Here is a 72,089-nt window from a genome sequence, read left to right as displayed (position 1 = left end):
CGAGTCTAACTATTTCCATCATAACTCTCAAAATACTTGGAGTTTTTCATCTCCGTTTCTTCTGTTTTAAACTACACTTCGACTCCTTCGAAACGGAATTAATTTTAATGAATTATGAGTTGAATTGAGTGAGTTATGGTCAATTGATTGGAGGTTGGTATGTAAACTGCTAGACCAAAGCGCGAGTCTAACTATTTCCACCATAACTCTCAAAATACTTGGAGTTTTTCATCTCCGTTTCTTCCATTTTAAACTACACTTCAACTCCTTCGAAACGGAACAAATTTCAATGAATTCCGAGTTGAATTGAGTGAGTTATGGTCATTCAGTCGGAGGTAGGTCTGTAAACTGCTAGACCAAAGCGTGAGTCTAATTATTTCCATCAGAACTCTCAAAATACTTGGAGTTTTTCATCTCCGTTTCTTCCGTTTTGAACTAAACTTCGACTCCTTCGAAATGGAACAAATTTTACTGAATTCCGAGTTGAATTGAGTGAGTTATGGTTATTCAGTCGGAGGTAGGTATGTAAACTTCTTAGACCAAAGCGCGAGTCTAACTATTTCCATCATAACTCTCAAAATACTTTGAGTTTTTCATCTCCGTTTCTTTTGTTTTAAACTACACTTCGACTCCTTTGAAATGGAACAAATTTAATTGAATTCCGAGTTGAATTGAGTGAGTTATGGTGATTCAGTCGGAGGTAGGTATGTAAACTGCTAGACCAAAGCTCGAGCCTAACTATTTCCATCATAACTCTCAAAATACTTGGAGTTTTTCATCTCCGTTTCTTCTGTTTTAAACTACACTTCGACTCCTTCGAAACGGAATTAATTTTAATGAATTATGAGTTGAATTGAGTGAGTTATGGTCGATCGATCGGAGGTAGGTTTGTAAACTGCTAGACCAAAGCGCGAGTCTAACTATTTCCATCATAACTCTCAAAATAATTGGAGTTTTTCATCTTCGTTTCTTTCGTTTTAAACTACACTTCGACTCCTTCGAAATGGAACAAATTTCACTGAATTCCGAGTTTAATTGACTGAATTATGGTCATTCAGTCGGAGGTAGGTCTGTAAACTGCTAGACCAAAGCGTGAGTCTAATTATTTCCATCATAACTCTCAAAATAATTGGAGTTTTTCATCTCCGTTTCTTCCATTTTAAACTACACTTCAACTCCTTCGAAACGGAACAAATTTCAATGAATTCCGAGTTGAATTGAGTGAGTTATGGTCATTCAGTCGGAGGTAGGTCTGTAAACTGCTAGACCAAAGCGTGAGTCTAATTATTTCCATCATAACTCTCAAAATAATTGGAGTTTTTCATCTCCGTTTCTTCCGTTTTGAACTAAACTTCGACTCCTTCGAAATGGAACAAATTTCACTGAATTCCGAGTTGAATTGAGTGAGTTATGGTTATTCAGTCGGAGGTAGGTAAGTAAACTGCTTAGACCAAAGCGCGAGTCTAACTATTTCCATCATAACTCTCAAAATACTTGGAGTTTTTCATCTCCGTTTCTTCCATTTTAAACTACACTTCAACTCCTTCGAAACGGAACAAATTTCAATGAATTCCGAGTTGAATTGAGTGAGTTATGGTCATTCAGTCGGAGGTAGGTCTGTAAACTGCTAGACCAAAGCGTGAGTCTAATTATTTCCATCAGAACTCTCAAAATACTTGGAGTTTTTCATCTCCGTTTCTTCCGTTTTGAACTAAACTTCGACTCCTTCGAAATGGAACAAATTTCACTGAATTCCGAGTTGAATTGAGTGTGTTATGGTTATTCAGTCGGAGGTAGGTATGTAAACTGCTTAGACCAAAGCGCGAGTCTAACTATTTCCATCATAACTCTCAAAATACTTGGAGTTTTTCATCTCCGTTTCTTTTGTTTTAAACTACACTTCGACTCCTTTGAAATGGAACAAATTTCAATGAATTCCGAGTTGAATTGAGTGAGTTATGGTGATTCAGTCGGAGGTAGGTATGTAAACTGCTAGACCAAAGCTCGAGTCTAACTATTTCCATCATAACTCTCAAAATACTTGGAGTTTTTCATCTCCGTTTCTTCTGTTTTAAACTACACTTCGACTCCTTCGAAACGGAATTAATTTTAATGAATTATGAGTTGAATTGAGTGAGTTATGGTCAATTGATTGGAGGTTGGTATGTAAACTGCTAGACTAAAGCGCGAGTCTAACTATTTCCATCATAACTCTCAAAATACTTGGAGTTTTTCATCTCCGTTTCTTCCATTTTAAACTACACTTCAACTCCTTCGAAACGGAACAAATTTCAATGAATTCCGAGTTGAATTGAGTGAGTTATGGTCATTCAGTCGGAGGTAGGTCTGTAAACTGCTAGACCAAAGCGTGAGTCTAATTATTTCCATCAGAACTCTCAAAATACTTGGAGTTTTTCATCTCCGTTTCTTCCGTTTTGAACTAAACTTCGACTCCTTCGAAATGGAACAAATTTCACTGAATTCCGAGTTGAATTGAGTGAGTTATGGTTATTCAGTCGGAGGTAGGTATGTAAACTGCTTAGACCAAAGCGCGAGTCTATCTATTTCCATCATAACTCTCAAAATACTTGGAGTTTTTCATCTCCGTTTCTTTTGTTTTAAACTACACTTCGACTCCTTTGAAATGGAACAAATTTCAATGAATTCCGAGTTGAATTGAGTGAGTTATGGTGATTCAGTCGGAGGTAGGTATGTAAACTGCTAGACCAAAGCTCGAGCCTAACTATTTCCATCATAACTCTCAAAATACTTGGAGTTTTTCATCTCCGATTCTTCTGTTTTAAACTACACTTCGACTCCTTCGAAACGGAATTAATTTTAATGAATTATGAGTTGAATTGAGTGAGTTATGGTCGATCGATCGAAGGTAGGTTTGTAAACTGCTAGACCAAAGCGCGAGTCTAACTATTTCCATCATAACTCTCAAAATAATTGGAGTTTTTCATCTTCGTTTCTTTCGTTTTAAACTACACTTCGACTCCTTCGAAATGGAACAAATTTCACTGAATTCCGAGTTGAATTGAGTGAGTTATGGTTATTTAGTCGGAGGTAGGTATGTAAACTGCTTAGACCAAAGCGCGAGTCTAACTATTTCCATCATAACTCTCAAAATAATTGGAGTTTTTCATCTTCGTTTCTTCCGTTTTAAACTACACTTCAACTCCTTCGAAGTGGAACAAATTTCAATGAATACCGAGTTAAATTGAGTTAGTTATGATGATTCAGTCGGAGGTAGGTATGTAAACTGCTAGACCAAAGCGCGAGTCTAACTATTTCCATCATAACTCTCAAAATACTTGGAGTTTTTCATCTTCGTTTCTTCTGTCTTAAACTACACTTCGACTCCTTCGAAACGGAATTAATTTTAATGAATTATGAGTTGAATTGAGTGAGTTATGGTCGATCAATCGGAGGTAGGTTTGTAAACTGCTAGACCAAAGCGCGAGTCTAACTATTTCCATCATAACTCTCAAAATAATTGGAGTTTTTCATCTTCGTTTCTTTGTTTTAAACTACACTTCGACTCCTTCAAAATGGAACAAATTTCACTGAATTCCGAGTTGAATTGAGTGAGTTATGGTTATTCAGTCGGAGGTAGGTATGTAAACTTCTTAGACCAAAGCGCGAGTCTAACTATTTCCATCATAACTCTCAAAATACTTTGAGTTTTTCATCTCCGTTTCTTTTGTTTTAAACTACACTTCGACTCCTTTGAAATGGAACAAATTTAATTGAATTCCGAGTTGAATTGAGTGAGTTATGGTGATTCAGTCGGAGGTAGGTATGTAAACTGCTAGACCAAAGCTCGAGCCTAACTATTTCCATCATAACTCTCAAAATACTTGGAGTTTTTCATCTCCGTTTCTTCTGTTTTAAACTACACTTCGACTCCTTCGAAACGGAATTAATTTTAATGAATTATGAGTTGAATTGAGTGAGCTATGGTCGATCGATCGGAGGTAGGTTTGTAAACTGCTAGACCAAAGCGCGAGTCTAACTATTTCCATCATAACTCTCAAAATAATTGGAGTTTTTCATCTTCGTTTCTTTCGTTTTAAACTACACTTCGACTCCTTCGAAATGGAACAAATTTCACTGAATTCCGAGTTTAATTGACTGAGTTATGGTCATTCAGTCGGAGGTAGGTCTGTAAACTGCTAGACCAAAGCGTGAGTCTAATTATTTCCATCATAACTCTCAAAATAATTGGAGTTTTTCATCTCCGTTTCTTCCATTTTAAACTACACTTCAACTCCTTCGAAACGGAACAAATTTCAATGAATTCCGAGTTGAATTGAGTGAGTTATGGTCATTCAGTCGGAGGTAGGTCTGTAAACTGCTAGACCAAAGCGTGAGTCTAATTATTTCCATCATAACTCTCAAAATAATTGGAGTTTTTCATCTCCGTTTCTTCCGTTTTGAACTAAACTTCGACTCCTTCGAAATGGAACAAATTTCACTGAATTCCGAGTTGAATTGAGTGAGTTATGGTTATTCAGTCGGAGGTAGGTAAGTAAACTGCTTAGACCAAAGCGCGAGTCTAACTATTTCCATCATAACTCTCAAAATACTTGGAGTTTTTCATCTCCGTTTCTTCCATTTTAAACTACACTTCGACTCCTTCGAAACGGAATTAATTTTAATGAATTATGAGTTGAATTGAGTGAGTTATGGCCGATCGATCGGAGGTAGGTATGTAAACTGCTAGACCAAAGCGTGAGTCTAATTATTTCCATCAGAACTCTCAAAATACTTGGAGTTTTTCATCTCCGTTTCTTCCGTTTTGAACTAAACTTCGACTCCTTCGAAATGGAACAAATTTCACTGAATTCCGAGTTTAATTGAGTGTGTTATGGTTATTCAGTCGGAGGTAGGTATGTAAACTGCTTAGACCAAAGCGCGAGTCTAACTATTTCCATCATAACTCTCAAAATACTTGGAGTTTTTCATCTCCGTTTCTTTTGTTTTAAACTACACTTCGACTCCTTTGAAATGGAACAAATTTCAATGAATTCCGAGTTGAATTGAGTGAGTTATGGTGATTCAGTCGGAGGTAGGTATGTAAACTGCTAGACCAAAGCTCGAGTCTAACTATTTCCATCATAACTCTCAAAATACTTGGAGTTTTTCATCTCCGTTTCTTCTGTTTTAAACTACACTTCGACTCCTTCGAAACGGAATTAATTTTAATGAATTATGAGTTGAATTGAGTGAGTTATGGTCAATTGATTGGAGGTTGGTATGTAAACTGCTAGACCAAAGCGCGAGTCTAACTATTTCCATCATAACTCTCAAAATACTTGGAGTTTTTCATCTCCGTTTCTTCCATTTTAAACTACACTTCAACTCCTTCGAAACGGAACAAATTTCAATGAATTCCGAGTTGAATTGAGTGAGTTATGGTCATTCAGTCGGAGGTAGGTCTGTAAACTGCTAGACCAAAGCGTGAGTCTAATTATTTCCATCAGAACTCTCAAAATACTTGGAGTTTTTCATCTCCGTTTCTTCCGTTTTGAACTAAACTTCGACTCCTTCGAAATGGAACAAATTTCACTGAATTCCGAGTTGAATTGAGTGAGTTATGGTTATTCAGTCGGAGGTAGGTATGTAAACTGCTTAGACCAAAGCGCGAGTCTATCTATTTCCATCATAACTCTCAAAATACTTGGAGTTTTTCATCTCCGTTTCTTTTGTTTTAAACTACACTTCGACTCCTTTGAAATGGAACAAATTTCAATGAATTCCGAGTTGAATTGAGTGAGTTATGGTGATTCAGTCGGAGGTAGGTATGTAAACTGCTAGACCAAAGCTCGAGCCTAACTATTTCCATCATAACTCTCAAAATACTTGGAGTTTTTCATCTCCGATTCTTCTGTTTTAAACTACACTTCGACTCCTTCGAAACGGAATTAATTTTAATGAATTATGAGTTGAATTGAGTGAGTTATGGTCGATCGATCGAAGGTAGGTTTGTAAACTGCTAGACCAAAGCGCGAGTCTAACTATTTCCATCATAACTCTCAAAATAATTGGAGTTTTTCATCTTCGTTTCTTTCGTTTTAAACTACACTTCGACTCCTTCGAAATGGAACAAATTTCACTGAATTCCGAGTTGAATTGAGTGAGTTATGGTTATTCAGTCGGAGGTAGGTATGTAAACTGCTTAGACCAAAGCGCGAGTCTAACTATTTCCATCATAACTCTCAAAATAATTGGAGTTTTTCATCTTCGTTTCTTCCGTTTTAAACTACACTTCAACTCCTTCGAAGTGGAACAAATTTCAATGAATACCGAGTTAAATTGAGTTAGTTATGATGATTCAGTCGGAGGTAGGTATGTAAACTGCTAGACCAAAGTGCGAGTCTAACTATTTCCATCATAACTCTCAAAATACTTGGAGTTTTTCATCTTCGTTTCTTCTGTCTTAAACTACACTTCGACTCCTTCGAAACGGAATTAATTTTAATGAATTATGAGTTGAATTGAGTGAGTTATGGTCGATCAATCGGAGGTAGGTTTGTAAACTGCTAGACCAAAGCGCGAGTCTAACTATTTCCATCATAACTCTCAAAATAATTGGAGTTTTTCATCTTCGTTTCTTTGTTTTAAACTACACTTCGACTCCTTCAAAATGGAACAAATTTCACTGAATTCCGAGTTGAATTGAGTGAGTTATGGTTATTCAATCGGAGGTAGGTATGTAAACTGCTTAGACCAAAGCGCGAGTCTAACTATTTCCATCATAACTCTCAAAATAATTGGAGTTTTTCATCTCCGTTTCTTCCGTTTTAAACTACACTTCAACTCCTTCGAAGTGGAACAAATTTCAATGAATTCCGAGTTGAATTTAGTGAGTTATGATGATTCAGTCGGAGGTAGGTATGTAAACTGCTAGACCAAAGCGCGAGTCTAACTATTTCCATCATAACTCTCAAAATACTTGGAGATTTTCATCTTCGTTTCTTCTGTTTTAAACTATACTTCGACTCCTTCGAAACGGAATTAATTTTAATGAATTATGAGTTGAATTGAGTGAGTTATGGTCGATCGATCGGAGGTAGGTATGTAAACTGCTAGACCAAAGCGCGAGTTTAATTATTTCCATCAGAACTCTCAAAATACTTGGAGTTTTTCATCTCCGTTTCTTCCATTTTAAACTACACTTCAACTCCTTCGAAACGGAACAAATTTCAATGAATTCCGAGTTGAATTGAGTGAGTTATGGTCATTCAGTCGGAGGTAGTTCTGTAAACTGCTAGACCAAAGCGTGAGTCTAATTATTTCCATCAGAACTCTCAAAATACTTGGAGTTTTTTATCTCCGTTTCTTCCGTTTTGAACTAAACTTCGACTCCTTCGAAATGGAACAAATTTCACTGAATTCCGAGTTGAATTGAGTGAGTTATGGTTATTCAGTCGGAGGTAGGTATGTAAACTGCTTATACCAAAGCACGAGTCTAACTATTTCCATCATAACTCTCAAAATACTTGGAGTTTTTCATCTCCGTTTCTTTTGTTTTAAACTACACTTCGACTCCTTTGAAATGGAACAAATTTCAATGAATTCCGAGTTGAATTGAGTGAGTTATGGTGATTCAGTCGGAGGTAGGTATGTAAACTGCTAGACCAAAGCGCGAGTCTAACTATTTCCATCATAACTCTCAAAATACTTGGAGTTTTTCATCTCCGTTTCTTCTGTTTTAAACTACACTTTGACTCCTTCGAAACGGAATTAATTTTAATGAATTATGAGTTGAATTGAGTGAGTTATGGTCAATTGATTGGAGGTAGGTATGTAAACTGCTAGACCAAAGCGCGAGTCTAACTATTTCCATCATAACTCTCAAAATACTTGGAGTTTTTCATCTCCGTTTCTTCCATTTTAAACTACACTTCAACTCCTTCGAAACGGAACAAATTTCAATGAATTCCGAGTTGAATTGAGTGAGTTATGGTCATTCAGTCGGAGGTAGGTCTGTAAACTGCTAGACCAAAGCGCGAGTCTAATTATTTCCATCAGAACTCTCAAAATACTTGGAGTTTTTCATCTCTGTTTCTTCCGTTTTGAACTAAACTTCGACTCCTTCGAAATGGAACAAATTTCACTGAATTCCGAGTTGAATTGAGTGAGTTATGGTTATTCAATCGGAGGTAGGTATGTAAACTGCTTAGACCAAAGCGCGAGTCTAACTATTTCCATCATAACTCTCAAAATACTTGGAGTTTTTCATCTCCGTTTCTTCCATTTTAAACTACACTTCAACTCCTTCGAAACGGAACAAATTTCAATGAATTCCGAGTTGAATTGAGTGAGTTATGGTCATTCAGTCGGAGGTAGGTCTGTAAACTGCTAGACCAAAGCGCGAGTCTAATTATTTCCATCAGAACTCTCAAAATACTTGGAGTTTTTCATCTCTGTTTCTTCCGTTTTGAACTAAACTTCGACTCCTTCGAAATGGAAAAAATTTCACTGAATTCCGAGTTGAATTGAGTGAGTTATGGTTATTCAATCGGAGGTAGGTATGTAAACTGCTTAGACCAAAGCGCGAGTCTAACTATTTCCATCATAACTCTAAAAATACTTGGAGTTTTTCATCTCCGTTTCTTCCAATTTAAACTACACTTCAACTCCTTCGAAACGGAACAAATTTCAATGAATTCCGAGTTGAATTGAGTGAGTTATGGTCATTCAGTCGGAGGTAGGTCTGTAAACTGCTAGACCAAAGCGTGAGTCTAATTATTTCCATCAGAACTCTCAAAATACTTGGAGTTTTTCATCTCCGTTTCTTCCGTTTTGAACTAAACTTCGACTCCTTCGAAATGGAACAAATTTCACTGAATTCCGAGTTGAATTGAGTGAGTTATGGTTATTCAGTCGGAGGTAGGTAAGTAAACTGCTTAGACCAAAGCGCGAGTCTAACTATTTCCATCATAACTCTCAAAATACTTGGAGTTTTTCATCTCCGTTTGTTCCATTTTAAACTACACTTCAACTCCTTCGAAACGGAACAAATTTCAATGAATTCCGAGTTGAATTGAGTGAGTTATGGTCATTCAGTCGGAGGTAGGTCTGTAAACTGCTAGACCAAAGCGTGAGTCTAATTATTTCCATCAGAACTCTCAAAATACTTGGAGTTTTTCATCTCCGTTTCTTCCGTTTTGAACTAACCTTCGACTCCTTCGAAATAGAACAAATTTCACTGAATTCCGAGTTGAATTGAGTGAGTTATGGTTATTCAGTCGGAGGTAGGTATGTAAACTGCTTAGACCAAAGCGCGAGTCTAACTATTTCCATCATAACTCTCAAAATACTTGGAGATTTTCATCTCCGTTTCTTTTGTTTTAAACTACACTTCGACTCCTTTGAAATGGAACAAATTTCAATGAATTCCGAGTTGAATTGAGTGAGTTATGGTGATTTAGTCGGAGGTAGGTATGTAAACTGCTAGACCAAAGCTCGATCCTAACTATTTCCATCATAACTCTCAAAATACTTGGAGTTTTTCATCTCCGTTTCTTCTGTTTTAAACTACACTTCGACTCCTTCGAAACGGAATTAATTTTAACGAATTATGAGTTGAATTGAGTGAGTTATGGTCGATCGATCGGAGGTAGGTTTGTAAACTGCTAGACCAAAGCGCGAGTCAGACTATTTCCATTATAACTCTCAAAATAATTGGAGTTTTTCATCTTCGTTTCTTTCGTTTTAAACTACACTTCGACTCCTTCGAAATGGAACAAATTTCACTGAATTCCGAGTTGAATTGAGTGAGTTATGGTTATTCAGTCGGAGGTAGGTATGTAAACTGCTTAGACCAAAGCGCGAGTCTAACTATTTCCATCATAACTCTCAAAATAATTGGAGTTTTTCATCTTCGTTTCTTCCGTTTTTAACTACACTTCAACTCCTTCGAAGTGGAACAAATTTCAATGAATTCCGAGTTGAATTGAGTGAGTTATGATGATTCAGTCGGAGGTAGGTATGTAAACTGCTAGACCAAAGCACGAGTCTAACTATTTCCATCATAACTCTCAAAATACTTGGAGTTTTTCATCTTCGTTTCTTTTGTTTTAAACTACACTTCGACTCCTTCGAAACGGAATTAATTTTAATGAATTATGAGTTGAATTGAGTGAGTTATGGTCATTCAGTCGGAGGTAGGTCTGTAAACTGCTAGACCAAAGCGTGAGTCTAATTATTTCCATCAGAACTCTCAAAATAGTTGGAGTTTTTCATCTCCGTTTCTTCCGTTTTGAACTAAACTTCGACTCTTTCGAAATGGAATAAAATTTCACTGAATTCCGAGTTGAATTGAGTGAGTTATGGTTATTCAGTCGGAGGTAGGTATGTAAACTGCTTAGACCAAAGCACGAGTCTAACTATTTCAATCATAACTCTCAAAATTCTTGGAGTTTTTCATCTCCGTTTCTTTTGTTTTAAACTACACTTCGACTCCTTTGAAATGGAACAAATTTCACTGAATTCCGAGTTGAATTGAGTGAGTTATGGTGATTCAGTCGGAGGTAGGTATGTAAACTGCTAGACCAAAGCGCGAGTCTAACTATTTCCATCATAACTCTCAAAATACTTGGAGTTTTTCATCTCCGTTTCTTCTGTTTCAAACTACACTTTGACTCCTTCGAAACGGAATTAATTTTAATGAATTATGAGTTGAATTGAGTGAGTTATGGTCAATTGATTGGAGGTAGGTATGTAAACTGCTAGACCAAAGCGCGAGTCTAACTATTTCCATCATAACTCTCAAAATACTTGGAGTTTTTCATCTCCGTTTCTTCCATTTTAAACTACACTTCAACTCCTTCGAAACGGAACAAATTTCAATGAATTCCGAGTTGAATTGAGTGAGTTATGGTCATTCAGTCGGAGGTAGGTCTGTAAAATGCTAGACCAAAGCGCGAGTCTAATTATTTCCATCAGAACTCTCAAAATACTTGGAGTTTTTCATCTCTGTTTCTTCCGTTTTGAACTAAACTTCGACTCCTTCGAAATGGAACCAATTTCACTGAATTCCGAGTTGAATTGAGTGAATTATGGTTATTCAGTCGGAGGTAGGTATGTAAACTGCTAGACCAAAGCTCGAGTCTAACTATTTCCATCATAACTCTCAAAATACTTGGAGTTTTTCATCTCCGTTTCTTTCGTTTTAAACTACACTTTGACTCCTTCAAAATGGAACAAATTTCAATGAATTCCGAGTTGAATTGAGTGAGTTATGGTGATTCAGTCGGAGGTAGGTATGTAAACTGCTAGACCAAAGCTCGAGTCTAACTATTTCCATCATAACTCTCAAAATACTTGGAGTTTTTCATCTCCGTTTCTTTCGTTTTAAACTACACTTTGACTCCTTCAAAATGGAACAAATTTCAATAAATTCCGAGTTGAATTGAGTGAGTTATGGTTATTCAGTCGGAGGTAGGTCTGTAAACTTCTAGGCCAAAGCGCGAGTCTAACTATTTCAATCATAACTCCCAAAATACTTGGAGTTTTTCATCTCCGTTTCTTCCGTTTTAAATTAAACTTCGACTCCTTCGAAATGGAACTAATTTCAACGAATTACGAGTTGAATTGAGTGCCTTATGGTCAATCGATCGGAGGTAGGTATGTAAACTGCTAAAGCAAAGCGCGAGTCAAACTATTTCAATCATAACTCCCAAAATACTTGGAGTTTTTCATCTCCGTTTCTTCCGTTTTAAATTAAACTTCGACTCCTTCGAAATGGAACTAATTACAACGAATTACGAGTTGAATTGAGTGCCTTATGGTCAATCGATCGGAGGTAGGTATGTAAACTGCTAAAGCAAAGCGCGAGTCTAAATTTTTCCATCATAACTCGCAAAATAATTGGAGTTTTGCATCTCCATTTCTTTTGTTTTAAACTACACTTCGACTCCTTCGAAATGGAACAAATTTCAATGAATTCCGAGTTGAATTGAGTGAGTTATGGTGATTCAGTCGGAGGTAGGTATGTAAACTGCTAGACCAAAGTGCGAGTCTAACTATTTTCATCATAACTCAAAAAATACTTGGAGTTTTTCTTCTCCGTTTCTTCTGTTTTAAACTACACTTCGACTCCTTCGAAACGGAATTAATTTTAAGGAATTATGAGTTGAATTGAGTGAGTTATGGTCAATCGATCGGAGGTAGGTTTGTAAACAGCTACGCCAAAGCGCGGGTCTAACTATTTCCATCATAACTCTCAAAATACTTGGAGTTTTTTATCTCTGTTGTTTCCGTTTTAAACTACACTTTGACTCCTTCGAAATGGAACAAATTTCAATGAATTCCGAGTAGAATTGAGTGAGTTATGGTCATTCAGTCAGAGGTAGGTCTGTAAACTGCTAAACCAAAGCGCGAGTCTAATTATTTCCATCAGAACTCTCAAAATACTTGGAGTTTTTCATCTCCGTTTCTTCCGTTTTGACCTAAACTTCGACTCCTTCAAAACGGAACAAATTTCAATGAATTCCGAGTTGAATTGAGTGAGTTATGGTTATTCAGTCGGAGGTAGGTCTGTAAACTTCTAGGCCAAAGCGCGAGTCTAAATATTTCCATCATAACTTCCAAAATACTTGGAGTTTTTCATCTCCGTTTCTTCCGTTTTAAACTAAACTTCGACTCCTTCGAAATGGAACTAATTTCAACGAATTACGAGTTGAATTGAGTGAGTTATAGTCAATCGATCAGAGGTAGGTATGTAAACTGCTAAACCAAAGCGCGAGTCTAACTATTTCCATCATAACTCTCAAAATAATTGGAGTTTTTCATCTCCGTTTCTTCCGTTTTGAACTAAACTTCGACTCCTTCGAAATGGAACAAATTTCACTGAATTCCGAGTTGAATTGAGTGAGTTATGGTTATTCAGTCGGAGGTAGGTAAGTAAACTGCTTAGACCAAAGCACGAGTCTAACTATTTCCATCATAACTCTCAAAATACTTGGAGTTTTTCATCTCCGTTTCTTCCATTTTAAACTACACTTCGACTCCTTCGAAATGGAACAAATTTCACTGAATTCCGAGTTTAATTGACTGAGTTATGGTCATTCAGTCGGAGGTAGGTCTGTAAACTGCTAGACCAAAGCGTGAGTCTAATTATTTCCATCATAACTCTCAAAATAATTGGAGTTTTTCATCTCCGTTTCTTCCATTTTAAACTACACTTCAACTCCTTCGAAACGGAACAAATTTCAATGAATTCCGAGTTGAATTGAGTGAGTTATGGTCATTCAGTCGGAGGTAGGTCTGTAAACTGCTAGACCAAAGCGTGAGTCTAATTATTTCCATCATAACTCTCAAAATAATTGGAGTTTTTCATCTCCGTTTCTTCCGTTTTGAACTAAACTTCGACTCCTTCGAAATGGAACAAATTTCACTGAATTCCGAGTTGAATTGAGTGAGTTATGGTTATTCAGTCGGAGGTAGGTAAGTAAACTGCTTAGACCAAAGCGCGAGTCTAACTATTTCCATCATAACTCTCAAAATACTTGGAGTTTTTCATCTCCGTTTCTTCCATTTTAAACTACACTTCGACTCCTTCGAAACGGAATTAATTTTAATGAATTATGAGTTGAATTGAGTGAGTTATGGCCGATCGATCGGAGGTAGGTATGTAAACTGCTAGACCAAAGCGTGAGTCTAATTATTTCCATCAGAACTCTCAAAATACTTGGAGTTTTTCATCTCCGTTTCTTCCGTTTTGAACTAAACTTCGACTCCTTCGAAATGGAACAAATTTCACTGAATTCCGAGTTTAATTGAGTGTGTTATGGTTATTCAGTCGGAGGTAGGTATGTAAACTGCTTAGACCAAAGCGCGAGTCTAACTATTTCCATCATAACTCTCAAAATACTTGGAGTTTTTCATCTCCGTTTCTTTTGTTTTAAACTACACTTCGACTCCTTTGAAATGGAACAAATTTCAATGAATTCCGAGTTGAATTGAGTGAGTTATGGTGATTCAGTCGGAGGTAGGTATGTAAACTGCTAGACCAAAGCTCGAGTCTAACTATTTCCATCATAACTCTCAAAATACTTGGAGTTTTTCATCTCCGTTTCTTCTGTTTTAAACTACACTTCGACTCCTTCGAAACGGAATTAATTTTAATGAATTATGAGTTGAATTGAGTGAGTTATGGTCAATTGATTGGAGGTTGGTATGTAAACTGCTAGACCAAAGCGCGAGTCTAACTATTTCCATCATAACTCTCAAAATACTTGGAGTTTTTCATCTCCGTTTCTTCCATTTTAAACTACACTTCAACTCCTTCGAAACGGAACAAATTTCAATGAATTCCGAGTTGAATTGAGTGAGTTATGGTCATTCAGTCGGAGGTAGGTCTGTAAACTGCTAGACCAAAGCGTGAGTCTAATTATTTCCATCAGAACTCTCAAAATACTTGGAGTTTTTCATCTCCGTTTCTTCCGTTTTGAACTAAACTTCGACTCCTTCGAAATGGAACAAATTTCACTGAATTCCGAGTTGAATTGAGTGAGTTATGGTTATTCAGTCGGAGGTAGGTATGTAAACTGCTTAGACCAAAGCGCGAGTCTATCTATTTCCATCATAACTCTCAAAATACTTGGAGTTTTTCATCTCCGTTTCTTTTGTTTTAAACTACACTTCGACTCCTTTGAAATGGAACAAATTTCAATGAATTCCGAGTTGAATTGAGTGAGTTATGGTGATTCAGTCGGAGGTAGGTATGTAAACTGCTAGACCAAAGCTCGAGCCTAACTATTTCCATCATAACTCTCAAAATACTTGGAGTTTTTCATCTCCGATTCTTCTGTTTTAAACTACACTTCGACTCCTTCGAAACGGAATTAATTTTAATGAATTATGAGTTGAATTGAGTGAGTTATGGTCGATCGATCGAAGGTAGGTTTGTAAACTGCTAGACCAAAGCGCGAGTCTAACTATTTCCATCATAACTCTCAAAATAATTGGAGTTTTTCATCTTCGTTTCTTTCGTTTTAAACTACACTTCGACTCCTTCGAAATGGAACAAATTTCACTGAATTCCGAGTTGAATTGAGTGAGTTATGGTTATTCAGTCGGAGGTAGGTATGTAAACTGCTTAGACCAAAGCGCGAGTCTAACTATTTCCATCATAACTCTCAAAATAATTGGAGTTTTTCATCTTCGTTTCTTCCGTTTTAAACTACACTTCAACTCCTTCGAAGTGGAACAAATTTCAATGAATACCGAGTTAAATTGAGTTAGTTATGATGATTCAGTCGGAGGTAGGTATGTAAACTGCTAGACCAAAGTGCGAGTCTAACTATTTCCATCATAACTCTCAAAATACTTGGAGTTTTTCATCTTCGTTTCTTCTGTCTTAAACTACACTTCGACTCCTTCGAAACGGAATTAATTTTAATGAATTATGAGTTGAATTGAGTGAGTTATGGTCGATCAATCGGAGGTAGGTTTGTAAACTGCTAGACCAAAGCGCGAGTCTAACTATTTCCATCATAACTCTCAAAATAATTGGAGTTTTTCATCTTCGTTTCTTTGTTTTAAACTACACTTCGACTCCTTCAAAATGGAACAAATTTCACTGAATTCCGAGTTGAATTGAGTGAGTTATGGTTATTCAATCGGAGGTAGGTATGTAAACTGCTTAGACCAAAGCGCGAGTCTAACTATTTCCATCATAACTCTCAAAATAATTGGAGTTTTTCATCTCCGTTTCTTCCGTTTTAAACTACACTTCAACTCCTTCGAAGTGGAACAAATTTCAATGAATTCCGAGTTGAATTTAGTGAGTTATGATGATTCAGTCGGAGGTAGGTATGTAAACTGCTAGACCAAAGCGCGAGTCTAACTATTTCCATCATAACTCTCAAAATACTTGGAGATTTTCATCTTCGTTTCTTCTGTTTTAAACTATACTTCGACTCCTTCGAAACGGAATTAATTTTAATGAATTATGAGTTGAATTGAGTGAGTTATGGTCGATCGATCGGAGGTAGGTATGTAAACTGCTAGACCAAAGCGCGAGTTTAATTATTTCCATCAGAACTCTCAAAATACTTGGAGTTTTTCATCTCCGTTTCTTCCATTTTAAACTACACTTCAACTCCTTCGAAACGGAACAAATTTCAATGAATTCCGAGTTGAATTGAGTGAGTTATGGTCATTCAGTCGGAGGTAGTTCTGTAAACTGCTAGACCAAAGCGTGAGTCTAATTATTTCCATCAGAACTCTCAAAATACTTGGAGTTTTTTATCTCCGTTTCTTCCGTTTTGAACTAAACTTCGACTCCTTCGAAATGGAACAAATTTCACTGAATTCCGAGTTGAATTGAGTGAGTTATGGTTATTCAGTCGGAGGTAGGTATGTAAACTGCTTATACCAAAGCACGAGTCTAACTATTTCCATCATAACTCTCAAAATACTTGGAGTTTTTCATCTCCGTTTCTTTTGTTTTAAACTACACTTCGACTCCTTTGAAATGGAACAAATTTCAATGAATTCCGAGTTGAATTGAGTGAGTTATGGTGATTCAGTCGGAGGTAGGTATGTAAACTGCTAGACCAAAGCGCGAGTCTAACTATTTCCATCATAACTCTCAAAATACTTGGAGTTTTTCATCTCCGTTTCTTCTGTTTTAAACTACACTTTGACTCCTTCGAAACGGAATTAATTTTAATGAATTATGAGTTGAATTGAGTGAGTTATGGTCAATTGATTGGAGGTAGGTATGTAAACTGCTAGACCAAAGCGCGAGTCTAACTATTTCCATCATAACTCTCAAAATACTTGGAGTTTTTCATCTCCGTTTCTTCCATTTTAAACTACACTTCAACTCCTTCGAAACGGAACAAATTTCAATGAATTCCGAGTTGAATTGAGTGAGTTATGGTCATTCAGTCGGAGGTAGGTCTGTAAACTGCTAGACCAAAGCGCGAGTCTAATTATTTCCATCAGAACTCTCAAAATACTTGGAGTTTTTCATCTCTGTTTCTTCCGTTTTGAACTAAACTTCGACTCCTTCGAAATGGAACAAATTTCACTGAATTCCGAGTTGAATTGAGTGAGTTATGGTTATTCAATCGGAGGTAGGTATGTAAACTGCTTAGACCAAAGCGCGAGTCTAACTATTTCCATCATAACTCTCAAAATACTTGGAGTTTTTCATCTCCGTTTCTTCCATTTTAAACTACACTTCAACTCCTTCGAAACGGAACAAATTTCAATGAATTCCGAGTTGAATTGAGTGAGTTATGGTCATTCAGTCGGAGGTAGGTCTGTAAACTGCTAGACCAAAGCGCGAGTCTAATTATTTCCATCAGAACTCTCAAAATACTTGGAGTTTTTCATCTCTGTTTCTTCCGTTTTGAACTAAACTTCGACTCCTTCGAAATGGAAAAAATTTCACTGAATTCCGAGTTGAATTGAGTGAGTTATGGTTATTCAATCGGAGGTAGGTATGTAAACTGCTTAGACCAAAGCGCGAGTCTAACTATTTCCATCATAACTCTAAAAATACTTGGAGTTTTTCATCTCCGTTTCTTCCAATTTAAACTACACTTCAACTCCTTCGAAACGGAACAAATTTCAATGAATTCCGAGTTGAATTGAGTGAGTTATGGTCATTCAGTCGGAGGTAGGTCTGTAAACTGCTAGACCAAAGCGTGAGTCTAATTATTTCCATCAGAACTCTCAAAATACTTGGAGTTTTTCATCTCCGTTTCTTCCGTTTTGAACTAAACTTCGACTCCTTCGAAATGGAACAAATTTCACTGAATTCCGAGTTGAATTGAGTGAGTTATGGTTATTCAGTCGGAGGTAGGTAAGTAAACTGCTTAGACCAAAGCGCGAGTCTAACTATTTCCATCATAACTCTCAAAATACTTGGAGTTTTTCATCTCCGTTTGTTCCATTTTAAACTACACTTCAACTCCTTCGAAACGGAACAAATTTCAATGAATTCCGAGTTGAATTGAGTGAGTTATGGTCATTCAGTCGGAGGTAGGTCTGTAAACTGCTAGACCAAAGCGTGAGTCTAATTATTTCCATCAGAACTCTCAAAATACTTGGAGTTTTTCATCTCCGTTTCTTCCGTTTTGAACTAACCTTCGACTCCTTCGAAATAGAACAAATTTCACTGAATTCCGAGTTGAATTGAGTGAGTTATGGTTATTCAGTCGGAGGTAGGTATGTAAACTGCTTAGACCAAAGCGCGAGTCTAACTATTTCCATCATAACTCTCAAAATACTTGGAGATTTTCATCTCCGTTTCTTTTGTTTTAAACTACACTTCGACTCCTTTGAAATGGAACAAATTTCAATGAATTCCGAGTTGAATTGAGTGAGTTATGGTGATTTAGTCGGAGGTAGGTATGTAAACTGCTAGACCAAAGCTCGATCCTAACTATTTCCATCATAACTCTCAAAATACTTGGAGTTTTTCATCTCCGTTTCTTCTGTTTTAAACTACACTTCGACTCCTTCGAAACGGAATTAATTTTAACGAATTATGAGTTGAATTGAGTGAGTTATGGTCGATCGATCGGAGGTAGGTTTGTAAACTGCTAGACCAAAGCGCGAGTCAGACTATTTCCATTATAACTCTCAAAATAATTGGAGTTTTTCATCTTCGTTTCTTTCGTTTTAAACTACACTTCGACTCCTTCGAAATGGAACAAATTTCACTGAATTCCGAGTTGAATTGAGTGAGTTATGGTTATTCAGTCGGAGGTAGGTATGTAAACTGCTTAGACCAAAGCGCGAGTCTAACTATTTCCATCATAACTCTCAAAATAATTGGAGTTTTTCATCTTCGTTTCTTCCGTTTTTAACTACACTTCAACTCCTTCGAAGTGGAACAAATTTCAATGAATTCCGAGTTGAATTGAGTGAGTTATGATGATTCAGTCGGAGGTAGGTATGTAAACTGCTAGACCAAAGCACGAGTCTAACTATTTCCATCATAACTCTCAAAATACTTGGAGTTTTTCATCTTCGTTTCTTTTGTTTTAAACTACACTTCGACTCCTTCGAAACGGAATTAATTTTAATGAATTATGAGTTGAATTGAGTGAGTTATGGTCATTCAGTCGGAGGTAGGTCTGTAAACTGCTAGACCAAAGCGTGAGTCTAATTATTTCCATCAGAACTCTCAAAATAGTTGGAGTTTTTCATCTCCGTTTCTTCCGTTTTGAACTAAACTTCGACTCTTTCGAAATGGAATAAAATTTCACTGAATTCCGAGTTGAATTGAGTGAGTTATGGTTATTCAGTCGGAGGTAGGTATGTAAACTGCTTAGACCAAAGCACGAGTCTAACTATTTCAATCATAACTCTCAAAATTCTTGGAGTTTTTCATCTCCGTTTCTTTTGTTTTAAACTACACTTCGACTCCTTTGAAATGGAACAAATTTCACTGAATTCCGAGTTGAATTGAGTGAGTTATGGTGATTCAGTCGGAGGTAGGTATGTAAACTGCTAGACCAAAGCGCGAGTCTAACTATTTCCATCATAACTCTCAAAATACTTGGAGTTTTTCATCTCCGTTTCTTCTGTTTCAAACTACACTTTGACTCCTTCGAAACGGAATTAATTTTAATGAATTATGAGTTGAATTGAGTGAGTTATGGTCAATTGATTGGAGGTAGGTATGTAAACTGCTAGACCAAAGCGCGAGTCTAACTATTTCCATCATAACTCTCAAAATACTTGGAGTTTTTCATCTCCGTTTCTTCCATTTTAAACTACACTTCAACTCCTTCGAAACGGAACAAATTTCAATGAATTCCGAGTTGAATTGAGTGAGTTATGGTCATTCAGTCGGAGGTAGGTCTGTAAAATGCTAGACCAAAGCGCGAGTCTAATTATTTCCATCAGAACTCTCAAAATACTTGGAGTTTTTCATCTCTGTTTCTTCCGTTTTGAACTAAACTTCGACTCCTTCGAAATGGAACCAATTTCACTGAATTCCGAGTTGAATTGAGTGAATTATGGTTATTCAGTCGGAGGTAGGTATGTAAACTGCTAGACCAAAGCTCGAGTCTAACTATTTCCATCATAACTCTCAAAATACTTGGAGTTTTTCATCTCCGTTTCTTTCGTTTTAAACTACACTTTGACTCCTTCAAAATGGAACAAATTTCAATGAATTCCGAGTTGAATTGAGTGAGTTATGGTGATTCAGTCGGAGGTAGGTATGTAAACTGCTAGACCAAAGCTCGAGTCTAACTATTTCCATCATAACTCTCAAAATACTTGGAGTTTTTCATCTCCGTTTCTTTCGTTTTAAACTACACTTTGACTCCTTCAAAATGGAACAAATTTCAATAAATTCCGAGTTGAATTGAGTGAGTTATGGTTATTCAGTCGGAGGTAGGTCTGTAAACTTCTAGGCCAAAGCGCGAGTCTAACTATTTCAATCATAACTCCCAAAATACTTGGAGTTTTTCATCTCCGTTTCTTCCGTTTTAAATTAAACTTCGACTCCTTCGAAATGGAACTAATTTCAACGAATTACGAGTTGAATTGAGTGCCTTATGGTCAATCGATCGGAGGTAGGTATGTAAACTGCTAAAGCAAAGCGCGAGTCAAACTATTTCAATCATAACTCCCAAAATACTTGGAGTTTTTCATCTCCGTTTCTTCCGTTTTAAATTAAACTTCGACTCCTTCGAAATGGAACTAATTACAACGAATTACGAGTTGAATTGAGTGCCTTATGGTCAATCGATCGGAGGTAGGTATGTAAACTGCTAAAGCAAAGCGCGAGTCTAAATTTTTCCATCATAACTCGCAAAATAATTGGAGTTTTGCATCTCCATTTCTTTTGTTTTAAACTACACTTCGACTCCTTCGAAATGGAACAAATTTCAATGAATTCCGAGTTGAATTGAGTGAGTTATGGTGATTCAGTCGGAGGTAGGTATGTAAACTGCTAGACCAAAGTGCGAGTCTAACTATTTTCATCATAACTCAAAAAATACTTGGAGTTTTTCTTCTCCGTTTCTTCTGTTTTAAACTACACTTCGACTCCTTCGAAACGGAATTAATTTTAAGGAATTATGAGTTGAATTGAGTGAGTTATGGTCAATCGATCGGAGGTAGGTTTGTAAACAGCTACGCCAAAGCGCGGGTCTAACTATTTCCATCATAACTCTCAAAATACTTGGAGTTTTTTATCTCTGTTGTTTCCGTTTTAAACTACACTTTGACTCCTTCGAAATGGAACAAATTTCAATGAATTCCGAGTAGAATTGAGTGAGTTATGGTCATTCAGTCAGAGGTAGGTCTGTAAACTGCTAAACCAAAGCGCGAGTCTAATTATTTCCATCAGAACTCTCAAAATACTTGGAGTTTTTCATCTCCGTTTCTTCCGTTTTGACCTAAACTTCGACTCCTTCAAAACGGAACAAATTTCAATGAATTCCGAGTTGAATTGAGTGAGTTATGGTTATTCAGTCGGAGGTAGGTCTGTAAACTTCTAGGCCAAAGCGCGAGTCTAAATATTTCCATCATAACTTCCAAAATACTTGGAGTTTTTCATCTCCGTTTCTTCCGTTTTAAACTAAACTTCGACTCCTTCGAAATGGAACTAATTTCAACGAATTACGAGTTGAATTGAGTGAGTTATAGTCAATCGATCAGAGGTAGGTATGTAAACTGCTAAACCAAAGCGCGAGTCTAACTATTTCCATCATAACTCTCAAAATAATTGGAGTTTTTCATCTCCGTTTCTTCCGTTTTGAACTAAACTTCGACTCCTTCGAAATGGAACAAATTTCACTGAATTCCGAGTTGAATTGAGTGAGTTATGGTTATTCAGTCGGAGGTAGGTAAGTAAACTGCTTAGACCAAAGCACGAGTCTAACTATTTCCATCATAACTCTCAAAATACTTGGAGTTTTTCATCTCCGTTTCTTCCATTTTAAACTACACTTCAACTCCTTCGAAACGGAACAAATTTCAATGAATTCCGAGTTGAATTGAGTGAGTTATGGTCATTCAGTCGGAGGTAGGTCTGTAAACTGCTAGACCAAAGCGTGAGTCTAATTATTTCCATCAGAACTCTCAAAATACTTGGAGTTTTTCATCTCCGTTTCTTCCGTTTTGAACTAAACTTCGACTGCTTCGAAATAGAACAAATTTCACTGAATTCCGAGTTGAATTGAGTGAGTTATGGTTATTCAGTCGGAGGTAGGTATGTAAACTGCTTAGACCAAAGCGCGAGTCTAACTATTTCCATCATAACTCTCAAAATACTTGGAGATTTTCATCTCCGTTTCTTTTGTTTTAAACTACACTTCGACTCCTTTGAAATGGAACAAATTTCAATGAATTCCGAGTTGAATTGAGTGAGTTATGGTGATTCAGTCGGAGGTAGGTATGTAAACTGCTAGACCAAAGCTCGATCCTAACTATTTCCATCATAACTCTCAAAATACTTGGAGTTTTTCATCTCCGTTTCTTCTGTTTTAAACTACACTTCGCCTCCTTCGAAACGGAATTAATTTTAATGAATTATGAGTTGAATTGAGTGAGTTATGGTCGATCGATCGGAGGTAGGTTTGTAAACTGCTAGACCAAAGCGCAAGTCAAACTATTTCCATTATAACTCTCAAAATAATTGGAGTTTTTCATCTTCGTTTCTTTCGTTTTAAACTAAACTTCGACTCCTTCGAAATGGAACAAATTTCACTGAATTCCCAGTTGAATTGAGTGAGTTATGGTTATTCAGTCGGAGGTAGGTATGTAAACTGCTTAGACCAAAGCGCGAGTCTAACTATTTCCATCATAACTCTCAAAATAATTGGAGTTTTTCATCTTCGTTTCTTCCATTTTTAACTACACTTCAACTCCTTCGATGTGGAACAAATTTCAATGAATTCCGAGTTGAATTGAGTGAGTTATGATGATTCAGTCGGAGGTAGGTATGTAAACTGCTAGACCAAAGCACGAGTCTAAGTATTTCCATCATAACTCTCAAAATACTTGGAGTTTTTCATCTTCGTTTCTTCTGTTTTAAACTACACTTCGACTCCTTCGAAACGGAATTAATTTTAATGAATTATGAGTTGAATTGAGTGAGTTATGGTCGATCAATCGGAGGTAGGTTTGTAAACTGCTAGACCAAAGCGCGAGTCTAACTATTTCCATCATAACTCTCAAAATAATTGGAGTTTTTCCATCTTCGTTTCTTTCGTTTTAAACTACACTTCGACTCCTTCGAAATGGAACAATTTTCACTGAATTCCGAGTTGAATTGAGTGAGTTATGGTTATTCAATCGGAGGTAGTTATGTAAACTGCTTAGACCAAAGCGCGAGTCTAACTATTTCCATCATAACTCTCAAAATAATTGGAGTTTTTCATCTCCGTTTCTTCCGTTTTAAACTACACTTCAACTCCTTCGAAGTGGAACAAAATTCCATGAATTCCGAGTTAAATTGAGTGAGTTATGATGATTCAGTCGGAGGTAGGTATGTAAACTGCTAGACCAAAGCGCGAGTCTAACTATTTCCATCATAACTCTCAAAATACTTCGAGTTTTTCATCTTCGTTTCTTCTGTTTTAAACTATACTTCGACTCCTTCGAAACGGAATTAATTTTAATGAATTATGAGTTGAATTGAGTGAGTTATGGCCGATCGATCGGAGGTAGGTATGTAAACTGCTAGACCAAAGCGTGAGTCTAATTATTTCCATCAGAACTCTCAAAATACTTGGAGTTTTTCATCTCTGTTTCTTCCATTTTAAACTACACTTCAACTCCTTCGAAACGGAACAAATTTCAATGAATTGCGAGTTGAATTGAGTGAGTTATGGTCATTCAGTCGGAGGTAGGTCTGTAAACTGCTAGACCAAAGCGTGAGTCTAATTATTTCCATCAGAACTCTCAAAATACTTGGAGTTTTTCATCTCCGTTTCTTCCGTTTTGAACTAAACTTCGACTCCTTCGAAATGGAATAAAATTTCACTGAATTTCGAGTTGAATTGAGTGAGTTATGGTTATTCAGTCGGAGGTAGGTATGTAAACTGCTTAGACCAAAGCACGAGTCTAACTATTTCCATCATAACTCTCAAAATACTTGGAGTTTTTCATCTCCGTTTCTTTTGTTTTAAACTACACTTCGACTCCTTTGAAATGGAACAAATTTCACTGAATTCCGAGTTGAATTGAGTGAATTATGGTTATTCAGTCGGAGGTAGGTATGTAAACTGCTAGACCAAAGCTCGAGTCTAACTATTTCCATCATAACTCTCAAAATACTTGGAGTTTTTCATCTCCGTTTCTTCTGTTTTAAACTACACTTTGACTCCTTCAAAACGGAATTAATTTTAATGAATTATGAGTTGAATTGAGTGAGTTATGGTCAATTGATTGGAGGTTGGTATGTAAACTGCTAGACCAAAGCGCGAGTCTAACTATTTCCATCATAACTCTCAAAATAATTGGAGTTTCTCATCTCCGTTTCTTTCGTTTTAAACTGCACTTTGACTCCTTCAAAATGGAACAAATTTCAATGAATTCCGAGTTGAATTGAGTGAGTTATGGTGATTCAGTCGGAGGTAGGTATGTAAACAGCTAGACCAAAGCGCGAGTCTAACTATTTCCATCATAACTCTCAAAATACTTGGAGTTTTTCATCTCCGTTTCTTCCGTTTTGAACTAAACTTCGACTCTTTCGAAACGGAACAAATTTCAATAAATTTCGAGTTGAATTGAGTGAGTTATGGTTATTCAGTCGGAGGTAGGTCTGTAAACTTCTAGGCCAAAGCGCGAGTCTAACTATTTCAATCATAACTCCCAAAATACTTGGAGTTTTTCATCTCCGTTTCTTCCGTTTTAAATTAAACTTCGACTCCTTCGAAATGGAACTAATTTCAACGAATTACGAGTTGAATTGAGTGCCTTATGGTCAATCGATCGGAGGTAGGTATGTAAACTGCTAAAGCAAAGCGCGAGTCTAAATATTTCCATCATAACTCTCAAAATAATTAGAGTTTTGCATCTCCGTTTCTTTTGTTTTAAACTACACTTCGACTCCTTAGAAATGGAACAAATTTCAATGAATTCCGAGTTGAATTGAGTGAGTTATGGTGATTCAGTCGGAGGTAGGTATGTAAACTGCTAGACCAAAGTGCGAGTCTAACTATTTTCATCATAACTCTAAAAATACTTGGAGTTTTTCTTCTCCGTTTCTTCTGTTTTAAACTACACTTCGACTCCTTCGAAACGGAATTAATTTTAAGGAATTATGAGTTGAATTGAGTGAGTTATGGTCAATCGATCGGAGGTAGGTTTGTAAACAGCTACGCCAAAGCGCGGGTCTAACTATTTCCATCATAACTCTCAAAATACTTGGAGTTTTTTATCTCTGTTGTTTCCGTTTTAAACTACACTTTGACTCCTTCGAAATGGAACAAATTTCAATGAATTCCGAGTTGAATTGAGTGAGTTATGGTCATTCAGTCAGAGGTAGGTCTGTAAACTGCTAAACCAAAGCGCGAGTCTAATTATTTCCATCAGAACTCTCAAAATACTTGGAGTTTTTCATCTCCGTTTCTTCCGTTTTGACCTAAACTTCGACTCCTTCGAAACGGAACAAATTTCAATGAATTCTGAGTTGAATTGAGTGAGTTATGGTTATTCAGTCGGAGGTAGGTCTGTAAACTTCTAGGCCAAAGCGCGAGTCTAAATATTTCCATCATAACTCCCAAAATACTTGGAGTTTTTCATCTCCGTTTCTTCAGTTTTAAACTAAACTTCGACTCCTTCGAAATGGAACTAATTTCAACGAATTACGAGTTGAATTGAGTGAGTTATAGTCAATCGATCAGAGGAAGGTATGTAAACTGCTAAACCAAAGCGCGAGTCTAACTATTTCCATCATAACTCTCAAAATAATTGGAGTTTTTCATCTCCGTTTCTTTTGTTTTAAACTACACTTTGACTCTTTCGAAACGGAACAAATTTCAATGAATTCCGAGTTGAATTGAGTGAGTTATGGTCATTCAGTCGGAGGTAGGTATGTACATTGCTAGACCAAAGTGCGAGTCTAACTATTTTCATCATAACTCTCAAAATACTTGGAGTTTTTCTTCTTCATTTCTTCTGTTTTAAACTATATTTCGACTCCTTCGAAACGGAATTAATTTTAATGAATTACGAGTTGAATTGAGTGAGTTATGGTCAATCGATCGGAGGTAGGTTTGTAAACTGCTAGACCAAAGCGCGGGTCTAACTATTTCCATCATAACTCTCAAAATACTTGGAGTTTTTTATCTCTGTTTCTTCCGTTAGACAACACTTCGACTCCTTCGAAATGTAACAAATTTCAATGAATTCCGAGTTGAATTGAGTGAGTTATGGTCATTCAGTCGGAGGTAAGTCTGTAAACTGCTAGACCAAAGCGTGAGTCTAATTATTTCCATCATAACTCTCAAAATACTTGGAGTTTTTCATCTCCGTTTCTTTTGTTTTAAATTACACTTCGACTCATTCGAAACGGAACAAATTTTGATCAATTACGAGTTGAATTAAGTGAGTTATGGTCAATCAAACGGAGGTAGGTATGTAAACTACTAGACCAAAGTGCGAGTCTAACTATTTCCATCATAACTCTCAAAATACTTGGAGTTTTTCATCTATGTTTCTTTCGTTTTAAACTACACTTCGACTCCTTCGAAATGGAACAAATTTCAATGAATTCCGAGTTGAATTGAGTGAGTTATGGTGATTCAGTCGGAGGTAGGTATGTAAACTGCTAGACCAAAGCACGAGTCTAACTATTTCCATCATAACTCTCAAAATACTTGGAGTTTTTCATCTCCGTTTCTTTCGTTTTAAAGTACACTTTGACTCCTTCAAAATGGAACAAATTTCAATGAATTTTCGAGTTGAATTGAGTGAGTTATGGTCAATCAGTCGGAGGTAGGTCTGTAAACTGCTAGGCCAAAGTCGAATCTAACTATTTCCATCATAACTCTCAAAATACTTGGAGTTTTTCATCTCCGTTTCTTCCGTTTTAAGCTACACTTCGAATCATTCGAAAATGAACAAATTTCAACGAATTACGAGTTGAATTGAGTGAGTTATGGTCAATCGATCGGAGGTTGGTATCTAAACTGCTAGACCAAAGCGCGAGTCTACCTATTTCCCTCTTAACTCTCAAAATACTTGGAATTTTTCATCTCCGTTTCTTCCGTTTTAAACTAAACTTCGACTCCTTCGAAATAGAACAAATTTCAATGAATTCCGAGTTGAATTGAGTGAGTTAAGGTCATTCAGTTGGAGGTAGGTCTGTAAACTGCTAGACCAAAGCGCGAGTCAAACTATTTCCATTATAACTCCCAAAATACTTCGAGTTTTTCATCTCTGTTTCTTCCGTTTTAAACTAAACTTCGACTCCTTCGTAATGGAACAAATTTCAATGAATTCCGAGTTGAATTGAGTGAGTTATGGTCAATCGATCGGAGGTTGGTATGTAAACTGCTAGACCAAAGCAGAGTCTAACTATTTCCATCATAACTCTCAAAATACTTGGAATTTTTCATCTCCGTTTCTTCCGTTTTAAACTAAACTTTGACTCCTTCGAAATGGAACAAATTTCAAAGAATTCCGAGTTGAATTGAGTGAGTTATGGTGATTCAGTCGGAGGTAGGTCTGTAAACTGCTAGACCAAAGTGCGAGTCTAACTATTTCCATTATAACTCCCAAAATACTTCGAGTTTTTCATCTCCGTTTCTTCCGTTTTAAACTACACTTCGACTCCTTCGAAACGGAACAAATTTTAATTAATTGCGAGTTGAATTGAGTGAGTTATGGTGATTCCGTCGGAGGTTGGTCTGTAAACTGCTAGACCAAAGCGCGAGTCTAACTATTTCCATCATAACTCTCAAAATACTTGGAGTTTTTCATCTCTGTTTCTTCCATTTTAAACTACACTTCCACTCCTTTGAAATGGAACAAATTTCAATGAATTCCGAGTTGAATTGAGTGTGTTATGGTCATTCTGTCGGAGGTAGGCCGGTAAACTGCTAGACGAAAGCGCGAGTCTAATTATTTCCATCAAAACTCTCAAAATACTTCGAGTTTTTCATCTCCGTTTCTTCCGTTTTGAACTAAACTTCGACTCCTACGAAACGGAACAAATTTCAATGAATTCCGAGTTGAATTGAGTGAGTTATGGTGATTCAGTCGGAGGTAGGTATGGAAACTGCTAGACCAAAGCGTGAGTCTAACTATTTCCATCATAACTCTCAAAATACGTGGAGTTTTTGTTCTCCGTTTCTTCTGTTTTAAACTACAGTTCGTCTCCTTCGAAATGGAATTAATTTTAAGGAATTATGAGTTGAATTGAGTGAGTTATGGTCAATCGATCGGAGGTAGGTTTGTAAACTGCTAGAGCAAAGCGCGGGTCTAACTATTTCCATCATAACTCTCAAAATACTTAGAGTTTTTTATCTCTGTTTCTTCCGTTTTAAACTACATTTCGACTCCTTCGAAACGGAACAAATTTTAATGAATTTCAAGTTGAATTGAGTGAGTTTTGGTGATTCAGTCGGAGGTAGGTCTGTAAACTGCTAGACGAAAGCGTGAGTCTAACTATTTCCATCATAACTCTTAAAATACTTGGAGTTTTTTATCTCCATTTCTTCCGTTTTAAACTACACTTCGACTCCTTCGAAATGGAACAAATTTCAATGAATTCCGAGTTGAATTGAGTGAGTTATGGTCATTCAGTCGGAGGTAGGTTTGTAAACTGCTAGACCAAAGCGCGAGTCTAATTATTTCTATCATAACTCTCAAAATACTTGGAGTTTTTTTATCTCCGTTTCTTTTGTTTTAAACTACATTCGACTCCTTCGAAACGGAACAAATTTTAATGAATTACGAGTTGAATTGAGTGAGTTATGGTCAATCAAACAGAGGTAGGTATGTAAACTGCTAGACCAAAGCGCGAGTCTAACTATTTCCATCATAACTCTCAAAATACTTGAAGTTTTTCATCTCCGTTTCTTCCGTTTTAAACTACACTTCGACACCTTCGAAATGGAATAAATTTCAATGAATTCCGAGTTGAATTGAGTGAGTTATGGTCAATAATTCGGAGGTAGGTCTGTAAAATGCTAGACCAAAGTGCGAGTCTAACTATTTTCGTCATAACTCACAACATACTTGAAGTTTTTCATCTCCGTGTCTTCCGTCTTAAACTACACTTGGACACCTTCGAAATGGAATAAATTTTAATGAATTCCGAGTGGAATTGAGTGAGTTATGGTCAATCAATCGGAGGTAGGTCTGTAAAATGCTAGACCAAAGCGCGAGTCTAACTATTTCTATCATAACTCTCAAAATACTTGGAGTTTTCCATCTCCGTTTCTTCCGTTTTAAACTACACTTCGACACCTTCGAAATGGAATAAATTTCAATGAATTCCGAGTTGAATTGAGTTAGTTATGGTCAATAATTCAGAGGTAGGTCTGTAAAATGCTAGACCAAAGTGCGAGTCTAACTATTTCCATCATAACTCACAAAATACTTGAAGTTTTTCATCTCCGTTTCTTCCGTCTTAAACTACACTTCGACACCTTCGAAATGGAATAAATTTTAATGAATTCCGACTGGAATTGAGTGAGTTATGGTCAATCAATCGGAGGTAGGTATGTAAAATGCTAGACCAAAGCACGAGTCTAACAATTTCTATCATAACTCTCAAAATACTTGGAGTTTTTCATCTCCGGTTCTTCCGTTTTAAACTACACTTTGACACCTTCGAAATGGAATAAATTTCATTGAATTCCGAGTTGAAATGAGTGACTTATGGTCAAATAATCGGAGGTAGGTCTCTAAAATGCTAGACCAAAGCGCGAGTCTAACTATTTCCATCATAACCCTCAAAATACTTGGAGTTTTTCATCTCCGTTTCTTCCGTTTTAAACTACAGTTCGACACCTTCGAAATGGAATAAATTTCAATGAATTCCGAGTTGAATTGAGTGAGTTATGGTCAATAATTCGGATGTAGGTCTGTAAAATGCTAGACCAAAGCGCGAGTCTAACTATTTCCATCATAACTCTCCAAATACTTAGAGTTTTTCATTTCCATTTCTTCTGTTTTAAACTACACTTCGACACCTTCGAAATGGAATAAGTTTCAACGAATTACGAGTTGAATTGAGTGCGTTATGGTCAATCAATCGGAGGTAGGTCTGTAAAATGGTAGACCAAAGCGCGAGTCTATCTATTTCCATCATAACTCTCAAAATACTTGGAGTTTTTCATCTCCGTTTCTTCCGTTTTAAACTACAGTTCGACACCTTCGAAATGGAATAAATTTCAATGAATTCCGAGTTGAATTGAGTGAGTTATGGTCAATAATTCGGATGTAGGTCTGTAAAATGCTACACCAAAGCACTAGTCTAACTATTTCCATCGTAACTCTCCAAATACTTGGAGTTTTTCATCTCCGTATCTTCCGTTTTAAACTACACTTCGACACCTTCGAAATGGAATAAATTTTAATGAATTCCGAGTTGAATTGAGTGAGTTATGGTCAATAGTTCAGAGGTAGGTCTGTAAAATGCTAGACCAAAGCGCGAGTCTAACAATTTCTATCATAACTCTCAAAATACTTGGAGTTTTTCATCTCCGTTTCTTCTGTTTTAAACTACACTTTGCCACCTTCGAAATGGAATAAATTTCAATGAATTCCGAATTGAAATGAGTGACTTATGGTCAATCAATCGGAGGTAGGTCGCTAAAATGCTAGACCAAAGCGCAAGTCTAACTATTTCCATCATAACTCTCAAAATACTTGGAGTTTTTCATTTCCGTTTCTTCTGTTTTAAACTACACTTCGACACTGAAATACTCAAGAGGGGGGGTGAATTGAATTTAACTCAATACTAGGCCTTTTGAAAAATTACCTATGAACCCTAATTGGAATTTTCTTCACTTAATTAAATATTTGGTTAGTGCAAATATAATTGACAAACAAAATGAAATGCCAAACCAAACAATAATGGAAATGCAAGAGTGAGAAATGACACACCGATATATAGTGGTTCGGCCAACGGCCTACTCCACTCTACTCAAGGTCGCACTTGAGGGATTCCACTATAGGAGACCTCCACGATGCCCGGCTCCGAAGCGGTTACAAATCCAAGGGGTATTAAACAAGGATGCCCTTACACCTTTACAAAGACTCTCCTTCTCCGCCGAGTTCTAAGCGGTTGCTCTCTAGGGAATTAAAAACGGAATGCCCTAGCCACCTATACAATATATGAAAAGTTGATAGCTTTGCTTCTTCTTGAAAGCTTGATGCCCTTTGTAGTTCCTTGATTGCTCTTCAACAAAGATTTGCAAGTGATAGCTCTAGAATATCCAAACTCAATAGGTTCACAAGTGAAAGGCAAGTTTGGGAAGAAAACAAAAACTCAAGCAAAAATGGGTTGCAAATGTTTTTGATGCTTAAGGATGTTTTTCAAAAATCAAGAGAGAGTGAAAAACTTCTCTACATGGTGTATATATAGCCACACCAAAGAATATGACCGTTTGGGGGTGGAAATATCAAAAACCACAAATTAATTCAAATCCCAACGGCTATTTTTTAGTTTGTCGCGAGGTTCTCGGAGTTCCGAGAACCATTCTCGGAGTTCCGAGAAAATCTCGGAGTTCCGAGAAATGTTCTCGGAGTTCCGAGAAGCCTAAAAAATCTGCATTTTTTATTTTTATTGCATGATTGATTTTTGGCTTTTGGAACTTGACTCCTATGATAAATTTGGAATGTTTATGAGGGTCCCAACATGTTGGTTCACCACATAATCATTCACTCAACCGTTGTAGTTCTTTAAGTGTTATTTAAAAAACAATTTTGAAAACACTTGAAAACATTTTGCCTTGACTTGTAAATCTAAAGAGAATGGATGTACATTGATACCTATGCAATTTTCAATTCCTCTTTAGCTTTGGTCTTCAAATGATCTTCCATCTTTGGATACTTGCTTGAGTGATGATGTGAGCTCCTTTTGGCTCATTTGTCTCTTGTTTGGTACACCTTCAAGCATGACCATGTTGAGTGTTGGTTTCTTCAATGATTAAACCTATCTTAAACACAACACTTCAAAGCAAATTGATTAGTATTCAAAAACACAATCAATTATGTTTAGAATCATCAAAACAAGATTGGAGAGTAGACCCTTGGGCTTACAATCTCCCCCTTTTTGATGATGACAAACAAAATTGATTATGAGGTGTGTGGAGTGACATAATAAGCAAGTGAATACTGGAACTCCCCCTCAATATATGCACAAGGATAATTGATACATATTTTAAGCATGTGGTGCATATAGTGAATTGAATAGATAATCAATTTAAAACCTTCTCCCCCTTTTGTCATCGACAGAAAAGGGCGTAAAATTTTTTTTTTGGAGTGAATAACTCCCCCTGAATTTATGCTTATGGTATAAAAATATATAACCAGGTAATGCACATATACCTGTTCATGATCGAGATGTTGACATGTGTCAAAATGTTAGATATTTTGATTAAGGTGAAAGTACTTCTCCAACTTAGAAAACTAAGAAGGCTAAGAGTACCAATTGAGTGATTTTTAGGATTAAAAAATATGACATCTCATTCATGCAGATACTACAAAACAAAGATGATATATATAAATACTATATAGATAAGCTGGTGAAAGGCACAAAGTATTTATTTGGTAATTTCTTTAACTTGATCTGCACTCCATATGTTTAAGGCACTTCGGATATAGCAAATTCTATCATCACTAAGGGGTTTTGTAAAGATATCCGCTAATTGATCTTCAGTGTTGATATATTTTAAGCAAATATCCCCTTTTTGTGAGTGATCTCTAATGAAGTGATGCCGAATCTCAATATGTTTTGTTCTTGAGTGTTGTATGGGGTTCTTTGTTAAGCTTATAGCACTAGTGTTGTCACATTGGATGAGAATATTGTCCATTTTGATTGCATAGTCCATCAATGTGCTTTTCATCCATAGGACTTGAGCACAGCACGCTCCGGCTGCCACATATTCTGCTTCTGTTGTGGACAGAGCTACTGAATTTTGCTTCTTGCTAAACCATGAAACAAGTGATTTACCCAAGAATTGGCAAGTCCCACTAGTGCTTTTCCTATCAACTCTACATCCAGCAAAGTCTGCATCTGAATATCCGATGAGAGTGAAGGAGGATGATCTTTCATACCACAGTCCTAGACTTTGAGTTCCTCTTAGGTACTTGAAGATCTTCTTGACTGCCGATAGGTGAGACTCTTTAGGATCCGATTGAAATCGAGCACAGAGACAGACAGTAAACATAATGTCTGGTCTGCTGGCTGTCAAATAGAGCAAACTACCTATCATACCCCTATACAATTTCTGATCAACAGATTTACCAAATTCATCCTTTTCTAGTTTAGCAGTAGTACTCATGGGGATTCTTGATGTCTTACTGCTATCCATCCCATACTTCTTTAATAACTCCTTTGTATATTTTTCTTGATTTAAAAATATTCCATTTTTGTATTGTTTAATTTGGAGTCCTAAGAAGTAGGTTAACTCTCCCATCATGCTCATTTCAAATTCATTTTTCATTAACGTTGCAAATTCATCACACAATTTTTGATTGGTTGAGCCACAGATGGTATCATCTACATAGATCTGGACAAGGAGGATATCTTGATTTTCTTTTTTGATAAACAATGTTTTATCCACCTTTCCCATCTCAAATCCTTTTTCTACCAAGAAAGTGCAAAGCCTCTCATACCAAGCTCTAGGAGCTTGCTTTAATCCATATAAAGCCTTATCAAGCCTGAAGACATGATTTGGATGTTTGAAGTCTTCAAAACCTGGAGGTTGCTCAACATACACTTCCTCTTGGATATAGCCATTTAGGAAGGCACTTTTGACATCCATTTGGTACAGTTTAAAACCTTTATGAGATGCATAAGCCAAAAGTATCCTAATAGCCTCCATACGGGCAACAGGAGCAAATGTCTCATCATAGTCTATTCCTTCCTCCTGATTGTACCCTTGGGCTACAAGCCTAGCTTTGTTTCTAGTGATGATTCCATTTTCATCCAATTTATTTCTATACACCCATCTTGTGCCAATGACGGGATGATCACTAGGTCTAGGTACTAGCCTCCATACCTTGTTCCTTTCGAATTGACTCAACTCTTCTTGCATGGCCATCAACCAATATTCATCCTTTTCTGCTTCCTTGATGGATTTAGGTTCTAATTCGGATAGGAACGCCAAATTATTGTTCACACTACGATAGTATGATCTGGTTCTTACTGGCAATGTGGCATCACCTAAGATTTGGGATTCAGGATGATCAACCAATGTTCTCCTATCCCTAGGTAATGAGGCATCATTTTCATTTTCTACTTCCTCACTAGGTGGTGTATGACTAGTAGATGCATGAGGAGGAGCACTCAATTTTGGAAAAAGATGTTCAATGGGTTCATCCTCATCATGTGGCATTTCTTGAGGTGTTGGCTCTCTTTCATCAAATGTCACATGCATGGATTCTTCTACTACTAGGGTTCTCCTATTAAATACTCTATATGCTTTGCTATGAGAAGAATACCCTAAGAATATTCCATCATCCGACTTCTTATCAAATTTATGTAAATTATCTCTAATGTTCAAAATGAAGCATTTACATCCAAACACTCTAAAATAGCTTATATTTGGTTTCAAGTTTTTCCAAAGCTCATAGGGTGTTTTCTTAGAAATTGGCCTTAAGTATACCCTGTTTATGATATAGCAAGCGGTGCTAACCGCTTCCGCCCAAAAATATCTAGGGAGATCATTTTCATGCAACATAGTTCTAGCCATTTCTTGGAGAGTTCGATTCTTTCTTTCTACTACTCCATTTTGTTGCGGTGTTCTAGGTGCGGAAAAATTGTGTTTTATGCCATGTTCATTACAATAAGTGTCAAAGTGTATATTTTCAAATTCTGTTCCATGATCACTTCTAATGTGGGAGATGGCAATACCTTTTTCATTTTGAATTTGATTGCACAATGTAAGGAAGTTTTCATAAGTTTCATCTTTATGTCCTAGAAATATGACCCAAGTGAATCGTGAGTAGTCATCCACAACTACAAACACGTACCTCTTTCCACCAAGGCTACTTGTCTTCATTGGTCCAAAAAGATCCATATGAAGTAGCTCCAAGGGGTAGGAAGTTGAAATCATATTTTTAGGTGCAAATGAGCTTTTTAATTGTTTTCCTAATTGACAAGTTCTACAAATGTGATCTTTGATGAATTTGAACTTAGGCAATCCTCTAACACTTTCTTTTGAGGAGAGGGTCGAAATGAGATCCATTCCGGCATGACCCAACCTCCTATGCCATAGCCAAGAATCCTCACTAATGGCATTAAGACAAGTTACATTTTGAAGTCTAAGATCATCTAGTCCAATTGTGTAAATGTTATTGTCTCTAGAACCTATGAATTTGACTTCTCCATTTATCTTATTTTTAACAATGCATTTATCGGGATTGAAGACAACTTCAAAACCATTATCACATAATTGACTAATGCTAATAAGATTATGGGACAAGCCATCAACAAAGAGTACATCATGTATGGGAGAGGTAGAGTTACCTATGGTGCCTTCACCTTTGACTTTTCCTTTCTTATCATCTCCAAAGGTAACTTCTCCACCATCCTTGAGTGATAGGGATGCGAATTGAGTGAGATCTTCGGTCATGTGTCTAGAGCATCCACTATCAAGGTACCATGTGTTCCTCTTGTTGTGGCTTTTAAGGCATACCTACATAGGAATAGGCAAGTGAGATCCCTTAGGTACCCAAATCTTCCTAATCTTGCTATGTTCATTTGTTTTCACTTTAGAGTTCAATTTGATCTTATCTTGTTTAGCATGCAAGCAAGCAACTTTATAATGACCTAACAATCCACAATAAAAGCAAATTTTGGTACTACTAGAGGAAGTCTTTTCAAGTTTGTTTTTATAGTTAGATATTGTGGTATTCCATCTATGTCCAAGTCCACTTTTGTCACTTGACATTCTTTGAAGATTTACATGTTTATCCAATTTTAATGAACTATTTTCAAATTTTTCAAAGAGTTTCTTGAGTTCATCATATTCAAAAGATAGTTTACCGTTTTCATGCTTTAGTTTGTTATTTTCAATAGAAAGATTTTGTCGATTTTCATTCAAAGTCTTAATGGTAGCATTTAGCTCATGAATCTCTACTTTGCATTTTTCATTTTCATCATCTAAGAATTCATGATCCTTTTTTAACCAACCAAATTCTTTTGTCATGTTAGCAAGAGAATTTTCAAGTGATGCAATTTTATCAAATTGAATTTCAAGTTCATCATTTGCACTTTGTAAGGAATCTAAAACTTCTTGTAAGACAATGACATCATTTAAAGTGTTTACCTCATTGTTGTCGTTTGTTGAGGCCATGAAGCACACATTTCTTGCTAATAGGCAATCTTCCCCATCATTTTGTTCGCCTTCGCTTTCAATCTCCTCATCCCATGTGGCGGACATTCCTTTCTTGCCTTCTCTTCTCTTGAAGCGGTTGTTTGAAGTAGGTTCATTGTTGAGTGGACAATCCGGGCGAATGTGTCCAAGCTTCTTGCAACCGTAGCATCGAGGTTGAGAAGATCCATCACCAAGTTCTTCCTTCTTCTTGAATGGAGGATTGGTCCTTCTATTTCTCATGCCTCCCATGTTTCTTTGCAAGAATTTGATCCTTCTTGTCAGGAGAGCTACTTCATCCTCGATGTCTTCCTTTGCATCTTCACTTTCACCTACATTACAAGCAAAAGCAATTCCTTTTCCTTTTTCGATTTTAGTTTCGATTTCGGGTGCTTTTGTTTTGAAAATCATTTCATGTGTGATCAAGGACCCTATAAGTTCATCTAGGTTCAAAGTGTTCATGTCCTTGGCTTCGGTGATTGCGGAGGTTTTGGATTCCCAAGATAAAGGTCGGGACCTAAGAATTTTAGTTACTAAATCTCTATTGGAAAATTGTTTTCCAAGTCCCCTTAATCCATTTACAAGATTGGTGAATCTAGTGTACATATCGGCAATTGTTTCATCGGGTGTCATTTGAAAAAGTTCGTATTGCCGAAAAAGATGGTTCATTTTAGATTCTTTAACTTGATTGGTTCCTTCATGGGTGACTTCTAGAGTGTCCCAAATTTCCTTAGCCGAATTCAAATTTGATACTCTATTGAATTCTCCGGGAGATAGAGCACAAATGAGAGAATTCATGGCTTTGGCATTATAATTCGAAGCTTGTTGTTCGGCTTCGGTCCAATCATTTAAATTTCTTGTGGGTAGGATATATTCATTATTAATTGCTCTCCACATTTGATAGTCTTGAGTTAAAAAGATTTTCATTTTAGTTTTCCAAAAACCATAATTTGTACCATCAAAATAAGGTGGCCTAGTGTTTGAATAACTTTCATGATGTTGAGGGTAGTTTGCCATTTTTGAATCTTTACTCTAAACCGGTTAGGGTTTTCAAAAAAAATAGAGACGAGGCTTTGATACCAATTGAAATACTCAAGAGGGGGGGTGAATTGAATTTAACTCAATACTAGGCCTTTTGAAAAATTACCTATGAACCCTAATTGGAATTTTCTTCACTTAATTAAATATTTGGTTAGTGCAAATATAATTGACAAACAAAATGAAATGCCAAACCAAACAATAATGGAAATGCAAGAGTGAGAAATGACACACCGATATATAGTGGTTCGGCCAACGGCCTACTCCACTCTACTCAAGGTCGCACTTGAGGGATTCCACTATAGGAGACCTCCACGATGCCCGGCTCCGAGGCGGTTACAAATCCAAGGGGTATTAAACAAGGATGCCCTTACACCTTTACAAAGACTCTCCTTCTCCGCCGAGTTCTAAGCGGTTGCTCTCTAGGGAATTAAAAACGGAATGCCCTAGCCACCTATACAATATATGAAAAGTTGATAGCTTTGCTTCTTCTTGAAAGCTTGATGCCCTTTGTAGTTCCTTGATTGCTCTTCAACAAAGATTTGCAAGTGATAGCTCTAGAATATCCAAACTCAATAGGTTCACAAGTGAAAGGCAAGTTTGGGAAGAAAACAAAAACTCAAGCAAAAATGGGTTGCAAATGTTTTTGATGCTTAAGGATGTTTTTCAAAAATCAAGAGAGAGTGAAAAACTTCTCTACATGGTGTATATATAGCCACACCAAAGAATATGACCGTTTGGGGGTGGAAATATCAAAAACCACAAATTAATTCAAATCCCAACGGCTATTTTTTAGTTTGTCGCGAGGTTCTCGGAGTTCCGAGAACCATTCTCGGAGTTCCGAGAACCATTCTCGGAGTTCCGAGAAAATCTCGGAGTTCCGAGAAATGTTCTCAGAGTTCCGAGAGAACGGCCAGAAACAAAATAAATTCTACTGGACCATTTCTCGGAGTTCCGAGAAATTTCTCGGAGTTCCGAGAAATTGTCCAGAAGCTACTGGACCATTTCTCGGAGTTCCGAGCTCCAATCTCGGAGCTCCGAGAAAAATCTCGGAGTTCCGAGAAGCCTAAAAAATCTGCATTTTTTATTTTTATTGCATGATTGATTTTTGGCTTTTGGAACTTGACTCCTATGATAAATTTGGAATGTTTATGAGGGTCCCAACATGTTGGTTCACCACATAATCATTCACTCAACCGTTGTAGTTCTTTAAGTGTTATTTAAAAAACAATTTTGAAAACACTTGAAAACATTTTGCCTTGACTTGTAAATCTAAAGAGAATGGATGTACATTGATACCTATGCAATTTTCAATTCCTCTTTAGCTTTGGTCTTCAAATGATCTTCCATCTTTGGATACTTGCTTGAGTGATGATGTGAGCTCCACTTGGCTCATTTGTCTCTTGTTTGGTACACCTTCAAGCATGACCATGTTGAGTGTTGGTTTCTTCAATGATTAAACCTATCTTAAACACAACACTTCAAAGCAAATTGATTAGTATTCAAAAACACAATCAATTATGTTTAGAATCATCAAAACAAGATTGGAGAGTAGACCCTTGGGCTTACAGACACCTTCGAAATGGAATAAATTTCAATGAATTACGAGTTGAATTGAGTGAGTTATGGTCAATCAATCGGAGGTAGGTCTCTAAAATGCTAGACCAAAGCGCGAGTCTAACTATTTCCATCATAACTCTCAAAAAACTTGGAGTTTTTGATCTCCGTTTCTTCCGTTTTAAACTACACTTCGACACCTTCGAAATGGAATAAATTTCAATGAATTCCGATTTGAATTGAGTGAGTTATGGGAATAATTCGGAGGTAGGTCTCTAAAATGCTAGACCAAAGCGCAAGTCTAACTATTTCCATCATAACTCTCAAAATACTTGGAGTTTTTCATTTCCATTTCTTCTGTTTTAAACTACACTTTGACACCTTCGAAATGGAATAAATTTCAATGAATTACGAGTTGAATTGAGTGCGTTATGGTCAATCAATCGGAGGTAGTCTGTAAAATGATAGACCAAAGCGCGAGTCTAACTATTTCCATCATAACTCCCAAAATAATTGGAGTTTTTCATCTCCGGTTCTTCCGTTTTAAACTACACTTTGACACCTTCGAAATGGAATAAATTTCATTGAATTCCGAGTTGAAATGAGTGACTTATGGTCAAATAATCGGAGGTAGGTCTCTAAAATGCTAGAGCAAAGCGTGAGTCTAACTATTTCCATCATAACCCTCAAAATACTTGGAGTTTTTCATCTCCGTTTCTTCCGTTTTAAACTACAGTTCGACACCTTCGAAATGGAATAAATTTCAATAAATTCTGAGTTGAATTGAGTGAGTTATGGTCAATCAATCGGAGGTATGTCTGTAAAATGATAGACCAAAGCGCGAGTCTAACTATTTCCATCATAACTCTCAAAATACTTGGAGTTTTTCATCTCCGTTTCTTCCATTTTAAACTACACTTCGACACCTTCGAAATGGAATAAATTTTAATGAATTCCGAGTGGAATTGAGTGAGTTATGGTCAATCAATCGGAGGTAGGTATGTAAAATGCTAGACCAAAGCACGAGTCTAACAATTTCTATCATAACTCTCAAACTACTTGGAGTTTTTCATCTCCGGTTCTTCCGTTTTAAACTACACTTTGACACCTTCGAAATGGAATAAATTTCATTGAATTCCGAGTTGAAATGAGTGACTTATGGTCAAATAATCGGAGGTAGGTCTCTAAAATGCTAGACCAAAGCGCGAGTCTAACTATTTCCATCATAACCCTCAAAATACTTGGAGTTTTTCATCTCCGTTTCTTCCGTTTTAAACTACAGTTCGACACCTTCGAAATGGAATAAATTTCAATGAATTACGAGTTGAATTGAGTGAGTTATGGTCAATAATTCGGATGTAGGTCTATAAAATGCTAGACCAAAGCGCGAGTCTAACTATTTCCATCGTAACTCTCAAAATACTTGGAGTTTTTCCTCTCCGATTCTTCCGTTTTAAACTACACTTCTACACCTTCGAAATGGAATAAATTTAAATGAATTCCGAGTTGAATTGAGTGAGTTATGGTCAATCAATCGGAGGTAGGTCTGTAAAATGCTAGACCAAAGCGCGAGTCTAACAATTTCCATCATAACTCTCAAAATACTTGAAGTTTTTCATCTCCGTTTCTTCCGTTTTAAACTACACTTCGACACCTTCAAAATGGAATAAATTTCAATGAATTCCGAGTTGAATTGAGTGAGTTATGGTCAATAATTCGAAGGTAGGTCTGTAAAATGCTAGACCAAAGTGCGAGTCTAACTATTTCTGTCATAACTCACAACATACTTGAAGTTTTTCACCTCCGTGTCTTCCGTCTTAAACTACACTTCGACACCTTCGAAATGGAATAAATTTTAATGAATTCCGAGTGGAATTGAGTGAGTTATGGTCAATCAATCGTAGGTAGGTCTGTAAAATCCTAGACCAAAGCGCGAGTCTAACTATTTCTATCATAACTCTCAAAATACTTGAAGTTTTCCATCTCCGTTTCTTCCGTTTTAAACTACACTTCGACACCTTCGAAATGGAATAAATTTCAATGAATTCCGAGTGGAATTGAGTGAGTTATGGTCAATCAATCGGAGGTAGGTCTGTAAAATGCTAGACCAAAGCGCGAGTCTAACTATTTCCATCATAACTCTCAAAATACTTGAAGTTTTTCATCTCCGTTTCTTTCGTTTTAAACTACACTTTGACACCTTCGAAATGGAATAAATGTTAATGAATTCCGAGTTGAATTAAGTGAGTTATGGTCAATAGTTCAGAGGTAGGTCTGTAAAATGCTAGACCAAAGCGCAAGTCTAACAATTTCTATCACAACTCTCAAAATACTTGGAGTTTTTCATCTCCGTTTCTTCCGTTTTAAACTACACATTGACACCTTCGAAATGGAATAAATTTCAATGAATTCCGAGTTGAATTGAGTGAGTTATGGTCAATCAATCGGAGGTAGGTCTGTAAAATGTTAGACCAAAGCGCGAGTCTAACAATTTCTATCATAACTCTCAAAATACTTGGAGTTTTTCATCTCCGTTTCTTCCATTTTAAACTACACTTTGACACCTTCGAACTGGAATAAATTTCAATGAATTCCAAGTTGAAATGAGTGACTTATGGTCAATCAATCGGAGGTTGGTCTCTAAAATGCTAGACCAAAGCGCGAGTCTAACTATTTCCATCGTAACTCTCAAAATACTTGGAGTTTTTCCTCTCCGATTCTTCCGTTTTAAACTACACTTCGACACCTTCGAAATGGAATAAATTTTAATGAATTCCGAGTTGAATTGAGTGAGTTATGGTCAATCAATCGGAGGTAGGTCTGTAAAATGCTAGACCAAAGCGCGAGTCTAACTATTTCCATCATAACTCTCAAAATACTTGAAGTTTTTCATCTCCGTTTCTTCCGTTTTAAACTACACTTCGACACCTTCGATATGGAATAAATTTCAATGAATTCCGAGTTGAATTGAGTGAGTTATGGTCAATAATTCGGAGGTAGGTCTGTAAAATGCTAAACCAAAGCGCGACTCTAACTATTTCCATCATAACTCACAAAATACTTGGAGTTTTTCATCTCCGTTTCTTCCGTCTTAAACTACACTTCGACACCTTCAAAATGGAATAAATTTTAATGAATTCCGAGTTGAAATGAGTGAGTTATGGTCAATCAATCGGAGGTAGGTCTGTAAAATGCTAGACCAAAGCGCGAGTCTTACTATTTCCATCATAACTCTCAAAATACTTGGAGTTCTCCATCTCCGTTTCTTCCGTTTTAAACTACACTTCGACACCTTCGAAATGGAATAAATTTCAGTGAATTCCGAGTTGAATTGAATTAGTTATGGTCAATCAATCGGAGGTAGGTCTGTAAAATGCTAGACCAAAGCGCAAGTCTAACTATTTCCATCATAACTCTCTAAATACTTGGAGTTTTTCATCATCGTTTCTTCCGTTTTAAACTACACTTCGACACCTCGGAAATGGAATAAATTTCAATGAATTCCGAGTTGAAATGAGTGACTTATGCTCAATCAATAGGAGGAAGGTCTCTAAAATGCTAGACCAAAGCGCGAGTCTAACTATTTCCATCGTAAATCTCAAAATACTTGGAGTTTTTCATCTCCGCTTTAAACTACACTTCGACACCTTCGAAATGGAATAAAATTTCAATGAATTCTGAGTTGAATTGTGTGAGTTATGGTCAATAATTCGGATGTAGGTCTGTAAAATGCTAGACCAAAGCGCGAGTCTAACAATTTCTATCATAACTCTCAAAATACTTGGAGTTTTTCATCTCCGTTTCTTCCGTTTTAAGCTACACTTTGACACCTTCGAAATGAAATAAATTTCAACGAATTCCGAGTTGAAATGAGTGACTTATGGTCAATCAATCGGAGGTAGGTCTCTAAAATGCTAGACCAAAGCGCGAGTCTAACTATTTCCATCATACCTCTCAAAATACTTAGAGTTTTACATCTCCGTTTCTTCCGTTTTAAACTACAGTTCGACACCTTCGAAATGGAATAAATTTTAATGAATTCCGAGTGGAATTGAGTGAGTTATGGTCAATCAATCGGAGGTAGGTCTGTAAAATGCTAGACCAAAGCGCGAGTCTTACTATTTCCATCATAACTCTCAAAATACTTGGAGTTTTCCATCTCCGTTTCTCCGTTTTAAACTACACTTCGACACCTTCGAAATGGAATAAATTTCAGTGAATTCCGAGTTGAATTGAGTGAGTTATGGTCAATCAATCGGAGGTAGGTCTGTAAAATGCTAGACCAAAGCGCGAGTCTAACTATTTCCATCATAACTCTCAAAATACTTGGAGTTTTTCAACTCCGTTTCTTCCGTTTTAAACTACAGTTCGACACCTTCGAAATGGAATAAATTTCAATAAATTCTGAGTTGAATTGAGTGAGTTATGGTCAATCAATCGGAGGTATGTCTGTAAAATGATAGACCAAAGCGCGAGTCTAACTATTTCCATCATAACTCTCAAAATACTTGGAGTTTTTCATCTCCGTTTCTTCCATTTTAAACTACACTTCGACACCTTCGAAATGGAATAAATTTTAATGAATTCCGAGTGGAATTGAGTGAGTTATGGTCAATCAATCGGAGGTAGGTATGTAAAATTATAGACCAAAGCGTGAGTCTAACAATTTCTATCATAACTCTCAAACTACTTGGAGTTTTTCATCTCCGGTTCTTCCGTTTTAAACTACACTTTGACACCTTCGAAATGGAATAAATTTCATTGAATTCCGAGTTGAAATGAGTGACTTATGGTCAAATAATCGGAGGTAGGTCTCTAAAATGCTAGACCAAAGCGCGAGTCTAACTATTTCCATCATAACCCTCAAAATACTTGGAGTTTTTCATCTCCGTTTCTTCCGTTTTAAACTACAGTTCGACACCTTCGAAATGGAATAAATTTCAATGAATTACGAGTTGAATTGAGTGAGTTATGGTCAATAATTCGGATGTAGGTCTGTAAAATGCTAGACCAAAGCGCGAGTCTAACTATTTCCATCGTAACTCTCAAAATACTTGGAGTTTTTCCTCTCCGATTCTTCCGTTTTAAACTACACTTCTACACCTTCGAAATGGAATAAATTTAAATGAATTCCGAGTTGAATTGAGTGAGTTATGGTCAATCAATCGGAGGTAGGTCTGTAAAATGCTAGACCAAAGCGCGAGTCTAACAATTTCCATCATAACTCTCAAAATACTTGAAGTTTTTCATCTCCGTTTCTTCCGTTTTAAACTACACTTCGACACCTTCAAAATGGAATAAATTTCAATGAATTCCGAGTTGAATTGAGTGAGTTATGGTCAATAATTCGGAGGTAGGTCTGTAAAATGCTAGACCAAAGTGCGAGTCTAACTATTTCTGTCATAACTCACAACATACTTGAAGTTTTTCACCTCCGTGTCTTCCGTCTTAAACTACACTTCGACACCTTCGAAATGGAATAAATTTTAATGAATTCCGAGTGGAATTGAGTGAGTTATGGTCAATCAATCGGAGGTAGGTCTGTAAAATCCTAGACCAAAGCGCGAGTCTAACTATTTCTATCATAACTCTCAAAATACTTGAAGTTTTCCATCTCCGTTTCTTCCGTTTTAAACTACACTTCGACACCTTCGAAATGGAATAAATTTCAATGAATTCCGAGTGGAATTGACTGAGTTATGGTCAATCAATCGGAGGTAGGTCTGTAAAATGCTAGACCAAAGCGCGAGTCTAACTATTTCCATCATAACTCTCAAAATACTTGAAGTTTTTCATCTCCGTTTCTTTCGTTTTAAACTACACTTTGACACCTTCGAAATGGAATAAATGTTAATGAATTCCGAGTTGAATTAAGTGAGTTATGGTCAATAGTTCAGAGGTAGGTCTGTAAAATGCTAGACCAAAGCGCAAGTCTAACAATTTCTATCACAACTCTCAAAATACTTGGAGTTTTTCATCTCCGTTTCTTCCGTTTTAAACTACACATTGACACCTTCGAAATGGAATAAATTTCAATGAATTCCGAGTTGAATTGAGTGAGTTATGGTCAATCAATCGGAGGTAGGTCTGTAAGTGTTAGACCAAAGCGCGAGTCTAACAATTTCTATCATAACTCTCAAAATACTTGGAGTTTTTCATCTCCGTTTCTTCCATTTTAAACTACACTTTGACACCTTCGAACTGGAATAAATTTCAATGAATTCCAAGTTGAAATGAGTGACTTATGGTCAATCAATCGGAGGTTGGTCTCTAAAATGCTAGACCAAAGCGCGAGTCTAACTATTTCCATCGTAACTCTCAAAATACTTGGAGTTTTTCCTCTCCGATTCTTCCGTTTTAAACTACAGTTCGACACCTTCGAAATGGAATAAATTTTAATGAATTCCGAGTGGAATTGAGTGAGTTATGGTCAATCAATCGGAGGTAGGTCTGTAAAATCCTAGACCAAAGCGCGAGTCTAACTATTTCTATCATAACTCTCAAAATACTTGAAGTTTTCCATCTCCGTTTCTTCCGTTTTAAACTACACTTCGACACCTTCGAAATGGAATAAATTTCAATGAATTCCGAGTGGAATTGACTGAGTTATGGTCAATCAATCGGAGGTAGGTCTGTAAAATGCTAGACCAAAGCGCGAGTCTAACTATTTCCATCATAACTCTCAAAATACTTAGAGTTTTTCATCTCCGTTTCTTCCGTTTTAAACTACAGTTCGACACCTTCGAAATGGAATAAATGTTAATGAATTCCGAGTTGAATTAAGTGAGTTATGGTCAATAGTTCAGAGGTAGGTCTGTAAAATGCTAGACCAAAGCGCAAGTCTAACAATTTCTATCACAACTCTCAAAATACTTGGAGTTTTTCATCTCCATTTCCTCCGTTTTAAATTACAGTTTGACACCTTCGAAATGGAATAAATTTTAATGAATTCCGAGTTGAATTGAGTGAGTTATGGTCAATAATTCGGATGTAGGTCTGTAAAATGCTGCACCTAAGCACGAGTCTAACTATTTCCATCATAACTCTCAAAATACTTGGAGTTTTTCATCTCCGTTTCTTCCGTTTTAAGCTACACTTTGACACCTTCGAAATGAAATAAATTTCAACGAATTCCGAGTTGAAATGAGTGACTTATGGTCAATCAATCGGAGGTAGGTCTCTAAAATGCTAGACCAAAGCGCGAGTCTAACTATTTCCATCATACCTCTCAAAATACTTAGAGTTTTTCATCTCCGTTTCTTCCGTTTTAAACTACAGTTCGACACCTTCGAAATGGAATAAATTTTAATGAATTCCGAGTGGAATTGAGTGAGTTATGGTCAATCAATCGGAGGTAGGTCTGTAAAATGCTAGACCAAAGCGCGAGTCTTACTATTTCCATTATAACTCTCAAAATACTTGGAGTTTTCCATCTCCGTTTCTCCGTTTTAAAGTACACTTCGACACCTTCGAAATGGAATAAATTTCAGTGAATTCCGAGTTGAATTGAGTGAGTTATGGTCAATCAATCGGAGGTAGGTCTGTAAAATGCTAGACCAAAGCGCGAGTCTAACTATTTCCATCATAACTCTCAAAATACTTGGAGTTTTTCATCTCTGTTTCTTCCATTTTAAACTACACTTCGACACCTTCGAAATGGAATAAATTTTAATGAATTCCGAGTGGAATTGACTGAGTTATGGTCAATCAATCGGAGGTAGGTCTGTAAAATGCTAGACCAAAGCGCGAGTCTAACTATTTCCATCATAACTCTCAAAATACTTGAAGTTTTTCATCTCCGTTTCTTTCGTTTTAAACTACACTTTGACACCTTCGAAATGGAATAAATGTTAATGAATTTCGAGTTGAATTAAGTGAGTTATGGTCAATAGTTCAGAGGTAGGTCTGTAAAATGCTAGACCAAAGTGCAAGTCTAACAATTTCTATCATAACTCTCAAAATACTTGTAGTTTTTCATCTCCGTTTCTTCCGTTTTAAACTACACATTGACACCTTCGAAATGGAATAAATTTCAATGAATTCCGAGTTGAATTGAGTGAGTTATGGTCAATCAATCGGAGGAACGTCTGTAAAATGCTAAACCAAAGCGCGAGTCTAACAATTTCTATCATAACTCTCAAAATACTTGGAGTTTTTCATCTCCGTTTCTTCCGTTTTAAACTACACTTTGACACCTTCGAACTGGAATAAATTTCAATGAATTCCAAGTTGAAATGAGTGACTTATGATCAATCAATCGGAGGTTGGTCTCTAAAATGCTAGACCAAAGCGCGAGTCTAACTATTTCCATCGTAACTCTCAAAATACTTGGAGTTTTTCCTCTCCGATTCTTCCGTTTTTGTAGACACCCCATTTTGCTCTGCTTTGATTAAAAAAGAAATTAGGGTTTCGCTGTCAATTTTTCAATGTTTTCTATTCCGGTGTTCGTCCCTTACGCTTTCTCAAATCTTTCTGGTCATTTCTGCATTGTTCTGATTTTTTCCGCTAAAGTGCGGAGAAGGGTTATTCGTGAGAATCCGAGCAAGGGAGAATTTGTACCCGTTTGGTGGGCCCGCATTGAACATTTGTTTAAAATTGAATCAACCGGGGGCCCACATTGTGGGGCCCATGTTGTGGGGCCCACGTTGTGGGGCCCGCGTTGTGGGGCCCGCGTTGTGGGGCCCGCGTTGTGGGGCCTCAATGGGGCCTCTTGTGAGGCCTCTTATGAAGAGCAATGATGGTAGCTCTCCACTAAGACAACATGATGGGCCCTCCACTAAGAACAATAATGATGGATTCTCCACTAAGAAACATGATGGGCCCTCCACTAAGAACAATAATGATGGATTCTCCACTAAGAAACATGATGGGCCCTCCACTAAGAACAATAATGATGGATTCTCCACTAAGAAACATGATGGGCCCTCCACTAAGAACAATAATGATGGATTCTCCACTAAGAAACATGATGGGCCCTCCACTAAGAACAATAATGATGGATTCTCCACTAAGAGGGACAACATGATGAGCTCTCCACCAACATATCTCTCTCTCTCTCTTTCTCTCCCTATATATATCTTCCTTCCCATCCATAAAAGAAAAAGAGAGAAATTTATCTTCCATTATCTCTTTCTCTTCCATTATCTCTTCTAATCACTCCCTCCAATCCCTTTCCTCAATATATTCTTCCATCCCTCTCCCTAATATTCTTCTTCCATTATCTCTTCACTCCCTCAATCACTCCCTCTAAACACTCCAGAGAAAGCGAAAGACGGCGGAGCGGATCAGCGGCGGCAGGATTTTTTATATTTTTTTGGATTGGGCGGAGATCTTCACCACAGGTAGGTGCATTGTTCTCAAAATATTTCTGTATTTTTCCGAATTTTTCTGATTTTTTCCGCAAATTGTGTTTTAAAAATGGAAAACTCTTCAAAAAACATCTTTTGACGAAGAAAAATTAAATTATATACCAAACAGATTCTAAAATTAATGAAATTTCGTGGGAAAATAATATGTTACTGATTCATTTTACCATGAATTTATAAAGATTTTTGGAGTTTATTTGGTATATTATTTAATATTTTCTTTGAAACTTATCAGATTTTAGGAGAATTTTTACTAACATCAGATCATCATTAAAATTCATAAAATTTTTACAGTAGTCTTATCTTGCATATTACTTGTTACTGTAAAAGTTTCGTGTTATTTGGATCTGTTTTAATATGGGATGTAGTGTTAATTTATAATCTGGTCTGGAAATTGTAAAATCCGAAATTGGTAGTAAATAATTTCTAAAATTCATGAAAATCTCACTGCATGCTATTGTGATTCATATAGTATTTCTGTAGAAATTTCATAGAATTTAGAGTTGTATTTCTACTAGTTTATGTGTTAATTGTGCAATCTGGACATTTAATGGATTAATCAAGATTAAATGTGAATTTAATGTAAAAATATGCAAAACTCATCCTGTAAGCTACATACATTTTCATCTTGCTGCTGTAGAAATTTCAAATCATTTCGAATTTATTTGCAACAATTTCACTTGTAAAACCGCTCATATGCTTAAAATTGATAAAATCCATGGAAAATTCGAAATTAATTGAAAATCATATAAAAATTCCTAAAGAACTTTAAAATTCTGTCACATGTTCACTCCTTAATCCATTAAAACAGAAATTTTAGGATCTTTAGATTTTCCTGGAAAAATGGCCAGTGCATCCATAATCGTATCCCAATTGCAACTTGATCTTTGACAATTTGAATATTTAAGTTATAGCATGTTGTTGGCTCCGAGGTTATTGTCCACGGAAATCCTGAGATTCTGCCAGGCAATAAGATGCTATAACCTAAGTATTAAATTGCACAAGGAAAGAGCGCACGATTCCCTCCTTTGGATGCCATTCAAGGCCGAAATTGGTGAACCCTAGAACCATTGGTAATCCTTAAATGTCTAGAAACTGAAAATCTTCGAAATCTGAAACTCATTAACCTCGAGAACTTAAATCGATTTATCTTGTGTCTTTCGGAACCATTGGATTATGGTTTCCAATCTAAGAACCATTAGAGCCCAATTTAGGAACACTGGTGTCGTGCCGTGTCCTAGGTTTTAGGGAGTCCTAGAGTTAGGAGTCCAGCCTCATCACGGACGCTTGCTATGAATAGCAACCGTACCATAGGTCTAGTTACACTAGTCACCCAATCTTTCCTTAAGACAAGCCTAGTAAACTAGGATGTAGGCAAACCTGCATTAGTCTAAGGAACAACTTGCATTTAGATAAGAATCATACAGCATCTTAGATGAAATCCTAAGATAATAAAATCCTCAACTTGAATTAAATAACTACTTTTAAAACTGTTGAAACAGTCAAATCCGTTTAAGTCGGTGTCCTAGTTGAGTTAGGCATAAGTAGCTTAGCTTAGGTGCACCGAACTACGTCGACTCTGATCCCAGTGAGGCTTGGGTACGTAGGCAGCTTGGATGTCTGACGGCATACCACCCGCGAGTCGGCACCACAACAAATTGTGGTGTTTTGTATATTAATTTTCTTGTAAATACTTAATCAAATCAGTTAGGGTTTTCCATGAAATTAGAATTCTAGGAGAACTTTCACGTAGAATGAATCCAGACAAATTAATAAATCAAGATACACATCTAGGATTCACATTGAAATTAGATTCTAGGATGCATGTCACTTAGTTCGCACATTAACATAGAGTTGAATGAGCCATTTAAAATAAATTTAAAAGAGTTAGCTTTTGGAATCGAAGACCGATTATCGGGCAGGAATGGTGCATGTGGCGGATAACTCCCCATACCTTCCATTCTCGTAACCAGGTAGCGAGTCTAGATTTCTGGTTAATTACGGGTCCTAGATCCCACATCTAGGTGGCGACTCTGTCAGTCTCTTTCGTGTGGAATTCGGATTGCCTTAGTGATCCCAAGTCCACAGGAAAGACGAATTCAAATCAATATTAAAATGCACACGCCAATCGCGTGGGAACGAGAGACCAAAGGAGAGCGCGCGGCGGCTCGCGCCCCGCCCCTCTCGCGGGATCATGTCCCACAGTCTGGCGACTCTGCTGGGGACCACCTAACTTCATTACAATTCCAAAGGATAACTCATTTGAATCTATTTTAACTGGCTCATGAAAACTCTATCTCTTTTATGCTTGTTAGATTAGTTTGTATGCTTTATTTTCTCATCACATATACTCAAACTTAATCTAACAAAACCTGAAGGCATCATAGATTGCGCGAACTTATTGCACACACTTACATCACTTTCATCTAAACCCCTGCATCACACACGCACACACGTCCTATTTTAGGAACCCGGAGTGTTATCTAGCATGGTTGACTGGGATTTCATCACCTGGTGCCTCTGTGCTAGAGAAGCATTCCACCCTTAGCCTAGTACCTTTATGGTACGTAAACGGATCTCTTGTTCACGTACTGATACGCCGGACACTGGTACAGTATATCGAACAGGGATTCGCGCTAAGGGAACTCTTGGCCTTACCCCTAGATTAACCCACACATGCATGTAGTATACGAACACATGTGCATCACGTGTGTGAGCCTAGTTTAGGATATCCTACCTATTTGTGTCTAGATTAGGCCGTAGACCATCTTCTAATGGCTACGATCGGTCCTAGGTACACAAACAAAGTCATGAGTCGAGATCCTCTCTCCACTCCGCTAGATTAGGATTAGGGTTGATGCCTTCAGGTAACACTGATAAAATGTGCAAAGATTAAAAAACTTTCCCTTTGGGGTTAGGATTTAAATCCCATTCATTTCCAAAGATCTCATAGGATTAGTCATTCATGATCCATCCGTTGAAAGCAATCTTATGCTATCTCATCTCATCTCGATCGTACGATTTTTAATCTTATATTATCTGATTCGATCGAGTATCCATACTTCCTTTATATTGGTAGGAACTCATCCTAATCTCATGTTCATGTAATCCTGATTATCCCTGTATCCTTTCTCCTGGCTTACAGACACCATGTCTACTCGTACAATTCTTGATTGGATCCGTGGTACATTAAGAGAATCCCATATCTATGCCATAAGTGAGCAAGAGAAAAATCTCTTCGGTTACGTGGCCACCATCAAGCTCGATTGGGGATTACTCTATGCTGCATCAGAGTGTTGGGATCCCGATCATCATGTCTTCCGTTTTGGCAACCAAGAAATGTGTCCCACCTTTGAAGAATGGTGTGCCTTATTGGAATATCCTGTAGATGGCCCTCTGGTGAAGCCATCTTACGTGTCGGATTATCGTCCTTTGTTCCTTCGCTTGATGAATAATCCAGATGAATCCATGAACTCTTTCATCAAAGACCAGGAAGTGTCCATGCAACAACTGATTGACATTTACCCTCCTGTTGGGCATATTGGTGCTGTTGATATTCAAAAAGCCCGAGGTCGCGCTCTGAGATTCTGCTCCTTTGCTAGGTTCCTCACTGTCCAGCCTTCTCGCTGTGCGTCAGCTGTTCTCTTGGACCTCGTTGATCAGATGGATCGTGGCGCCAATCCAATTCCTACTATGCTTGCAGAAACCTTCAATGGATTGGATGAGATGGCTCGTCTTCGTGCCAGCTCAGGTCCAGGCTCTTATGTTCGATCTTTTGTTGGGTCCTTCTCAGGATGTCCTGCATTACTTCACGTGTGGTTATGCCACAAGCTAAAAATTGCAGCTCCTGTGCATTTTGATCATACGTTATACACCTTCAGTGAATGGCGTCATGATGTTTCTTTCAATCATAAAGGCGATTGGGCTGAGTGGTTGAGTTCTCGCCATGAAGATCAGATTTATTGGCAAATCCCTGGAATCCAAGAAGCTGTCTTCAATACTGGAGAAGCTAACTACGTTCGCCTTCTTGGCCTCAAAAAGACTTCCTTTTATATTCCTGCCAGGATTCAGCGTCAGTATGGAAGGGAGCAATCCATTGTGCCTCCCCTTCGTCATTTCTATCCGCCTGAGGATCTCAAGCCCAAGATTGTCAAAGCCGTTTCATCTGCTTGGGATGTTCGAGTCATCAAATCTTTCAAGGAGTCAGTTGAGGAAGATAGTCGTCCAAAGAAGAAGTCTAGAAAGAGTGCTTAATGTCATGTTTTCTCTTATCAGTCTATCTTTGAAAGATCGAACCATGTACTCAAGCTTTAATGATCTATCAATAAAAGTTCACCTTTTTCTTTCAGTATCTTCGTCTATGCATACATCAGTGTCTACTTCTTTCTGATTTTAAATATGTCTTTCAAATATTACAGGGCCGTAGACACCATAGCTAACCCTAATACTCCTTGGGTTCGGGTCTCTTCTCGATTACAGAGGAAATCTGTATCCCCGCCACCTTCTCTGAGAACCCCAGCATCTCATTCTTTCCCGTCCTCATCCTCACCAATGGCAGAAAACCAGGACAGTCCTCCACTCGCTGCTATCACCGATACTCTTACCTTGATTCTCCGGCAGCTTCAAGAACTCAAGGAAGAGAACCAAGTTATCAAGGCTCAACTTTCTGAGAAGTTCGGACAATCGTTGTCCAAGGATAAAGGGCCTGTGCACCAAGCAGCTACTTCAGCAGCACCTGTCCAGCCAGTGTTCATCAATATCCATGATAAAACCGAAGAAGATTTGGAAAAAGAGCAGTATAGCGAGAATCGCAGTAGACCTTCTCAGTCCATGGTTGATAAGTCTGTTATGGAGAAATTAGAGACTCTTACCAGAAAAGTTCAAGACATTCAGTTTCAAGACCAGGGTAGTTTCAATCCCAGTGATCTTACTCTATTTCCCGAAATCCGCCTTCCTGCTAATTTTCAAATGCCCGATTTCGACAAATATGATGGTGTGGGTTGTCCAATCACACATTTACAAATGTTCACCATCATGTGTCAGCCTCAAGGCTTATCTCCTGAGCAAATGGCTCAATTGTTCCCAGTTTCCCTAACCAAGGTTGCTAGGAGATGGTTCATGGTCTTGGACAAGACTCGTTACAGGACATGGAAGGATATCGGCGAGCAATTCATCAGGCAGTTCAAATATGATGATGGGACAGAAATCACCAGAAAGGATTTAGAGAGAACAAAACAAGACTCGAGAGAATCCTTTCTGATTTTTGTGAAAAGATGGAGGAGAATAGCAGCTCAGATGATGGAGCGCCCGTCTGAGGAGGAGCAAGTCCAGATAATCATGAAAAATATTTCCCCCCAGCTCCAGTATCACATGTCATTGCAATACTATCCAGACTTCAAACACTTCATTGTGGCTGGCACCCAGATAGAGGAGGCTATGGCTCAAGGTGTATTCAACCGTAGCAACCCAAATCCTAGAGATTTCAAAAAATCCCCACCAGCCCAAGTCAGTAGTATCTCCCATTCCAATGCTCAATCCTCTAAATCCCAGGAACCTCTAGTAATGGACTATGCTCAACCTGCGACCGCACCTCGGCAACAAGCCCGGGTAGAATTTACTCCTCTTCCCATTCCATCTTCGGAGGTGCTTAAGCAGTGTCTGGCTTCAGGTCGCATAACCCTACCTGCCACCCGGCCTCCCCCCAATCCTTTACCTGCCAATTGGCGAGCCGACCTACACTGTGAGTATCACAGGGGTCCTGGTCATCTTACAGACAATTGCATCGCCTTGAAATTCAGAATCCAGAAACTTATTGATGAGAAAGTCATTGCATTCCAACCAAGACCCAATGTTACCCAAAACCCGCTACCTGGTCATGCTAATCCTCCCGCTGCCGTTAATGCCATAACCATAGGAGATCCTGAGTTTGACCCTCTCACCCTCATATGTGCTTTAGAACCCATTTCTGAACCCGAAATCATCTTCTGTGATGAATCATACCTGAGCGAGTCTGTACCTCCCTTGGTAATCACCTATGAGCCACAAGTCCCTCAAATTATCACCTATGGTGAGCCAGAATTGGATGAAGTCAGACATGTGACAAGGGGTGGAAGAATTTTCAAACCTGCTGAATTAAGAGTCGAAAATCCAGGGGCATTGGCTCGAGGAGAGGAGCCGCAATACGTGAAGGACCCAGATGATGAAGTTGTTCAGCAGTTGAAGAAAACTCAGGCTGTCATATCTGTTTGGGGGTTGTTGATAGCATCGAAGAAACACAGAGAGGCTGTGTTGAAAGAACTGAATACCACACAGGTGTCCTCAGAAATATCTCCAGAGCAACTAGCTGAAGTTGTCGCTCTGACACACGCCACCAGGGCCATTAGTTTCTCAGACCAGGAGCTGCCTCCTCAAGGTCGGAATCATGCTAGAGCTCTTCATGTCACTGTTGTTTGCGAAGGCAAGAAAGTACCGTCTGCGCTGGTAGATAATGGATCCGCGTTGAATGTATGTCCATTAAGAACTGCCATTACCTTGGGTTTCGGTCCCACTGATTTTGCCGAATCAACCCTTGGTATCCTCGCATATGACAATACCCGCAGAAATGTGGTCGGAGTCCTTACCACCAGGATCGTTATAGGCGGTCAAGAATTTGAGGTGGAATTTCAAGTTATTGATATCAAGGCCTCGTTCAATATACTTCTGGGACGACCCTGGTTGCATAAGGAAGGTGTTGTTGCCTCAACCCTTCATCAAAAACTGAAGTTCATTAAAGAAGGAAAATTGATCACTGTCAGAGGCGACGAAGAGCCAGAAATAGGGCAGATAACAGGAGAAACTCGGATTCTTCCAGTTACAAAAGCAGATGATTACAACTTGAATGGTTTCGCATTCGATGTTACTGCTATTTCCTATGAAGATGCCTCTCGGGAGGAGTTGTATTTGCCTTTTGCCATCAGTCCTGTGGTTGCCAAGATGATGAGAAAAATGAACTACTTTCCGGGTATGAATTTAGGCCGTGATCCAAGCAAAGCGTCTCACTGGCGCCCAATCAAAGCAAACTCTGGAGCTTTCGGTCTTGGGTATATACCTACTGAGGAGGAGGAGGAATCCATGAAAGAATTGTTGAAATTGAAGGAAGAAATCCGCCGCACTGGAAGGATACTCCCGATGACTCCATATTCCTTATCAATGAATGGTCACTTTATCAAAGAAGGTGAGACTTCTCCATACTATGGGTTTTCTGAACCATGGTATGACTCAGTAACAGGGATCATGATACCAGGTTTTGAAATATTCAGTGGCCTTGCTCTCCCAGAAACAGAACCGCCGGTATATTGTGTTGAAAAAACTGTTGAGGATTGGATAGTCTGCCTTGAGCCAGATATGTTGGGGTCTTTGTTCGAAGAAGATGTGCCTGATGTTGTTTGTCAGGAGTTGCCCGTTTTAGATCATTCTAAAAAGCAAGAAGAGACTGACTGTGAAGATGTGCTGGTGGCAGTTATTCAGAGTAATGATACCTTTACTGAACCTCAGAGTCAGATTGCACCTGCAACAGAAAATCTTTCAAACTGGAGTTCTGATGTTTTTCCACCTTATTATATTGCTAAGTCAAGTCTAGTCAAGTCGAGTGAATCGGTGTCAGTGCCTAGTCCAGGCGAGTCATTTTCTGAGTTTATTTACTATGTGAATCCTGAGCCTGTTCAGGATGAGTCCAATGATAATGATGTAACTTCTTTCAATTCAATGAAATCTGATTCTCAGTATGTCTCTGTGTTTGCTTCTGACTTTAATAATAATGATAACACTCCCTCCTCAGACGAGGAAGAGGGGATCGACGAAACTCCCTTTGAATTACAGCATATGCTCAAACAAGAGGAGGAGCGCCGAGCCCAGCCTCTTAAAGATGAAATCGAAATTATAAACATCGGAACAGAAGATTTAATACAGGAAATACGAATTGGAAATACTCTATCATCTGAAGAGCGCGATGAATTAATAAACCTACTTAAGGAATATAAAGAAGTTTTTGCCTGGTCCTACAAAGATATGCCCGGGTTGAGCGAAGACATTGTTCAACACAAGCTACCTTTGTTGCCTGGGATTAAACCTAAAAAGCAGAAGCTAAGGAGAATGAAGCCTGAGTGGGTCCTGAAAGTAGAAGAAGAGGTTACTAAGCAGTTGAATGCTGGATTTCTGCAAGTGGTGGAATATCCAGAATGGCTCGCAAATATAGTACCTGTACCAAAGAAAGATGGAAAGGTGAGAATGTGTGTAGATTTTAGGGATTTGAACAAGGCAAGTCCAAAAGATGATTTCCCTCTACCACATATCGATATCTTGGTGGACAATACGGCCGGGCATGAATTACTATCTTTCATGGATGGTTTCTCGGGCTACAATCAAATTAAGATGGCACCCGAGGACATGGCTAAGACCTCGTTCATTACACAATGGGGGACATATTGCTATCGGGTAATGCCATTTGGTCTTAAGAATGCTGGTGCGACGTATCAAAGAGCAGCTACAGCCTTACTCCATGACATGATACATAGAGAAGTCGAAGTTTATGTCGATGATATGATTGTAAAAGCTAGGGAAAGGAGGGATCACATCCCGAACCTCAAGAAGTTCTTTGAAAGAATACTCAAATACCAGCTTCGCCTGAATCCTAGCAAGTGTGTATTCGGGGTTACCTCTGGTAAGTTGTTAGGATTCATGGTGAGTCAAAGGGGTATAGAGGTGGATCCTCAGAAGATTAAGGCTATCCAGGAGATGCCGCCGCCTAGAACCGAGAAGGAAATTCGGGGATTCCTAGGAAGGATACAGTTCCTAAGGCGATTCATCGCTCATCTGACATCAACTTGTGAACCTATCTTTAAGCTCTTAAAGAAGAACTCTTCCAAAGAATGGACAGAGAAATGTCAGCAGGCCTTTGAAAAGATAAAGCAAAGTTTGTCTGAACCACCGATAGTAGCACCAGTGATACCGGGACATCCATTGCTGCTTTATTTGTCAGTAACAGAAACCACAATGGGTTGTATGTTAGCGCAGCAAGATCCAGAAACCAAGCATGAAAAGGCTGTGTATTATCTTAGCAAGAAGATGTTGGAGTATGAACAGAAGTATACTGTCCTAGAAAAAACCTGCTTAGCCTTGGTTTGGGCTACTCAGCGACTCAGGCATTACATTTTATCACATAAGGTCTTGCTCCTGTCAAGGATGGATCCTCTGAAATATCTCTTTGAAAAACCAGCCTTGACAGGCAGGACTGCCAGATGGTTATTGTTGTTGTCTGAGTTTGACATCACCCATGTAACCCAAAAATCAGTAAAGGGCCGAGTCATTGCTGAACAATTGGCAGAAGCACCCCGAGAAGAAAATCAGCCTTTCAAGACGATGTTCCCAGATGAAGAGATCATGATGGTAGAAGATGAATATCCAGAAACTGGTTGGATCCTCTATTTTGATGGAGCAGCAAACCAAACAGGGCAAGGAGTAGGGGCATTGCTTGTGTCACCCCGAAATGAGCATGTTCCCCTTGCAGTTAAGTTACAATTCAATTGCACCAACAATATGGCAGAGTATGAAGCATGCATTGTTGGGCTTGAGGCAGCATTGGCCTTAGGCATAGAGAATCTTGACGTATATGGAGATTCAATGTTAATCATTTGCCAAACCCAAGGAGAATGGAGAACCAAAGAAGAAAAGTTGCTGCCATATCATGAATACTTGGATATTCTCGCTAAGCAATTCCAGCACATCACTTTCAGTTATTTGCCAAGGTTGAAGAATAGATTCGCCGATGCCTTAGCGACGTTAGCTTCTATGATTGACATACCTCACAATATGAAAATGAGGCCCATCACGGTTCAAGAGCAATGGGCTCCTGCATATGTTGATGCTATAGAGATAGCTGCAAGATGTCCCGATGGTAAACCATGGTATACGGACATAAAGAACTACATCTCGGGCCAGGGGCATCCCAATGAGGCGTCGAATAAAGAGATAAGGACTTTGCAGAGATTGGCAACTAATTTTGTCATTTGTGGAGGAGAGTTATATCGACGGTCTTTCGATGGAATTCAACTCTTATGTGTCACTGAAGATCAGGCAGAAGAAATTCTCGCAGATGTTCATGAAGGGGTGTGTGGACCTCATATGAATGGGAAGATGTTGTCAAAGAAGATCCTACGTCTGGGGTACTATTGGCCAACATTGGAAGCAGATTGTCACACATTTGTGAAGAAATGCTATAAATGTCAGATACATGCGAATCTCATTCATGTACCACCTACCGAATTGCATTCTCTTACTTCTCCTTGGCCGTTTTCGGTATGGGGAATTGACATAATTGGCAAGATTTCCCCTAAGTCATCTAGTGGTCACGAGTACATACTCGTTGCAATTGACTACTTCACTAAGTGGGTTGAGGCCGCTTCTTATGCAAAGCTTACATCCGCATCAGTTGCTAAATTCATACGAACCAACATCATATGCAGATATGGAATTCCCCATGAACTTATCTCAGATAACGGATCTCATTTCAAGAAAGAAGTTATCACTCTTTGCGAAGAGTTCAAGATTAAGCATCATAAATCTTCACCTTATCGGCCGCAGACAAATGGAGCGGTGGAAGCTGCAAACAAAAATGTCAAGACTATCATTAGCAAGATGTCAGAAACTTATAAGGATTGGTCGAATAAGTTGCCGTACGCATTGTGGGCTTACAGAACATCAATTAGAGCTTCAACTGGGGCAACCCCTTACTCTCTTGTTTATGGTATGGAAGCAGTGCTACCTGTGGAGATCCGTGTACCTTCGCTCCGAGTATTGACTGAAGTCAAGTTGCCAGAAAATGAATGGGCAGACGCCAGATATAAAGAGCTGAACATGCTAGATGAAAAGAGGTTAAAAGCACTTTACCATGTGCAGGGTTATCAGCGCAGAATAGCCCGGGCTTTTAATAAAAAGGTTAAAATCAGAGATCTCGAAGAAGGCAATCTTGTTCTAAAAGAAAATCGAGCACCAGTGCTTGACCCAAGAGGCAAATTCAAGCCTAATTGGTCAGGGCCATACATCGTGGACCAAATCTTACCCGGAAAAGCCGTCAAGCTCCGTAATTTAAATGGAGAAATATTGCCGGAACCAACAAATCTTGATCAACTCAAGAGGTTCTATGCTTGAACACCAGAAGGCCGTCTTTTGGCCGAATAAAACCCAAATTCATAACCCAAAATCAAAAAATATATAACCTTTTGCAAACCCTTTCGAGCCTACATAAAATTTTCCTTCAAAACCCAATGTACTAGGGGCATTCCCCTGAACTACGCATGACCTGATTCCTACACTGGGATACGTAGGCAACCTGTTCACAGGTTCGGTCGAAACTCTTGCAAAACCTTAAGCCATTCTTTGAAAAGCTCTACCTCACCTGTAAAGTCCTTTTAGTGTTCAAAAAAAAAAAAAAAAAAAAAAAAAAAAAAAAAAAAAAAAAAAAAAAAAAAATGGAGCTTGAAAATCCGCTAGATTGAAAACCTGAAAAGGCGATCTAGGCAAAATTCAGGATCATTCCTCTGCTAAGTTGAAAACCTGAAAAGGCAGCTTAGGCAAAAGTTAAGGGGGTAGCCTGCTGAGTTGAAAACCTAAAAGGCGATTCAGGCAAAAGTTAAGGTTGAACGGTCCGCCAAGTTGAAAATCTAAAAAGGAATACTTGGTCGTGGTAAGATGGGGTTCACGCCAGAAGAATTACATCGACCTCTGAACTCTCAGTAGGTCAGGCAAAAATAACAATGATTCCCGAAACTAAGGGCATTAATTTCAAAACAATCCGAAAGTTGATAGAAGGATATATGAAGTATCACTGTCTTAAAAAATAAGTGAAGATGTTTATCAGTGGAGAAACATTCTTTAAAAGAGGCTAACCTAACCCAAAAGAAAATACTGATAAGTCAGAAGCATCACGAGATCACTTGAGTAATCTTTCTTATTTTGTCTTTTTATTACCAATGTCTGTGGTTCTATTTTTAGAAAAATTTACAAATGCTATTTTAAAGAATTGTTGTAGGGTGCAATCACTCTGAAGGCAGGTTCATTAACGGATTCCGAGAAACTTGGAAAAGGTGCGACTGTCACGAATGGTGAAAAATCGTTGCAAGAATGATCTCTGGTCAATGAATAGAAGAAGGTTAGAAGGCCTTAAACTGGGGCAGGTTGCTAATAAAGTGGCATCTCATATTCAAGCCTTGAAAGACCTTTGCTGCATGGGGGTATTGAATCATTTGCTTCCAAAATTGTTAATTGGAGATTCCAGTTCCCCCTTTCCTGATAATCTCTGTTATCATATACTCTCTGAGTCCATTTGAAAGTGGTCTTCTTTCTTTGAACATCATACAAATATGATATCTCATTTCCTTGGAACTCCGTAAAAATACGGTATTCCATTTTCTTCTAAGTCCATTCAAAAATGTTCTCTTATTCTCTTTGAGCATCATACAAATATGATACCTCATTTCCTTGGAATTCCGTAATTCATCAAATCCAATTCTACGTTAAATTCAAATTCCCAAAATTCATCAAGTCCAATTCTACGTCAAAATTCAAAATCCCAAAATTCATCAACTCCAATCCTACGTCAAATTCAAATTCCCCAAATTCATCAAATCCAATTCTACGTCAAATTCAAATTCATAAAAAAACCTCCAAATTCATTAATCTCAACCGAAGATTGAAGCCGTAAAAATACGGTATTTCATTCTGAGTCCATTAAAAAATGTTCTCTTATTCCCTTTGAGCATCATACAAATATGATACCTCATTTCCTTGGAACTCCGTAAAAATACGGTATTCCATTCTCTTCTAAGTCCATTCAAAAATGTTCTCTTATTCTCTTTGAGCATCATACAAATATGATACCTCATTTCCTTGGAACTCCGTAAAAAATACGGTATTCCATTCTCTTCTGAGTCCATTCAAAAATGTTCTCTTATTCTCTTTGAGCATCATACAAATATGATACCTCATTTCCTTGGAACTCCGTAAAAAATACGGTATTCCATTCTCTTCTGAGTCCATTCAAAAATGTTCTCTTATTCTCTTTGAGCATCATACAAATATGATACCTCATTTCTTTGGAACTCCGTAAAAATACGGTATTCCATTCTCTTCTGAGTCCATTCAAAAATGTTCTCTTATTCTCTTTGAGCATCATACAAATATGATACCTCATTTCCTTGGAACTCCGTAAAAAATACGGTGTTCCATTCTCTTCGAGTCCATACAACTACGTTCTCTTATTCTCTTTGAGCATCATACAAATATGATACCTCATTTCTTTGGAACTCCGTAAAAATACGGTATTCCATTCTCTTCAGGTCCATACAACTATGGTCTCTTACTCTCTTTGAGCATCATACAAATGTGATGTCTCATTTCCTTGGAAGCCGTAAAAATATGGTATTTCATTCTGAGTCCATTCAAAAATGGTCTTTTCTCTTTGAACATCATATAAATGTGATGTCGAGCGGCACCGCAGCGGGATTTTTTTTACTACATTCCAATTCTAGGACTTCGTTTTGGGTTTTACATTAGGTAGTAAATGCTTGCGTCTAGGTTCCGTAGAGTCTTTTGTCGATTAAAGCTACGCAAAATGGTTCTGTCATTTTGACTTTGGTATTCGATGACTACGTCATCTCTACCAAAGAGGGGCATCTGTAGACACCCCATTTTGCTCTGCTTTGATTAAAAAAGAAATTAGGGTTTCGCTGTCAATTTTTCAATGTTTTCTATTCCGGTGTTCGTCCCTTACGCTTTCTCAAATCTTTCTGGTCATTTCTGCATTGTTCTGATTTTTTCCGCTAAAGTGCGGAGAAGGGTTATTCGTGAGAATCCGAGCAAGGGAGAATTTGTACCCGTTTGGTGGGCCCGCATTGAACATTTGTTTAAAATTGAATCAACCGGGGGCCCACATTGTGGGGCCCATGTTGTGGGGCCCACGTTGTGGGGCCCGCGTTGTGGGGCCCACGTTGTGGGGCCCGCGTTGTGGGGCCCGCGTTGTGGGGCCCGCGTTGTGGGGCCTCAATGGGGCCTCTTGTGAGGCCTCTTATGAAGAGCAATGATGGTAGCTCTCCACTAAGACAACATGATGGGCCCTCCACTAAGAACAATAATGATGGATTCTCCACTAAGAAACATGATGGGCCCTCCACTAAGAACAATAATGATGGATTCTCCACTAAGAAACATGATGGGCCCTCCACTAAGAACAATAATGATGGATTCTCCACTAAGAAACATGATGGGCCCTCCACTAAGAACAATAATGATGGATTCTCCACTAAGAAACATGATGGGCCCTCCACTAAGAACAATAATGATGGATTCTCCACTAAGAGGGACAACATGATGAGCTCTCCACCAACATATCTCTCTCTCTCTCTTTCTCTCCCTATATATATCTTCCTTCCCATCCATAAAAGAAAAAGAGAGAAATTTATCTTCCATTATCTCTTTCTCTTCCATTATCTCTTCTAATCACTCCCTCCAATCCCTTTCCTCAATATATTCTTCCATCCCTCTCCCTAATATTCTTCTTCCATTATCTCTTCACTCCCTCAATCACTCCCTCTAAACACTCCAGAGAAAGCGAAAGACGGCGGAGCGGATCAGCGGCGGCAGGATTTTTTATATTTTTTTGGATTGGGCGGAGATCTTCACCACAGGTAGGTGCATTGTTCTCAAAATATTTCTGTATTTTTCCGAATTTTTCTGATTTTTTCCGCAAATTGTGTTTTAAAAATGGAAAACTCTTCAAAAAACATCTTTTGACGAAGAAAAATTAAATTATATACCAAACAGATTCTAAAATTAATGAAATTTCGTGGGAAAATAATATGTTACTGATTCATTTTACCATGAATTTATAAAGATTTTTGGAGTTTATTTGGTATATTATTTAATATTTTCTTTGAAACTTATCAGATTTTAGGAGAATTTTTACTAACATCAGATCATCATTAAAATTCATAAAATTTTTACAGTAGTCTTATCTTGCATATTACTTGTTACTGTAAAAGTTTCGTGTTATTTGGATCTGTTTTAATATGGGATGTAGTGTTAATTTATAATCTGGTCTGGAAATTGTAAAATCCGAAATTGGTAGTAAATAATTTCTAAAATTCATGAAAATCTCACTGCATGCTATTGTGATTCATATAGTATTTCTGTAGAAATTTCATAGAATTTAGAGTTGTATTTCTACTAGTTTATGTGTTAATTGTGCAATCTGGACATTTAATGGATTAATCAAGATTAAATGTGAATTTAATGTAAAAATATGCAAAACTCATCCTGTAAGCTACATACATTTTCATCTTGCTGCTGTAGAAATTTCAAATCATTTCGAATTTATTTGCAACAATTTCACTTGTAAAACCGCTCATATGCTTAAAATTGATAAAATCCATGGAAAATTCGAAATTAATTGAAAATCATATAAAAATTCCTAAAGAACTTTAAAATTCTGTCACATGTTCACTCCTTAATCCATTAAAACAGAAATTTTAGGATCTTTAGATTTTCCTGGAAAAATGGCCAGTGCATCCATAATCGTATCCCAATTGCAACTTGATCTTTGACAATTTGAATATTTAAGTTATAGCATGTTGTTGGCTCCGAGGTTATTGTCCACGGAAATCCTGAGATTCTGCCAGGCAATAAGATGCTATAACCTAAGTATTAAATTGCACAAGGAAAGAGCGCACGATTCCCTCCTTTGGATGCCATTCAAGGCCGAAATTGGTGAACCCTAGAACCATTGGTAATCCTTAAATGTCTAGAAACTGAAAATCTTCGAAATCTGAAACTCATTAACCTCGAGAACTTAAATCGATTTATCTTGTGTCTTTCGGAACCATTGGATTATGGTTTCCAATCTAAGAACCATTAGAGCCCAATTTAGGAACACTGGTGTCGTGCCGTGTCCTAGGTTTTAGGGAGTCCTAGAGTTAGGAGTCCAGCCTCATCACGGACGCTTGCTATGAATAGCAACCGTACCATAGGTCTAGTTACACTAGTCACCCAATCTTTCCTTAAGACAAGCCTAGTAAACTAGGATGTAGGCAAACCTGCATTAGTCTAAGGAACAACTTGCATTTAGATAAGAATCATACAGCATCTTAGATGAAATCCTAAGATAATAAAATCCTCAACTTGAATTAAATAACTACTTTTAAAACTGTTGAAACAGTCAAATCCGTTTAAGTCGGTGTCCTAGTTGAGTTAGGCATAAGTAGCTTAGCTTAGGTGCACCGAACTACGTCGACTCTGATCCCAGTGAGGCTTGGGTACGTAGGCAGCTTGGATGTCTGACGGCATACCACCCGCGAGTCGGCACCACAACAAATTGTGGTGTTTTGTATATTAATTTTCTTGTAAATACTTAATCAAATCAGTTAGGGTTTTCCATGAAATTAGAATTCTAGGAGAACTTTCACGTAGAATGAATCCAGACAAATTAATAAATCAAGATACACATCTAGGATTCACATTGAAATTAGATTCTAGGATGCATGTCACTTAGTTCGCACATTAACATAGAGTTGAATGAGCCATTTAAAATAAATTTAAAAGAGTTAGCTTTTGGAATCGAAGACCGATTATCGGGCAGGAATGGTGCATGTGGCGGATAACTCCCCATACCTTCCATTCTCGTAACCAGGTAGCGAGTCTAGATTTCTGGTTAATTACGGGTCCTAGATCCCACATCTAGGTGGCGACTCTGTCAGTCTCTTTCGTGTGGAATTCGGATTGCCTTAGTGATCCCAAGTCCACAGGAAAGACGAATTCAAATCAATATTAAAATGCACACGCCAATCGCGTGGGAACGAGAGACCAAAGGAGAGCGCGCGGCGGCTCGCGCCCCGCCCCTCTCGCGGGATCATGTCCCACAGTTTTAAACTACACTTCGACACCTTCGAAATGGAATAAATTTTAATGAATTCCGAGTTGAATTGAGTGAGTTATGGTCAATCAATCGGAGGTAGGTCTGTAAAATGCTAGACCAAAGCGCGAGCCTAACTATTTCCATCATAACTCTCAAAATACTTGAAGTTTTTCATCTCCGTTTCTTCCGTTTTAAACTACACTTCGACACCTTCGATATGGAATAAATTTCAATGAATTCCGAGTTGAATTGAGTGAGTTATGGTCAATAATTCGGAGGTAGGTCTGTAAAATGCTAGACCAAAGCGCGAGTCTAACTATTTCCATCATAACTCACAAAATACTTGGAGTTTTTCATCTCCGTTTCTTCCGTCTTAATCTACACTTCGACATCTTCGAAATGGAATAAATTTCAATGAATTCCGAGTTGAATTGAGTGAGTTATGGTCAATAATTCGGAGGTATGTCTGTAAAATGCTAGACCAAAGTGCGAGTCTAACTATTTCCATCATAACTCACAAAATACTTGAAGTTTTTCCTCTCCGATTCTTCCGTTTTAAACTACACTTCGACACCTTCGAAATGGAATAAATTTAAATGAATTCCGAGTTTAATTGAGTGAGTTATGGTCAATCAATCGGAGGTAGGTCTGTAAAATGCTAGACCAAAGCGCGAGTCTAACAATTTCCATCATAACTCTCAAAATACTTGAAGTTTTGCATCTCCGTTTCTTCCGTTTTAAACTACACGTCGACACCTTCAAAATGGAATAAATTTCAATGAATTCCGAGTTGAATTGAGTGAGTTATGGTCAATAATTCGGAGGTAGGTCTGTAAAATGCTAGACCAAAGCGCGAGTCTAACTATTTCTGTCATAACTCACAACATACTTGAAGTTTTTCACCTCCGTGTCTTCCGTCTTAAACTACACTTCGACACCTTCGAAATGGAATAAATTTTAATGAATTCCGAGTGGAATTGAGTGAGTTATGGTCAATCAATCGGAGGTAGGTCTGTAAAATCCTAGACCAAAGCGCGAGTCTAACTATTTCTATCATAACTCTCAAAATACTTGAAGTTTTCCATCTCCGTTTCTTCCGTTTTAAACTACACTTCGACACCTTCGAAATGGAATAAATTTCAATGAATTCCGAGTGGAATTGAGTGAGTTATGGTCAATCAATCGGAGGTAGGTCTGTAAAATGCTAGACCAAAGCGCGAGTCTAACTATTTCCATCATAACTCTCAAAATACTTGAAGTTTTTCATCTCCGTTTCTTTCGTTTTAAACTACACTTTGACACCTTCGAAATGGAATAAATGTTAATGAATTCCGAGTTGAATTAAGTGAGTTATGGTCAATAGTTCAGAGGTAGGTCTGTAAAATGCTAGACCAAAGCGCAAGTCTAACAATTTCTACCACAACTCTCAAAATACTTGGAGTTTTTCATCTCCGTTTCTTCCGTTTTAAACTACACATTGACACCTTCGAAATGGAATAAATTTCAATGAATTCCGAGTTGAATTGAGTGAGTTATGGTCAATCAATCGGAGGTAGGTCTGTAAAATGTTAGACCAAAGCGCGAGTCTAACAATTTCTATCATAACTCTCAAAATACTTGGAGTTTTTCATCTCCGTTTCTTCCGTTTTAAACTACACTTTGACACCTTCGAACTGGAATAAATTTCAATGAATTCCAAGTTGAAATGAGTGACTTATGGTCAATCAATCGGAGGTTGGTCTCTAAAATGCTAGACCAAAGCGCGAGTCTAACTATTTCCATCGTAACTCTCAAAATACTTGGAGTTTTTCCTCTCCGATTCTTCCGTTTTAAACTACACTTCGACACCTTCGAAATGGAATAAATTTTAATGAATTCCGAGTTGAATTGAGTGAGTTATGGTCAATCAATCGGATGTAGGTCTGTAAAATGCTAGACCAAAGCGCGAGTCTAACAATTTCCATCATAACTCTCAAAATACTTGAAGTTTTTCATCTCCGTTTCTTCCGTTTTAAACTACACTTCGACACCTTCAAAATGGAATAAATTTCAATGAATTCCGAGTTGAATTGAGTGAGTTATGGTCAATAATTCGGAGGTAGGTCTGTAAAATGCTAGACCAAAGCGCGAGTCTAACTATTTCTGTCATAACTCACAACATACTTGAAGTTTTTCACCTCCGTGTCTTCCGTCTTAAACTACACTTCGTCACCTTCGAAATGGAATAAATTTTAATGAATTCCGAGTAGAATTGAGTGAGTTATGGTCAATCAATCGGAGGTAGGTCTGTAAAATCCTAGACCAAAGCGCGAGTCTAACTATTTCTATCATAACTCTCAAAATACTTGAAGTTTTCCATCTCCGTTTCTTCCGTTTTAAACTACACTTCGACACCTTCGAAATGGAATAAATTTCAATGAATTCCGAGTGGAATTGAGTGAGTTATGGTCAATCAATCGGAGGTAGGTCTGTAAAATGCTAGACCAAAGCGCGAGTCTAACTATTTCCATCATAACTCTCAAAATACTTGAAGTTTTTCATCTCCGTTTCTTTCGTTTTAAACTACACTTTGACACCTTCGAAATGGAATAAATGTTAATGAATTCTGAGTTGAATTAAGTGAGTTATGGTCAATAGTTCAGAGGTAGGTCTGTAAAATGCTAGACCAAAGCGCAAGTCTAACAATTTCTACCACAACTCTCAAAATACTTGGAGTTTTTCATCTCCGTTTCTTCCGTTTTAAACTACACATTGACACCTTCGAAATGGAATAAATTTCAATGAATTCCGAGTTGAATTGAGTGAGTTATATGGTCAATCAATCGGAGGTAGGTCTGTAAAATGTTAGACCAAAGCGCGAGTCTAACAATTTCTATCATAACTCTCAAAATACTTGGAGTTTTTCATCGCCGTTTCTTCCGTTTTAAACTACACTTTGACACCTTCGAACTGGAATAAATTTCAATGAATTCCAAGTTGAAATGAGTGACTTATGGTCAATCAATCGGAGGTTGGTCTCTAAAATGCTAGACCAAAGCGCGAGTCTAACTATTTCCATCGTAACTCTCAAAATACTTGGAGTTTTTCCTCTCCGATTCTTCCGTTTTAAACTACACTTCGACACCTTCGAAATGGAATAAATTTTAATGAATTCCGAGTTGAATTGAGTGAGTTATGGTCAATCAATCGGAGTTAGGTCTGTAAAATGCTAGACCAAAGCGCGAGTCTAACTATATCCATCATAACTCTCAAAATACTTGAAGTTTTTCATCTCCGTTTCTTCCGTTTCAAAATACACTTCGACACCTTCGATATGGAATAAATTTCAATGAATTCCGAGTTGAATTGAGTGAGTTATGGTCAATAACTCGGAGGTAGGTCTGTAAAATGCTAAACCAAAGCGCGACTCTAACTATTTCCATCATAACTCACAAAATACTTGGAGTTTTTCATCTCCGTTTCTTCCGTCTTAAACTACACTTCGACACCTTCGAAATGGAATAAATTTTAATGAATTCCGAGTTGAAATGAGTGAGTTATGGTCAATCAATCGGAGGTAGGTCTGTAAAATGCTAGACCAAAGCGCGAGTCTTACTATTTCCATCATAACTCTCAAAATACTTGGAGTTCTCCATCTCCGTTTCTTCCGTTTTAAACTACACTTCGACACTTTTGAAATGGAATAAATTTCAGTGAATTCCGAGTTGAATTGAGTGAGTTATGGTCAATCAATCGGAGGTAGGTTTGTAAAATGCTAGACCAAAGCGCAAGTCTAACTATTTCCATCATAACTCTCTAAATACTTGGAGTTTTTCATCATCGTTTCTTCCGTTTTAAACTACACTTCGACACCTCGGAAATGGAATAAATTTCAATGAATTCCGAGTTGAAATGAGTGACTTATGCTCAATCAATAGGAGGAAGGTCTCTAAAATGCTAGACCAAAGCGCGAGTCTAACTATTTCCATCATAACTCTCAAAATACTTGAAGTTTTTCATCTCCGTTTCTTCCGTTTCAAAATACACTTCGACACCTTCGATATGGAATAAATTTCAATGAATTCCGAGTTGAATTGAGTGAGTTATGGTCAATAACTCGGAGGTAGGTCTGTAAAATGCTAAACCAAAGCGCGACTCTAACTATTTCCATCATAACTCACAAAATACTTGGAGTTTTTCATCTCCGTTTCTTCCGTCTTAAACTACACTTCGACACCTTCGAAATGGAATAAATTTTAATGAATTCCGAGTTGAAATGAGTGAGTTATGGTCAATCAATCGGAGGTAGGTCTGTAAAATGCTAGACCAAAGCGCGAGTCTTACTATTTCCATCATAACTCTCAAAATACTTGGAGTTCTCCATCTCCGTTTCTTCCGTTTTAAACTACACTTCGACACTTTTGAAATGGAATAAATTTCAGTGAATTCCGAGTTGAATTGTGTTAGTTATGGTCAATAATTCGGATGTAGGTCGGTAAAACGCTAGACCAAAGCGCGAGTCTAACAATTTCTATCATAACTCTCAAAATACTTGGAGTTTTTCATCTCCGTTTCTTCCGTTTTAAGCTACACTTTGACACCTTCGAAATGAAATAAATTTCAACGAATTCCGAGTTGAAATGAGTGACTTATGGTCAATCAATCGGAGGTAGGTCTCTAAAATGCTAGACCAAAGCGCGAGTCTAACTATTTCCATCATACCTCTCAAAATACTTAGAGTTTTTCATCTCCGTTTCTTCCGTTTTAAACTACAGTTCGACACCTTCGAAATGGAATAAATTTTAATGAATTCCGAGTGGAATTGAGTGAGTTATGGTCAATCAATCGGAGGTAGGTCTGTAAAATGCTAGACCAAAGCGCGAGTCTTACTATTTCCATCATAACTCTCAAAATACTTGGAGTTTTCCATCTCCGTTTCTCCGTTTTAAACTACACTTCGACACCTTCGAAATGGAATAAATTTCAGTGAATTCCGAGTTGAATTGAGTGAGTTATGGTCAATCAATCGGAGGTAGGTCTGTAAAATGCTAGACCAAAGCGCGAGTCTAACTATTTCCATCATAACTCTCAAAATACTTGGAGTTTTTCATCTCCGTTTCTTCCATTTTAAACTACACTTCGACACCTTCGAAATGGAATAAATTTTAATGAATTCCGAGTGGAATTGACTGAGTTATGGTCAATCAATCGGAGGTAGGTCTGTAAAATGCTAGACCAAAGCGCGAGTCTAACTATTTCCATCATAACTCTCAAAATACTTGAAGTTTTTCATCTCCGTTTCTTTCGTTTTAAACTACACTTTGACACCTTCGAAATGGAATAAATGTTAATGAATTCCGAGTTGAATTAAGTGAGTTATGGTCAATAGTTCAGAGGTAGGTCTGTAAAATGCTAGACCAAAGTGCAAGTCTAACAATTTCTATCATAACTCTCAAAATACTTGTAGTTTTTCATCTCCGTTTCTTCCGTTTTAAACTACACATTGACACCTTCGAAATGGAATAAATTTCAATGAATTCCGAGTTGAATTGAGTGAGTTATGGTCAATCAATCGGAGGTAGGTCTGTAAAATGTTAAACCAAAGCGCGAGTCTAACAATTTCTATCATAACTCTCAAAATACTTGGAGTTTTTCATCTCCGTTTCTTCCATTTTAAACTACACTTTGACACCTTCGAACTGGAATAAATTTCAATGAATTCCAAGTTGAAATGAGTGACTTATGGTCAATCAATCGGAGGTTGGTCTCTAAAATGCTAGACCAAAGCGCGAGTCTAACTATTTCCATCGTAACTCTCAAAATACTTGGAGTTTTTCCTCTCCGATTCTTCCGTTTTAAACTACACTTCGACACCTTCGAAATGGAATAAATTTTAATGAATTCCGAGTTGAATTGAGTGAGTTATGGTCAATCAATCGGAGGTAGGTCTGTAAAATGCTAGACCAAAGCGCGAGTCTAACTATTTCCATCATAACTCTCAAAATACTTGAAGTTTTTCATCTCCGTTTCTTCCGTTTTAAACTACACTTCGACACCTTCGATATGGAATAAATTTCAATGAATTCCGAGTTGAATTGAGTGAGTTATGGTCAATAATTCGGAGGTAGGTCTGTAAAATGCTAAACCAAAGCGCGACTCTAACTATTTCCATCATAACTCACAAAATACTTGGAGTTTTTCATCTCCGTTTCTTCCGTCTTAAACTACACTTCGACACCTTCGAAATGGAACAAATTTTAATGAATTCCGAGTTGAAATGAGTGAGTTATAGTCAATCAATCGGAGGTAGGTCTGTAAAATGCTACACCAAAGAGCGAGTCCTACTATTTCCATCATAACTCTCAAAATACTTGGAGTTCTCCATCTCCGTTTCTTCGGTTTTAAACTACACTTCGACACCTTCGAAATGGAATAAATTTCAGTGAATTCCGAGTTGAATTGAGTGAGTTATGATCAATCAATCGGAGGTAGGTCTGTAAAATGCTAGACAAAAGCGCAAGTCTAACTATTTCCATCATAACTCTCTAAATACTTGGAGTTTTTCATCATCGTTTCTTCCGTTTTAAACTACATTTCGACACCTCGGAAATGGAATAAATTTCAATGAATTCCGAGTTGAAATGAGTGACTTATGCTCAATCAATAGGAGGAAGGTCTCTAAAATGCTAGACCAAAGCGCGAGTCTAA

The sequence above is a fragment of the Tasmannia lanceolata genome, unplaced genomic scaffold, assembly GCF_043159265.1.
Source record: "Tasmannia lanceolata isolate RefF3 unplaced genomic scaffold, GAP_Taslan_0.1 ptg000001l, whole genome shotgun sequence".
Taxonomy (NCBI): Eukaryota; Viridiplantae; Streptophyta; class Magnoliopsida; order Canellales; family Winteraceae; genus Tasmannia; species Tasmannia lanceolata.
This window is presented reverse-complemented; position numbering follows the sequence as displayed.